The sequence below is a fragment of the Manacus candei genome, unplaced genomic scaffold (assembly GCF_025592945.1).
Source record: "Manacus candei isolate 608988 ecotype Guabito, Panama unplaced genomic scaffold, ASM2559294v1 h1tg000027l, whole genome shotgun sequence".
Lineage (NCBI taxonomy): Eukaryota > Metazoa > Chordata > Aves > Passeriformes > Pipridae > Manacus > Manacus candei.
The window spans coordinates 3272396-3344484 of record NW_026138075.1 but is presented as its reverse complement, the minus strand read 5'-3'; positions in this window follow the sequence as shown (position 1 = coordinate 3344484).

Genomic DNA, 72089 nt, shown 5'->3' with positions numbered 1-72089 from the left:
AAAGATGATTCCCTATTTATTCTCATTTCATGTTGTGTTTTTTTTCACGTTTATTGACCATTCACTTGAACGTTCTTGTTCACAACTCAATTTCAACAGAAATTTTATTCCATTCATAAGGTTGGTGATTTCTTTATATGACATTTTCCTCACTACTCAGAATTTCCCAAGCTCTCCTGAGACTAATTTTAGTTTTAACAGTGATCTTCAGTTCATACAAATATACTACTGTGCCTAAAAGAACTATTCATTTATCCACAAGGTACATCAGTAGAGATGAATCAAAAAAAGGACAGCCTGAAAGTTATCCTGAAACAGCGGCAATCCAAAGCTTTTATTACCTTGAGCCATATATCAAGGGGTATAGAGTTTGAGACAGATCTACTGAGTAATAAACTTAGAATAGTACAAATTAGTCCAAAAAGATGATAGAAAACAGAAAGCAAAACAATCTGTAAATTAGAAAGATTTTATAATTTTGTATGGATTCTGCTAGCCTAGCTACAGTCAAGAGATTTTTAACCTTCTTCCTGAAGGACACTTTGAAAGCTCACCAAATAAGCATTATGCTATGGCAGAAGGGAAAAAAAGTGTTCATATATGGGCATGGGGTGACTAGCGAGCAAGTAGATGGATGAAATTGTAGAATCAAGTAACAATGAACAGTGTTAGCATTAGCTTGACTGCATATTGCAAACAGGTAGGAGATCAGATAGTAATGAACAGTAGTTTTGAAAACTGCAACCTGGAATTCTACTAGCTCTTAGTTGCTTATGAATATAAATGGATCAAGCTGAATTTTCTTTGTGGCCTAGTAAATCTAATATCCCTACCCTTGTTGTATTTTTTTACACCTACACTAAGCCACGTGCATATACACACTCACTACCTCTGTACCCTTTTGTACGTGAAACCTATTCCTTCTAGAACAGCTTCCCTGCTGCATCAACGTTACTAGTACAGTTTCAGCCATTCATACATCTCAGAGTGACTCACAGAGTCTGTTCTTTTGCACAGTAGGAAGTCTGCAGTAGAGGTTCTCAGGTAGGGTTTAACAGCACCTTATGAGTTTATTGGGATTTTTTTTCCTCTTGTCAGGGTAACCATTTTGAGGGAGATACAGCCAAGATTTTGAGACTGCCCGACTGTCTGTCCTAGTACCCAGCACTTTAGGCATCTGTGATCCTCAAAGGACCAGCAGCAGTTCCTGCAGCAGGCTAGCTTGTAAAACAAAAGGAATTTTTCTGAGCAAGCTTATCTGCATTAACAACACTAGATTCCAGATAGTTGCAGTGCATCAACAATTCAAACTAAAAGAATAACAGTAGCTGAGCAGAACAAACTTCCAACTGTGAAGCAATTATAGTGCCGTTGAATGGCTGATTACTTGTGTGTGGTCCCCTTGGTTCCCTGATGTGGTGTGCTTATAGTTTTGCAATTGGATAAAATAGATTGGAATGAGTGCTGTCATACAGAACTGCCAGCTGTTCCGCTGTTAATAAAGACACTATTTAGCTATTAATACATCCCATTCTTCTCTGCTGTGCTTATTTAAACAAAGTAGCTCTGTTTGTAGAGAGGGTGTGACTGCACCTGTTCTGAATTCAGGAATCCATGGCCTATGAGAGACCCCTTGATACTCTTCAGTAACAATGCCAGCTTCCAGCCAGAGCGCTGCACAAAGACCAGATAGACTGGGCTTGCTTTTCCAGCAGATTTGGCAGACAATATTCTGAAAATATACAGCTTCCTATTGCTTGTGTTTATAGTCTGCTTTTAGTAGGGGAATCCTTTATCAAAACTCAACTTTTATTTTTTATTCTTCATGGGGACAAAGAAAAAGTATTAAAATAAGTATAACTTTAGGGTGTTGCTTAAGTCATACTTTGTATTCAATTTTACTGGACAGTTAAGTCTTGATTCCTTGCATTTTATGGGAATGGAAGAAAAGGATCAAATCTTCTCCCGACATAAGCCCATAACTCTCAGCTAACTTTTATTAAAAGAGATTCATTTTCAGAATACATGGAATATTTTCCATTTATATGGACTCCCTAGAAAATGTATTTGGTTGTTTTGGTAAAAGAAAACTGATCTTAAAGCTGGCTTTTAAAAAAAAATCATACAGGAAGGACCCTAAAAATTTAATTTCATTAGTTTGCTAGTGCTCTTTTAATCTACCTAGATGCTAGAGGAAGATGAAGGCTGTAGGTGGCTTGTGAGATCCCAGGCTCTTCATGTGACTCCACTAATGACTTGCAAAATGAACTTGGGAAAGGTTGCTGGTATCATCAAGTTCAACCATGGGAAATGTTCACTGTAGCTGCCAGTGGTGGTTGTCCAGGTTATAGACAGCAAGCACATTTTTCTAGTCTTCTTCAGCATTGATTTAAGGCAATGATAAATACTTTGAAAATCCCTTAACTTCTTCAGACAGTAAGAATAGAGTAAGGAGCTATCTCCTTATAATAATCCCATTTCTAAACCTAATTTGTAGCATATTAAAGCAAATAGCTCTATTAATTTTAATTAATGAGTAATGATGTGTAATGTAATAACTACAGACTAAAATATCAGTCCAAACCTTGGATCTGTGACTGGCTCTATTAAAGGGTGTGAAAGAACTGCTTCTTGGCCTTATGTAATCTAGTCAAACTGGGATGCGTGTGTGGAAGGGAAGTCACTACTAAATCAGTGCTGATTTCTTTAGAGAACACTGATTAAGGGTTTTTTGAAAAATGTGCATTGATTAAATAAAATACCATTAAAAAGAGACACTGTTCATTAACTGTGTGTTTTGTTTAGGTCTGGAACCAAGTTTCAACTACAAACTTGGATACAATAACCCTCTGAGTAACCCAAATATGAATATCTTCCAAGTAAGCAAATAACCATCTTGGGATGACAAGAAAAATAAAATGTTTCAAAATTCACTTTTAACTGAAGTTAAAAATTACTTTTTTTTTTTGAGTTTCAAGTTCAGAGAAATAATAAAAATTACTTGTTCTTGCCTAAAGTAAATTATTTGAACATTTTCACGCTTATGAACCTTAGGTTTCTCACTTAAAACACATATTGTCTCAAGATAGTGTTTAAAAGCTAAGTGAAAAAAAATGTTGTTTATAACTAACAGTAAGACCTTAACTATAGTGTTTACCTGCTACTAAGCCCCAAAGTCATAGTTCTGGTAAGAATTGATGTATTTTTTAGAATTACCTGCTGCCTAACCAGGCAAGATATTAATGTTAATACTATTGAGAATCTGTTTCTTTAACTCATTCCCTGGCCTGGTTTCATTTTCTGCTGCAAATTTTGGTGTTTCCATGTTTGCAAGACAGTTACAAGGGCTTAGGAAGGGCAGGCACAGCACTGACTAGTTCTGTGCTTGGTGCTTATGGAGTGGGCTGCAGCTGCAGCTCCTGTCTGTGCCCCACACTTTCTGAATAAATTTGAGAAAAAACATCTCATCTCTGGAGCACTGCTACTCACATCTATCTTGAAGCGATAAGAAGTTGCGAAGGCAAACTTATTTATTCCTTTCCAGACTTCCCATCCATCTTGTCTGTTTAGGTGGAAAGCTCTTCCTGTCACATGCTGTTCCTTGCTTTGGGCCTATATCACGATAAGTGTAAGGAATAGGTATTTACATTGATGCTCCTTAACTATTAGTACAAATAAACAGATGATAAGATAGATGATGAAATGCCAAACCTTCATGCAAAACCCTGATTAATTTTTTTCCAGAATAAAAATAGTGAAGATCATTCAAAAGTTATCTCCCTGTTTTGTTATTTGGTCCCACTTTTCTTTAAACTCCATGGGAAAATACAAACAGCAAGTGCAGAATTCTGTGGGCTGCACAAAAGAGAAGGAGAAAAGAGAGAGGATGGTAAACTAAAATAGCTAAATATAAATAAAACAAATATATAACATGAGCTCACTTTTCCTGCTAAAGAAAGAAAGCACTTGAATTTGTCATCCAGTTCAACTTGATTAAACATGCCACTATTTACAAAAATAATGTAATAATGTATCAGCTCAGTTGTTGGAGTTTACATTATTGATGTGCTTTTTTGTTAAACTAGGTCAGTGAAATATTTAAACAAAGGTATTTTGTAATATGAATAAATAGACGACAAAATTAAAGAAATCTGTGCTGACGACTTATGAAGGTTACATTAAACACATTTATTCTTAGCTGCAGATTGCACTTATGTGTGAGTCTCACAGTATAACTGTGGGCTCAGTTCTATTCTTGTTGATCAGTTTTACTCTGATGTAAATGCTTTGACTTCCTGGAGTTAGTCCTAATCCATAGCAAAGTAAGAAGGAAGAGTTCATCCCATGAATTTTTTTCCTATATCTATAGCTTGTCAAAAGATAACAGCGGAAGGATATTATCATCTCCAAAGGACTGAAGCAAATATTTGTAAATATTAATATCCTGAGAGAAGATGAGATTTTACTTTTCCTAGAGGCATTTGTTTGTAACACTGACACATAATAATAAACCCCACAGTGAATGATAAAATTACATTTACAAATTCTGACTTTCTGGATGTTTTCTTACAGAATTGGCACTGAGATGATGGATAAACCACATACCATAAAACATCTAGGATTAATCTTTAAAAAGGATCTAAACCTGCTCCAGCTGATGTTACTGCAATCCTTTGATTACCTTGAAAGTGAGCAGGAAGGGGCCACAGCCGAGTGTTTCCCTTTTAATGTTAACCCGACTACAAAATCTTCAGAGGACCCCAGTGGATTTCACTGTATGCACTTAGCTAAATTGCACAGCATCAAGCTTTGCTGTTTGTCTCTTCACACTGTATACTTGGGGCCCCATGCGTGGCTCCAGAATAACAAAACAGGACAAAGCACAATTGAATTCCATCAATAAAACAAATTCTATGATATAGTAGTGGGTAAAGCACGATTTAATTTGTGATTAACTGAACCTTTTCATTCAGTGCAGGATCGTCTTGTGTGGGATGTGAGAAAAGGAGAATACGAAGATGGCCTCTGGATTTTTAGTGATGTGAAATTTAACATTTTAATGGCAGACCCCTCATATTAACAGCAAGAATTTCAAACCACACATAGACATGGGGGGGGGGGTGGTAAGCTAGAGAGAGCATATAAACAGTTGTAATCCCAGTCTGTATTCCTATATAATCATGTACTCTGTGTTTCTCCTGATCTCAATTCAGAAACGCATCCATGCTCTTTAATCTGTCTTGTTGCACTCACTCCTTCAGTCACATTTGAGCATATCACAGGCAATTTGTCAGATCTGCTCTGAGGAATTTTTTTAGAATCCTTCAGCGACTCAAAAGACAGGGACTAATCTCTAAAAGGGACCTAAGCATTTTCAAATCTAATTCAGGACCTCATGATTCTAGTCTCTAAGTGCTTATATTGTATTTTGAAACAGGATCTATGTTGTTACACCATCTTATTTCTCACTTCATAATAACACCTAAGTGCCAAGCTTAGTTTTTATTCATTTGTTCATTTTTCATAGTTTACTGACAATACATGCCTTTAATACCTATAGTATTGGAGAGGGTGTTATGAACTGTTCATATGTGGTATGCCTTGCTACATCTATGTTTAGTCATCTAATTTCTTTGATATAGTTTTTAAAATCCTTAGACATGGGAGCAAGTTGCATCAGAAATCACTTGGGTTTCAATTTCCCAGATAGAGGATTAGGAGGATTTGACAGGGGAGAAACATTAAAAAAATACATGTGAAAAAAAACCATGATAAGAAAATCTCTTCCTGGAACATTTTTTGTTTGTTGTTTGTTTTCCTGGAATCTGGAAATCCTGAAATTTAAAATACCCGAGGTCCTTACAGGCCAAAGGAGAGAAGAAGATATATGATTGATTTATTGTCTATTTAGAACACTTTACTTTCAATTTTCCCTTGTCATATTTCCAATGAGTAATTGGCTACCCTAAATATAGGATGCCCAGGTACGCGCTTTCAGCATCTGTACACTTCCTGTCTTATAAGGATGAAGTTCATGTCTAAATGTTCTTTCTTGAGTGTTTATATCAGATGTACTTAATCAAAAATTTCTACGTAAGTTCTCATGCATGACCATCATCCTCAAGATGTTTTTTTAAGAAACAAATAGTAAAAAAGTGACCGAAAGACATTCCAGATACAAGAGTGATTTTACAGGTTTCTGAGTTGTAGTTTGAGCTTTATCCATTTTTCTCCTTCTATCAATAAGCAAGCACTTTTCTCTGCTTCCTACTATCATCAAAATTCCTGTGGGGACCTATAACCCCTTGGACTTTTGATTCCACATGCACTCCTGCCCCAGATCTTCAACTGATGTATTGAAAAACAAAACAATCAAAAAAACCCAGAAAAAACCCAACCACAAAGAAGGGTAAATAATATAGATATTTATCTTGTGATTTGGACCCTTTCAGCTTTTCCATCCCCTTTATATATTTCTCTTTCTATTCTACATCTCTACTTGCAGCTTCTTCTCCTTTGCTTGCTGATGTTTCCTTTACTTTTTATTATATTTTGCTCACACTACTGTCAGTTCAGTTCTTCACAAGTTCATTAAGCACTCATTTACTGCCATCAGCCTCAGTAAGACAGAATACAGCTGCAAACTCCAGTCGGCTCCTCTTTCCTTCCTTATTCCTTCAGAGGAGTTCCTCACATCCTTACTCCCTCCCTGTCTCACTCCTTCCATATTTCATCACATCTTCCCTCCTACTACTCTACTTGCTCCCATTTCTCTTTCTTTCAATGATTCTTTAATTTTAATCTCTGCTTTGTGTTTCTTGTGACTACCCATCTTCTTGAAATACTCACTTAGAGACACTAAAAGAATGACAAAGCATGCTTGATGCAAGTAGCATGCTAAAGTACACACATATATCAGGTAATGCAAGGATTTTGTCTGTACATATTCTATGCACATCTGTGCAGAATGAAATTGATTTTTTTTTTGACTGCTGTTGTGGTATTGATGTCTTATAGGAATTCAGAAGAGAACACTGCATGCACTCATCAGGCTTTGTTAGTCATATAGTTCTAGAATGGAGTGTGCTCAAGGAAATGTAGTGCTGCAGAATCAAAATTCTTTGACAATCAGTAACTATATTTGTTCAATGTTTGCATGCTTCTGCCAAACAAGGGGTTTCTTTATTTTGTGCTATGCTGTTACCAAATGGCTTCCATTCATATGAGTCAAAAGCTTTCAAAAATATTTGACAAGACAATTTTTAGGAAAGTCATTAAAATAAGAGACCTCTTCAAGGGTAAAAGTGATTCAGATTATACGCAAGATCTCCTGTGTATGTGAACTATGTTTTTTTTTCTTCTCTACTCTCTCTCTTCTTTCCTTTTTTTTCCTCCCCTTTTTTTTCCCAAGGGACTAGGGAGTGGGGGATGAGTGAAGGCATGGAGGGAGACGTTCCTTCAACTCAATGCAAGACAACGCAACAAACCAGCACACTGCCAGAAGTAATGTATGCCTTTGGTAATGTGAAGTGCAATTCCACTCATGAGGTTATAAAATACTGAAAATGGAAATGCAGTCTGAAGAAAAGTTTTGCATTTTGAGCTCAAAACTAATCTCAGAGACAGTGGATATTAAAAAGACAACATACTACTTCTTCCTTTAGAAAAAGACAAGCAAAAATAGAAGGTATGAAGGCACTGGGCAACCTACCTAGCAGAAATAGTTTATAAAGCTGAACACAGTGATTGAATGCAGAAAGAACAATGCTTCTGCCATTATCTTACTGATTTCTTCGTGTTACTATACAGGCTAGCAGCATTTGTAAGAGCAGTGTTTAGAGCTGTTAAAAAAACGAAAAGGAAAACAAATAGAGGAATGGAAAGACCTTTTTTCTTCCTCTTTTCAGTGTACAACAGGTGAAAAAACAGACCACAGCTATGGGGGAGAGTCTGCTTTTCTTTCCCTTGGTCTAGGTCTAGGTATTACACATTTATATAACCTGAACTAACAGCTCTCCAAATCTGCGCTATAGAGAAGGGACCACAGATCCTTGTTAAATTTTCCCACTTAAAAGAAATTATAATTTCCAAGATGAACAGAAAATTGTTGGCTAAATATTACCTTTCTAGATTATGACTTGATGAATGGGACTGTTTTTCTAGATTGTAACTATTTGTACCGCACACCTTTCTTTCACTTATACCATTAAAGAGTTCATAAACAGCCACTGTAAGAATGGTAGGTAACAATAAAAACAATCTTGTCACAGGTTTATTGACAAGGACTATCTATATGGTCTGTCTTATTGGCATAGCAACAACTAATAGTGAAATATTTCTAATGAAAGTAATATAAAAATAAATATACAATATCTGTTTAAGATTTAGCAAAGAAACCAGCATGCACATTCAAGGGTATGTGACAAACAGCTGAACCTGTCTGTACTTGAGACAAGTACTATCTCAGATGTGCAATCATTTTTAGTATGTGTTGCCTTTTCCAGCAGCTACCTCTGCATGTCTGATTTCTCTCATGTCAACACTTCGTACACGCTGAACCCACCATCTGTAACATGGCAATTTGCAAGGCACTTCCTCTAGCTATACTAATGAAAGAGGTGCTACCAAATTCAGTACTGGCATAAATCTGTTGTAGCTAGCAGAAACATGACTGACCTAGCAGCTGAATGTGACTACAAGCATTCAAACAGCAGGAACAAACCAATCTGACAAAATGTGCCATGGCATAGGAGTTCAAGAGTATTTAAGACATCAGTGCCTTTAAAAGTCTGCCAAGAGTCTGGCTACAGAACATAAGTTACAGCTTAGCGTAACCGGTTTCATTTTGCCACACACTCTGAAAGTTTCTAGCTCTCTGTTGATTTTGAATGTCTGAAGGCTTGGACCTATGTGACATTTCCTGTCTTACTGGCTGGCTCACCGTTTGGCAGACTGGGACAGCCTGCTCCTTTCCATTCAAGACTTCCTTCTTGAAGCATGTCCATCCCTCCTGGACCCCTTTTTTTTCAAGGGCTGTTTCCCAAGGTACCCTCTGAATCAGTCTTCTGAGTAGGCCAAAATCTGCCATCCAGAAGTCCAGGGTAGAAGTTTTGTTTTCTCTTTGCACCCTTGAGTATTGAAAACTCTATTATTTCATGGTCACTGTGCCCCATGGCCTCCAACCACCACATCACCCACCAGCCCCTCTCTGTTTGTGAACAGAAGGTCTACTGGGCCCCCATCCCTGGTAGGCTCATTTACCAGCTAGATAAGGAAATTATTCTCTATACACTCTAGGAATCTCCTAGACTGCCTCTTCTCCGCTGTGTTGAGTTCCCAGCAGACATCTGGCAGGTTAAAGTCGCCCACAAGAACAGGGGCTGGCAATTTTGAGACATCTGCTAGATGCTTGTAGAATAAGTCATCACCCTCATCATCCTGGCTGGGTGGTCTGTAACAGACTCCCATGCATGGGAGCCTGTCAGCCTTGTTGGCCTTTCCCTGATTCTGGTCCACATGCACTCAACCTTATTGTTACTGACTTTAAGTTCTACAGATTGAAGAGACTCTCTAACACATAGAGCCACCCTTCCACCTCTCCTACCTTGCCCAACCCTTCTGAAGAGCTTGTAGCAACATTCCAGTCATGCGAGTCATCCCACCACATTTCTGCGATGGCGACTACATCATAGCTTTCCTGCTGCACGATGGCTTCCAGCTCCTCTTGTTTGTTGCCCATGCTGGGTGCACTGATGTACATGCACTTTGGCTGGGCTGTTGATTTCACTTTTAACTCTGGCTTTCTCGTCCTCAGGCTCATCTCTGGAGAGTCTGGTTTCAACTCCTTCCCTTTCTAAAACTAGTTTAAAGCCCTCCTGATCAGCCCTGACAACTTATGGGCTAGAGTCCTTTTGCTCTTGCTAGATAGATGAAGCCCATCTGACTCTAGCAGGCTAGGTACCATAGAATATGCCCCATGGTCAAAAAAACCAAAATTCTGCCAATGGCACCAATCCTTTAGCCACCTATTAATAAGATGGGTTTTCCTAGTCCTCTCCTCATTCATCCCTGCTACTACAGGAACTGAGGTGAACACCATCTGTGCTCCTGTCCCATTAACTAATCAACCCAGCACCTTGAAGTCCTTTTTAATTAGCCTGGTACCTCTTTCATTAATGTCATCACTGCCAGCCTGGACCACCAGCAGTGGATAATCAAAGGGTCCAATTAGCTCAGGGAGTCTCCCACTAATGTCCCCCACCTAGGCTCCAGGAAGGCAGCAGACCTCCCTGTGGGATGGGTCCAGTTAACATATAGGGCCTTCAGTTCCCCTCAGAAGGGAGTCACCGACTACAGCTACCCTTCTTTTTTTCTTTATAGCTGTGGCTGTAATCCATCTGGTAGACAGGGTGCAACCTCCAGGCAGATACTCTTCTTGACTGCCCTCTGACTGACTCTCTGGGTCCAGGGCCTCATACCTGTTCTTTAAGGGCACCCGGGGAGGTGATGGGGGTCAGGAGGGGGTTCTTTTACCTCTCCAGTCACGGACCTGTTTCCATTTCCACCCATCCACTTGGTTTGCTCCATCTGCCTGATGGCAGGAGGGGCAGGGCTTCACCATCTCCTACTGGACTTCTTTTGGGGTCGAAAGACTCCATCAGTCTGTTTCCCTTTCACTCTCCCTAATACTTCTTAGCCTCTCCACTTCTTCCTTGAGCTCTGCCACCAGGCACAGCAAATCATTCACCTGCTCACATTGTACTCGGGTGTCTCTCACACTGTCCTCTGGTACAGGCTCCAGGCTCAGACCCTCTGTGCAGCCAGAGACCTGAACAGCTGCATCCTTCTTGGGGGGTTCTGTCTGGGTTAGCACACTCCTCCTGATAGCAGCAGCAACAGCTTTTACTAGTTTGGAAACCAGTGCAGGGGGTTGAGTTGTAGTGTGGGGGGGAATATATACACCCACCTACATCACAAACCATGAGAGAGCTGGGAGGGTGGCTATGCCCTACCTGTGTGAACTGCCACACCCTCACCACCACACCATGCTTCCTGGAGCAGTTTAAATCTGCTGGCAACCAGCTCGGCTCCATGCCCTGGTCAGCTGATTAGGCCTCGCAGGGCAGCTCGTCTGATCTGGGAGCAGTCCTCCCTGTAGTTTGAATCTCAATCAGTATTCACATTCACCTGTGATAGCTGTGATAACAGGTGACCACAATAACAAGCATAAAAACCTGAAGCAGGCTAAGTAACAACACATGAAAAGGGTTGTGTCCATAATTTCAAACAGTCAAGAACTATGGTGCATGATACTGATACACAATTATAATCAGCTTATTCAGAGATTGGTAGCATTCATCATGTTGTTAGTATTGTAAATTTGTCCTATCGTAGATAGGATTCACACAGCTTGGGGCCTTATACCTTTACCTATTGTTTTCCCTGTGTTATGATAAATTTTCAGCAACATTTGATTAAAACTGCCAATTTGTTGGGTATAAAGAAAATCTCTTGACACTACCAGGACTAATTACGTTGTCCTTGCCAAAGGGGTAGTTGAATAATTGCATGTGATTATTGCACAGCTATGGTGCTTTTCATGTCAGTGGCAATGCAATGAAGATTGATTCCCTTTAATTAATCATTCAAAAATAGCCCTACGTATCATTGCTCAAATAGGAGCAAATATGTTCCTACATCTTTCTTCCAAAAGGCTCCTGGATGCAATTGGTTCCCTGATGAGATAGCATTGCAGTGCATGTGTGTGTGTTCTAGTTAGGAGGGCTTGCTTTGTAAGTATTTGGTGATCCTACTCTCCTCATTTTTCTTCTTGTTCTTGAATATGCTTTATAATTCTAATAGCCACAAGCACAAGAACATAGTAGAAAAACCTACCATTTACTACTTGACCTCCAGGCAATTCATTAGGAAGAGTGTCACCAACTCCAAACTTATTTATATTTTTATATTTATCTCCTGCTACCCTCTCTTTTCAAATCAAATGGTCTACAGGTTCATGCAGTATTGAATGGTAATATTCATCATTGCAAGAATATCTTGCCTTTGTGAAATAGGAGGCAGTGGGTTACATCCTGCTGTTAACTGCTGCTATTTTACGATAACCATAGTAGTTACAGAAGTTAACAAGTTGTATTTTTTTCTTTTAGATACCTCCTTTTATAAAGCTTATAGCATTCATTTATAAGGAAACTGATTCTTTGCCTAATTTTCTTTATACATGGACATTATATATATGGATTTTATATATATAAAATCTCAGAAAATCTAACAGGGTGATATCTTCTAAATGGATGAACCATTTATGATATCTGATACCACAGAATATTTCTTTTCAAAAATAGCTCTGTAGAACTTCCTAATATTGTAAAATTTTTCAGAGAGTGTATCACTTTAAGTAAAATTCTTAAAGTGCAGAGGAAACAAACATGTAGATTTAGGTGTATAATTCATGTGTAATTCTAACTAAGATTTTATATAATCTGAATAAATCTTACTGTCAAATAAACAATGAACATGTTTTTAATTGGATTATAAAACATTTGAATATCTTATGATTAATAAAATGGAAATAAATAGGTCGATAAACAGAACTACATACAATCACACATATACATGAATTGTCATTGTTCTAACACATTTTTTAACTCATGATTTGGAAAAAAGAAGTTTAGCACTTTTACCTCATAATGCTAGATAATTAGATAATATTAGAATTAGATAATATTAGAATGTCTGCATCAAAACCTACACATGGGATGTTCATGTGGTTCTTTTATGATTATGCACAATTAATATAGAATACAATAGCTAGGCTGGTATATAACTACAAGACATGCATAAAAATTGTTATACACCTAAAATAGCAAACGCAAATAATTTTTTTATAATTTTATTTTACTAGCTATGTGTATTGGATACTATTCAGCACTTTACCTGCAGGTATGCTCAGTGAAAATGGCTCCTTCTTGTTGCAGAATATGGGTACAGGAAGGAAAATGGTTATGGATTTGCAAAGTTTCAACCATTTGATTTAGAGGGAACTGCTGGGATAAGGATCTAAGTCCTGGCCAAATAACTTTCAGATTCTAGAAGGTATTGCTTATGGAAGAATAGAGTGAAGTGAGATTTAGAATTGCCCCATTGCCAAATACAATCTATAAACCAATATAGTCATGGACAAGTCTCAAAACTGCAAATGAAAATACAAAATAAAACTTTTTTTCTCTGTCCTGAGAGAGGTCCCTAATGGGCTTGGCAAATTTGGCAGACCAAGAACCAATCTCTGCACTTCTGTGTGCATTCCTCTCTCAATCACTTCCAGGTAGGAGTTTTTTTTGGCCAAGGGAGATTTTCAGGGTAATGAAATGTAGATGCAGAGGAGTTCAGAAACTTGAAAACACCCATTTCTTGACTTTTGCTCAGGATCCCAGAAGTCCACACTTGTGCACAGCACATTATGAAGACACCATTCAGAAGGGATTCTTTTCTAATACCTCCACTCTCTGTAACAGAGGTTAGATGTACCTCCTGCTTTAAGCTGAAAAAGGCAAGAGTTTTTGCCTTTGGGAACAGTAAGGAGAAAAATTAAACCATAACACAAAGTGTTAAATTTTTTATTAGAAGCAAGTACCTAGACATTTTCCATGTCATGCCAGAAAGAAAAATAAAGTTTTATTACTCTATTTCCTAGTTTACCAAACCATCTCTCTAAGGAACCTATTTAGTTGAAGGTGACACAAAAGAGCAGTGACAGTGAATGTAGATGTTATGAATTCCATTGGGGTTTAAGAAGCTGAACCATCTATTTCATTCTTGTAAAAGCTGGATTCTCTATATGCTGATTGCACATTCATTCTTAATCTTTATATGTTTAATGTTTAAAAAACCCCATGACCTGAAACCTCTCCTGTAAATTGTTGAACATTTGCAACAGACAAAGAAATCACAGTTGGAATTCTGCTAACACTCTGAAAAAGTAAATTGAAGCCACGGCAGGAAATAAACATTACATGTAAAGACTCGAGATCTCAGCAGAATGCAAGAGCATATTTTGTACTAAAAGATGTCATACTGCCTGTAAAGTCATCATTTAGAATAGGACTTTGGGTTGACTAAAAAATCTGCAACAATTATTAATATCAAATTCTCTCATTTTATGTGCAAGAACTACATGTTGTCAACTGGATCTCCTGGGGAGTAGTGCTTATAAACACCAGAATTGTTGATTAGGTTGAAATGGAAAGCTTTTTTTTTTTCATCTTGTTGCACAAAGGACTGTCATGGTACAAGATCCCGTTTTTTATTTCTTCCTGCCAAATGGAGGCTTGAGGTAAAATGAAAGCACAAGTGGTTCCATTTAATTAGGTTACATTTTTGATGGAAAAGAATAAACCTCCCTACAGCTGCTGTGTTTCTTTCAGCAGTATGTTGCCAGGACTAACAAGGCAATAGCCTCAATACAGTGATCTCAGATTGTACATATATAAGAACTGATGTGAATCTCTCTGCAAATGTTTATTTGTGTACAAAGCTCCAGACTATATTTTTCTTTTCTCTGATTACCAGGATTGGTAGTTAATTTTTAATACTAAAAGTCCAGGTTTGTTACAAAATATTTGCAGATGGGTAAGTCAAAGCATTGGAGTAAAAATTGCACCTGCTGTAAAATGAAAAGCAGCAGATGAAGCTATGCAAAAGGAGTTATCCCTGCTTTGCACGTTGTTTAGATTGTAAGGATGTCTTCTCATGATATTACTGCACTCTTATTACTACAGACTGTGAGCGTTTCATGGTCACTGTCACAGCTATTTTCATCACCAGCATGAGCAAGAAGGAAGTGCCGTTTTCCATATTGTGCAGCTGGGCACCTGTTGCTCAAAAGGTAACTTGCTTTGGGTCACCCAGTAAAGCTACTGCAGTTCAGGGCTTTGCACTTTTATAACCCTAGTCCTGGAGCAGTGCTCCAACAACTTTTCATCTGAGTAGTTGTGGTGGTTTGACCCTGACTGCACGCCAGGTGCCCACCAAAGCTGCTCTCTCACTCTCCTCCTCAGCTGGACAGAGGAGAGAAAATATAATGAAAGGCTCATGGATCAAGATAAGGGCAGGAAGAGATTATTCACCAGTTACCTCCATGGACAAAACAAACCTGACTCAGGGACATTGACTAAATTTATTACCGATCAATTAAAGTGTAAGATAATGAAAAGTAAAGCCATATCTTAAAAAAAAAAAACTTCCACCCATCCCTCCTTCCTTTACAGGTTTAACTTTATTCCTGATAATCTACCTCTTCTCCCTGAACAGCACAAGGGGACAAGGAATAGAAGGTTATGGTCAGTTCATCCCATGTGGTCTCTGCTGCTCCTTCCTCTGCAGGGGGAAGACTTCTCTCACTCTTCTTATGTTCCAGCACAAGATCCCTCCCATGGGAGACAGTCCTCCATGAGCTCCTCCAGCATGGGTCCTTCCCATCAGCCACATGAACTGTTACAGCTTCAGTGTCTTCCATGAGGTGCTGTCCTTCAGGAACAGGCTGCTACAGTGTGGAACCCCCAGGGGTTCACAAGTCCTGGCAGGAAACCTGCTCCAGTTGGGGCTTCCTACAAGGTTGCAGCCTTCTTAGGACATTAATCAGCTCCAGCATTGGGTTCTCCATGGGCTGCAAGTGGATCTCTGCTCCCCGTGGACCTCCATGGGCTGCAGGAGGACAGTATGCCTCATCATGGTCTTTCTCACAGGCTGCTGCTCTGGCATGTGGAGCACCTCCTACCCTCCTTCACTGATTTTGGTTTTTGTGGAATTGCTTCTCTCACATAATCTCATCACTCTCTTTTCTGGCCACAGTTTGCTTCTGTGCAATAACTTTATTTCATTCTGAAATCTGCTATCCCACAGATGCTGCCACCAACACTACTGGGCTCAGCCCTGGCTGCTTGCATGTCTGTTTTGGAGCTGGCTGGCACTGGCTCCATTAGACATGGGGGAAGTTTCTAGTAGCTTCTGAAAGAAGCCATCCTTGTAACTCACGTGCTGCCAAAACCTTGCCACACAAATCACAGAATCAATTAGGCTGGAAAAGACCTCTGAGATCATAGAGTCCAACCTATGACCGAACACTATGATGTCTACTGGACTGTGGCACTAAGTGCCACATCCAGTCTTAAACACTTCCAGGAACAATGACTCCACCACCTCTCTGGGCAGCCCGTTCCCGTGCTTAGGCACCCTTTCCATGGAGAAATTCCTCCTAATGTCCAAACTAAACCTCCCCTGACACAGCTTGCACCTGTCTTCTCATCCTGTCGCTGGTTGCCTGTGAGAAGAGACCCATCCTCACCTTGCTACAACCTCCTTTCAGGCAGTTGTAGAGAGTGATAAGGTCTGCCCTGAGCCTCCTCTTCTTCAGGCTAGACAACCTCAGCTCCTTCAGTCACTCCTCATAGAACATGCACAACAGACCCTTCACCAGCTTTGTTTCTTTTCTCTGGTTGTGCTCCAGCACACTGATGTCCTTCTTGTAGTGAGAGACCCAGAACTGGACACAGGACTAGAGGTGCAGCCTCACCACTGCCAAGTACAGGGGAATGATCATTTCCCTGGTCATGTTGGCCACACTATTCTTGATGCAGGCCAGGATGCCATTGGGCTATTGGCCTTCTTGTTCACCTGGGCACATTGCTGGCTCATGTTCAGCCAGCTGTGGACCAAGATCCTCCAGGTCCTTTTCCACTGGCCAGCTTTCCAGCCACTGTACCCTGCGTTTATAGTGCTGCATGGGATTGTTGTGCCCAAAGTGTAGAATCCCACATTTGGCCTTGTTGAACCTCATCCCAGTGGTCTTAGCCCATCTATCCAGCCTGTCCAGGTCCCTCTATAGAGAATTCCTACCTTCCAGCGGATCAACACTCTACAACTCAGTATCGTTCATGAATTTGCTAAAGGTAGACTCAATTCCCTCATCCAGATCATCAACAAAGATATTGAACAGGACTGGGTCCAATGCTGATCCCTGGGGGCCATGACTAGTAGCTAGACACCAATTGAATGATCCAATGCAGTGTCAAAGGTAGAATTCCTTTATATAAGAGTCTGTCTTCACCAGTTGACTGGAAAAGGTCCTTTGCTTTGTCCTCCTATTCTTTTCCATGTGGACAGCAAAATCTCCTAGCCAGAGGAAATGACTGAAATAGGAATGGGATGATAGACCCGTGTTTTTCTTTAATGATGCTTTAATGACCTGGGTACCCTTTTACCATGGGGATGTTGTACTACAGTGAGTACCACTGGGACTCTGAGTATGCTGAGCTTTTCCGGCAAAGGTTAGACATTTCTCCATTTTGTCTCCAGATCATGGTACAGATTAACAGAAGCTGAATGTGTACTTTTGCACATCGGGCTGATTTTCTATGTAGTCACTTATTCACGCTAGACATATAAGAAAATTTGGAGGGAAATCAGAAAATGAGTAGTGGATTAACATAAAATATGAATTGTCTTATTCACTTCTTTGTATGAAGATAATTTTTTTGCTAGGATGTGTTGTAGGTATTAAAGAAGGTGCACTAGAAGAAGCTGGAGAAAAGAGGTTTAAAAGGCTGGCTCTGCTTTCTCTGATCAATCTTGTATCTGCTTATATTAAGAGAATGATAGAAAATGAAATTCTTACAAATTCTCCATTAAAGGGATCTTGGAAGCTGTTGCTGAAAGGTATTTTGAAGTCAATTAGATCGACATTTTCTTTTACAAAGAGTAATATATGTATCTGATGAGGACACAACATATCTATCTTTTGACCCGGTATTTACAACTTCGTGCCAAGTTCTGAATATGATACCTAATAGATTTTGGTATTAGACTTGGAATGACTCCCAAGCAAGGTCTGTTTCTGACCTTGCCACAATACTGTGTCTCTGCTGACTTTGGTGAAATTGTTCCTGCTTTACATCAGCAAAAGAGGTCAGAATCAAAACAGCATTTCAAGTGAAAAATGTTCTACAAGAAATACTTCCAAAAAATAGCTGTCTCAGTAATTGGTTTAAAGATAATCCAAGGTATTGCAGGTAGGGTATCTGAAGTCAGTCTCTGTGATTGTTTTGGGAATCATCAAATCAAATGTTCATTATTATACTCCAAATGTGGTGTTTAAGACAACACAGATGTAGAACTGCAAACCTAACTTTGCAAATATAGTTTGTTGCCTTGACTAAGTTAGCTGCATTGAGCTTTGGCTTAGGAGACCTGGACCAGAGGTGCAACACGTGCCACGTTCTTTTAGAATGTGGTTGAAAAATGCTCAAGCTTTCACCAACAAGAACAGACTCACCTATGAGAGGCAAAGCAGAACTATTAAAAAATTTTAGCTCAGACAGGAGTGCAAGAATCCTAAATTACCTCTGTTCCGTATCTGCTTCTAAGTCTCTTGGCATGGGTTTTTAACTTGGGTGTACCACTGTGCTGATGGCACTCTGATACTGCCAATTCATGAGCATCCAGAAAACTAGTGGTGAAGCTAAAACACAGTCATTCTGAGATAAGCATGTATTCCTGTTTTGAAGAAGAGCAAACTAGACCAGAGAAAAAATTAGTAATAGCCTGAGATTTCAGAGTGGCCCAGACCAGAACAGGATGTAGTGTCCCAAAATATTGGCTCTCCATTATTCCCATTAGGTCCTATTAAAATATGTACAATAGGAACTCATGTCATAAAACTGGCATTGTGAAGAAGAACTTAGTCATAACATCAAAAGTCTGCGTGTGACACTGTACCTAGCAAGTGATTTTCACCACATGAATCTTCAATTACTGTGTTGAACAAAAGTGTCATTTACAGATGAGCATTATTTCTTTCTTGAGAAAGAAAAGAATCAGAGGAAAAATGGTAAAATGGAAATACTCTGAGCAGATGAAAAATTTTGTATAAAAAGATGAACGACAAAACTACTGCAGCAGCTGTAGTACTGTTTTGTAAGATGACTACAAAAAGAAAATAAGCTGAACATGGGAAAATCTTATTCAAAAGCAATAAATGCTTGATGTGTATTCAACAGAGCATTGTTTTCCAGAGTTTAAAAGGAAAACATCTGACAGTAATTATTCCATGGATAGTCTGTCATCTAACTATTAAAAACTTAGAATATAATTAAAGATAAAGAACTATTACTTTATGCTGCATGGTTAAAATTACACTATTTCTGGCAAAGGGTATAATCACAAAATTCTCTATTTAATTACCATCCACATTTATACAACAATTTAAAGGTAAGATCCAGCACTACATATTGATCTCCTATTAATAGATATCATCTGTGCTCTAATAAAGTGACAGTCTTTCAAAATCTATCAACAGAGAGCTTTATAATATATGACATGGTTTAAATATATTTTATTTAATACCAGAGAGAATTTGCATTTCATATCTCAGCCTTTTATGAAGTTGCTGTAAATGATTTAGCTTAGCTTTTAGATTTCAGACTAATTTTGTTTCAATTTGAGCTCACTCTTGTATAATTCCTAGGTTTTGTTCAAAAAAAATGACACCATGTGTAATAACATGTCAAAAACACGGAATGTTTAAATTCATGGTTCATGGATTTAGTAAAGATGTGAAATAAAGTATTTGATGCATGATAAAATCACAGAAAAATATAAGTGACACCTAATGGTAAAATGTAAATGAAACTGAATTGTTTATCATGTAGTTGTAATTGATGTCCTGCTGGTTGACGCATAAGAGAACCTTTCCAGGGTATGTCAGAGCTTCAAAACAAAGTTCAGGATACTTTCAAATACCTTGGTTGTGTGTGAACCAAATGTGAGAGAGGTTTTCAGATGGAGAAATGAGTCTTCTCTACTTCAAGTATGAAAAGAATAGTCCTAGAAAACAAAGAAAACATTAGTTAGAAAAAAACCAAACAACTAAGTATTAAAATACCTTTTAATTTGTTGCCCAGAAAAGAATTTAATAGTAAAATTTTGTTGTACAATTGTATTGGCTACAAATTGGTGTTTTATTTTGGTTTTGAGAAGAAAACCAACTTCATGTCAAGGTCATTAGTTGGTTAAGCTTTCATTAAAATACAGTCCACTTCAGTGGAAACTTGCCTCAAATTTTTATCAATGACTTCTGAGCAACTAAAATTTCAAAACAGTAAAACCATCTAAGCCACCAATGGTTTTTGTAGCATAGTGACAAGCTGGCTTCAAAATTGTGTCAACCCATGTTTAAGCTGGGGGTTTTAGGACTACTTTAGGCTAAGTGGTGAGATAAAGAGGAACACAGTTTTTTAATTCTTCAGTCATTAGCATTCAATATATGTTAGGTGTTCTTTTCTGAGCATATTTTTTAATCTAATATGCTCTAACATCTAGCCAGAGATGTTTAATTATCCACTAGCTAAATATTTGCGTATGCTGAACCCCTGATTCTGTTCTTAAATTTGCATAAGCTACATTTAGACAAAACAAATGTTTAAGTAATAAGCAGCACTTCAGCAGTAAATTGACAACTTCAAATTCTGCTCTCACTTACAATCAAAATTAATCTCAATGTCTGTGCATTTGACAGGGAACACAGTCCTGGTTCTGACTGTTACCATGAGTTGTTTTTGCAGTACTGCAACTCACTTCCCAGCACAGCTGCTACTTGCTTTTATCAGTATGAGAAAAATCTTTGTTGAATGTAAAAGGGTTAGTTGGTGCATTTTATTAAACATATATTAATTATAAAAAAGGTCACAGGAGACCTAAGACTGCAAGATTCTACAGTTTTCTTTCCACGAACAAGTATTTCTTGGCATCTTGGCATAATTGTTTAATCAGCCCCAACCTGGGTGTTTCCTGACTCTTTCAGTTCCAGAACAATAAATAAATAATAAAAAAAAAGGATAATATGGTTACCACCGCACTCTGCTCTGCTCTCTTTTTTAATGAAAGATTAACTGTGTGACTGTTAAGACACCAAATACTTCATAACTTCTCATCTCTGTTTTATACAAAGCTTTTCCAAATACCTGAATCTTCAGGGAATAACTGGTACAGCCCGGTACAGGTAGCAGATGTCATAGCAGGACTGGTTCACTGTACCTAAGACAACCTAGTATTAAGAGCCATATAACATTTTGAGATTATACAGAGATAAACATCAATGTATCCATGGAAGTCTGTGAACGAAGGAGAGATGTTATTGAATTTATGTTAGTGAACAGCCTAAACATTTCTTCCTTATACTTGATCACGTTGTGCTTTTGAGTAATTGTATAATGTTTCTCTATGTCCTAGAATTCTGACAGAGGAAGGGTAATATGTCTCTCCTAGAATATTTTCATTAGAAAGGCAGAGGTTTTATTCACTTTTAAATTTCAGCTACAGATCTCACAGAAAGCCCCTCTTATTTCGCATCTGCTTGATTGATTGGCATGCACATTAAGACTGAGTCCTCCCCATTGAGTCAGAAGCTGTACTTCATTATGTATTAAGGCAAAATGGGATTTCACACATGTAAGCTTGAGGGACTCATCATCATAGTACAAAAGAATTACTAGAGTAAACTGGTATTTGTAGAAATAGTGAATGTAATATAAAAATATATATTTCTATTGTCATATTCATTGCTATCTAGCTATGTGTACATTTGAAAAACATAATTGGAAAACTTGGCCAGATTTTTTCTTACAGCCCCCTCCCTTTTTATTAGGAGAACAGTATATCACAACATCCTTAAATGAGTCAGGCCTTCACTCTACACAGCTGAAGGTAGTGCCCTCACTGAAGATCCACCACTCCCCCTTCTCCGCTGTTACTGTTGGGGTGGCCTGTGTGAAGATTTTGTCATTTTATGTTTTCCCCTCCTCTCCTGGGAAAAATATCTTCAGCCTGAAGAATTTTTATTTAATTTAGTTTAATGTCCATTACCCCAAACATCTACTAACTGATTCAAACATTGAGAAAAAGAAAATCTGAACAAATAAATCAATGCTTAACTGGACTGTGGGGAAGGGGGAAGAAAAGTGCTAAGACCCTCTCCACGTCCCCATCCTGGTTCCACTGGGTGAGGGGCAGCCATTCAGGTTGGGGTCCAAGTGCATAACGGTTACTATGTGCACTCTGTACATTCCGGTCTCTTGTGGCTCCACTTTCTGTTTTACTGGTTTTCCCCTGCTCCAGCAAGGGCTACCTGGTGGCTGCAGTCCATTAGGAGTGTCACTGCCTTGGTGTGGGTCCCTTTGATGGCTTCAGTCCTTCACAGGAGACTCCTCCCTTTGACATGGAGGGTCTCTTCCCAAGAGGCCAGCCAACTTTCCAGCAGTCCTCTCTATGACATGCCTCGATGCCTCCAGAGGGCCTCTCTCCCTGTGTGTCCTCCCCTCGCGACTGTGGATCTCCATTAAAGACCCACAAGCCATGAGACAAGAGCTGTGACTTTGAGGGGCAAGGGGGCACTTGTGGTGGTGCCAGAGCCTCCCACAGCCACCCTGCTGTCCCATTAGCCAGACCTGCCAGCACACCTCTCACCTATCACTCTCTCGACCACTAAAAGTCATTCTGAAATTCTGAGAATCTCAGAGGATGGAAGGGAATGAAATCTATTTGACCTTAAAGGTAACTGCAATGGTAAGCTTTCCCTTCTCGTCCTGGAGACAGGTACAAGGTGAATAGATGCTGTGTTAAGACTTGCCTCAGTGACATCCCTTTGAGTCAAAGCCAGACCACAAAAGGTCACTCTTTACAGAGGTGTGTGCAAGTGCTGGTTTGGTCACCGAACCTGCGGCACAGGGTGGGCTGTTTCCCCAGGAACTGGTGAGATACCATCAAACTCCTTCAGATGAGGGTCTATAACAGACTTCCAGTGAAACTGGTCTGGACCTGGGTCCTCTTGGTCACAGGTCTCTCATCTCGGGGCTTTTTTTCTATGTTATTCTTTTCCACCTGAAGGATTTATTTGACCTCCTCAGACTCCTTCTTGTCCTGTAATTATCTGAATAGAACACAGTTCAACTACCCTCATGCACAGAAGTCAGCTGCACTCCTGGTGCTGCTTCTAGCTACCCTCCTCATCCTAGGCATAATTCAAAACCTTTTACAGCTGTATTTTATCTTAAGGACAGTTAATTGTTATTATTTTATAGCTCTTTTTTTACCGTACCTTGCCACCTGGTAATGAAACAAAGTGCTGTGTATCATCTAGACTATTCTCATAACAACTACTTTTTACTAATTACTCATTTAGTTATACCTGTAATAGTACCTTCTGATAGAGATCAGTGAAATCCTCTGTCAATAGCAGTAATAACAGCTTAAGCACCTAAGCTTTTGCTTCCATGTTATACCTGCACCATAAAAGGCTCTACAACCTTTGCCACAGGAAAGATGAGTTTTCTCATTTTATTAGTGTGGTACTTCTACTATTTTGCAGTAATTTGATAATGGATATACAGAACTAAATACAGAGGGTTGAATATAGCAAAAATAGTTTTAAGGATTTTACACAAGCAGTTTTTAAATTGTACTAGTTATCAAGGGATTTTTTTCATATTAACATTTGTTTTCATATCATACTAAGTCATTCATATGTTAACAAGTGTGCTCACTTTGTCACTAATTACTGTTTCTGGCTCATTCTTTTCCTGTTCGCTGAAGTTTCAGGCATCCAATCAGAAGGCAGATGCAATACTTAAATACTCAGGTAATTGATCACAGATCACAAATAAACTAAAGTTGAACAGTGCCTAAATAATCTATTGATTTAAAATAGTCCATCCAGACTATTCATTTGATCATTATAAATAAAGCAAACATAAAAAACCAGGCCTGTGTCACAAAAAATTTGAGTAAGATAAAGGACTACATTTTTCAGATCATTTATTTGTGACAAATGACTATATCAGATATAATGACTCATCAAAAAGGTTTAGTTTCTTCAGTTTTCTGACTTCTGAAAAATACATAAAATAAAGACCATCTGAAGACCAGCCCTGCAGAAAGAGATCAGGGGGTTTGAGTGGATGGCAGTGAACGTGAGTAAGTCAGGAGGACCAACTCTGTCCTGACTTTGCCTGATGGGGGGCATCAGGCAAAGCATCACCAGCCAGTTGAGGGAGGGCATTGTCTCACTCTGCTCTGCACTGGGGTGACCTCACCTTGCTATTGTGTGCAGTTTTGGGCACCACGATATAAAGATATTGAACTATTGGAGTGTATCCAGAGCAGTACAAAAGGCCTCAGGGTCAAGACTTGGGAGGAGCAGCTGAGGCTGGTTGGCTTGTTCAGCTTGGGGAAGAAAAGGCTGAAAGGCCCCATCACCGTCTACAACTTCCTCAAGGGGAGGTAGCAGAGGTGGAGACAATGATCTCCTCTCTCTGCTGACTAGAAATAAGACAGAAGGACGTAGAGTAAAACTGTCAGGGGAAGTTCAGATCGGACATTAGGAAAAGGTTCTTCACTGAGGAGTTGGTCGGCCACTGGAACACGCTCCTATGGAAGTGGTCATGGCCACAAGCCTGTCAAAATTGAAGGAATGACTGGCTGATGTCCTTAATAATTTGATTTACGTTTAGGTAGTCCTGAGAAGATCGGAGAGTTGTACTAGATGATCCTTGTGGGCCCGTTCCAACTTGAGATATTCTATGATTCTATGATTCTGTGATTCTAACACTTAAAGTGATAAGCACTATTCTTCTGTAAGCTGTGTAGCTCTCAATGATTTAACAGCATATTCATATGACCATATACATATATATGTACGTGCTCCCAAACCAGAAAAGCCACTTTTGCTTATGCTTTTGCTCATAAATATGTAAGCGATCCCTTGATTTGAATAGGACTATTCACATACTTAAATTTAAGCATTTATTTAAGTGCTGTACTTGGGACTGAATGCAAAGAAATGAGGATAAAACCCACGGAGTTTCATTTACTCCCTACTGAAGCCTGTAAGATTCTTGCCACTGCCTATGGTGAGAGCTGGATTGGATCCAAACCTGGAGTGCTCAGCATCAGAAAGCTGCTGAAATGTGCAAGGCATTTGTAACTAAAAACATATCTGAAGGAAAGCAATATTTCCTGATATATAAGTATGAGGTTGTGCTGAATCTGTGACACTAGAAGTCTATTATCTATATTCATGTATTATTTAAGGGGAAAAAACTAGCTAGAATTGTTGGAGTGAGGCCTCTGAGGTTATGTGGAAGAGAGAAAAATCTTAAAAAATGAGTCTTTGCGTTGCATTTTTGAGGTGACAGTAACAAAAGAAAGACACTTTTCCTTAAATCACACTGCATAAAACATGTCTGAGGTGTTTTGTTTAGCTTTCTTTTTCTTCCATCTGAGCAATTTTTTGAGCCGTTCCTGAACACTTAACAATATGACATACAAGTACTAAATGTGAAGTCATATTTTTCAAGCATATAACCCTCAGGTAGCTGTTACCAGTCTCTGGAAGACAAAATTATGTTGCAACCTACTCCTCAAGAGCTATCTATGAACAAATGGAATATTTCAGTGGGTTTGTTTGCTGCGTTCTGGCTGCCAGACATGACCATATTCTTAACATTCTTCATACAATGAGTCAATCTTGAAAAGAAGAAAAAACCTCTTTCTATGGAGTACGTAAACAAGGGTCTTCCTTTGTCTTTAAAAGCCATCTTTCCTTACTCTTATCTTCATACTTCATCCTTCCTTCTCTCATCTGATCGGTTTTTTCTCGAAGTCAATTTTATCATCTAGCACTTGAAGTCCTTCAGGGTAAGTGTAATCTGTGAGGTGAGCTATTTTTCTTTAGCTATATTATCAACTAGAAGAACAGATAGAGTAAATCCTGATTCAGGACTAGTTCTAAACAATGACAAATTTGCCTGAAGCAAATGTACATGATTTGAGCTTTGATAGTCCAAACATATTAATGGATATCATACAGCAAATTAGCAGTAAAATATGATCACTAAACATGGTCACTATGTCACTAAACTATGGTCACTAAACATCCTGATTTATCTATGAAGTAGTTATTTTTTAAAATTAGAAATATCTTTTCCCATAAAAAGATGTTCATCTCAATCAAGGCAGTTCCTCTTACTAGTTTTCCATATTAGTTTTGTACCAGTGAGTTAGTTCTAAACTAGGCATAATACACAAATGCTTTAGGCATCAAAATGACCTCAGAAGGAGCCTGTGTGAAAGCAAATTTAGCATGGTAAATTCAAGAAAATTTTACAAAGCCTCCTGTCAGCCAGTGAAGACTGGGGTAAGAGAAAGGAAAATTTTCATATAGTTGTAGAAGGTATAAATGTTACTGTTCCCATTTTCCCTAAATAATAGTATTTTACAGTATCAATAATTTTTACTTCAAATTTCCAGTAAGATTTTATTTTCTCAGATTACTTGGCATGCATAACTATTATTTGAACTGCAGTATCAGCTGTGGACCCAGCCTCGAGCTAGAGATTCATTGTAGAAGGTGCTATCCACAGGTTAAATATCAGGTCTTGAACGGTGAATAACTTGACAGTAAATTCCCTGGTACCTAATTTTTTTTTTACCTGTAGATATGTCTAAATTATTTGTCTTATTTACCAGCTCTCTCACACACACACACACACACACAAAGAAAAAAAAAGAAAAAATTTAAAAAACCAACAAAACCTCAAACCCCTTTCCCCCAACTAGGACCTTTTTTTTTAGTGCTGATCTCTTCTATGGTAGGTCTAGTAACAAGGAAAAAAAGTACTTTAGAACTAGAAATTTTTAAAAAGACAGACTTCTTAATTCTTTTACTGCAGTGCATCTCCTGGGGCAATTTTGCTTAAGCTGATCCATGTAGCATCAAATCAGTGGATTCTAAGCTGGACATGTTTTTGAGAGAAACTACAGTCTGAAGATGTGGGACATATCCCAGGTGGTAAAGCCTAAGTAGGAGCACAGGCTAATGAAAAATCTTAATCTAAGCAATGGAAATGCGTAGACTTCTCTATGATGACTTCTAGTCATTGTCCAGAACTCCACTGACTTTTATAAGTGAAAATGCAATACCACAGAAAACACTTTTCTCTTATTAGGAAATAAAAGTAATTGTATTTTCTACTGACTATATAACAGTAGATATTCCTCAGTGGTTTGTAACTGTGTAACAGTACATGCTGTATGCCTTCTTCAATACGCTGAACTTTCAAATCTGAGTTTACAAAAATATTTGTGTTAGAAAAATCTTCTATTTCTAGCACTGCTTTTCAAACTTTACTAATGCACCGTTCAAGCAATATTTTACATCCCAGACTAGCCCATGCTAATGGTCTGCATTACTGAGTGGTGAAGTTTTCCCTGGTTTCTGAGGAACAGCAGAGTGTTATTTTCTTCCCTATTTCTATCTTTTCTGTCTTCATGAAGAGGTTCCCAAATGGAGGGTATGTGCCAGAGTCCAGCAGAGAGACTTTAACACGAGATGGGCCAGCAGTGATGCCTGGATTTGTGAGATCTACACAGTTTGCCCTCCAGCTATGAAGTTGTGTCCTAAAAGCTATTTTGTGAGGAAGCAAATCCTGCCCCTCACCTTGCAGCTGACATGGAGTGAAACAGGAGAAATTACATGAAAAAAGCCATATGGGAGTTATTCTCCTCTAAAGCTCCCTTGAGATGAGGGGGAGCTTGGTGCTTTGGGGCAATATGATTAAGCAGATGTAATCCATATGAATAAAACGTAAATCTCAGAGGGAGTTTATTCAGGATTGTGGTGCCAGTTTTACAGTGATTTTGTACCAGCTGAGCTTTTTAAGTTTTTCTACAAATACACAAGTTCTAGTGTTAAATCCACACAATGAAATTTAGTGGCTTACAAAGATTTTGGGAGGTTTGCTGAGCAACATCTCTGGGGTTATTCTTAAACTTGTACAGCTCTATGTCCTACAAAAAAAAAAGAGGACATTTAATTCAAAATGCATTTTCCTGATATTAAACAGATTTCAGTATGCTGCAAGCCAGGATCTGTTTAGGGATGCTAACCTATTTTCTGGTGCCAGTATTTTACAACCATTCAGATATTTAGTCAAAGGCAGAAAAAAAAAATTGCAATTCATACAGGTTGAGAGAGCAGAAAAAAGAAATTAGATGTATCATGTGTTCAAACAACATAATCCCAGTCCACTTGGTTTTCAGTTTATGGCTAGTTTTAACCTCTACAGCATTCAAATTGAAAATATACAGGTAATTTTGTCCTACAAAGTCTTCCTGTTCTCAAAAAAGTCTAATTCAGCATTTTGATTTTGAACTGTTATTATCTGCTCCTGTTACTTGGAGTTTTTCAGAGTACTTTAGAGAGTTTTTCTAGCAAAATCATATCTGACAAATAAAACTATTGTTATGTTTTGCATTTAAAAGATTGTAATTACTGTTTCCATTTTGGCCACAGTTTTTTCTCATGAGCTACCTGTGCCTTAGCAAAAAACCTTGTTTATAATTAATAAAAGAATGGATGACTTGTTTTTAAAGACGTCTACCCCTTACTTGTAATTTGGCTTTCATGAACTGCAGCTGCTCCAGCTTTAGAATCATTGATCAATCGTGTGTGTAGAGACACAATTCTTTCCACAAAAAATGCATGAAAACAATCAGATAATTTCCTTCTGGAAACATGATCTGTGCTTCTGGAATTGCTCATGAACATCTCAGGTGGTACTGTAAAAGCAAACTCTCAAATAAATTGGTTTATACTCTGCTTAACATAGGTAATAATTCCTTTTTAAGGTACTTAATTTTCATTTAGTCTCTGGTTCAATTATATGCTGACACTTTGCATTAATGCAGCAATGTGTTAATTGAACATAAACCACAATACAAATGCAACATCTCTGTCCTGAAATTAATAACCATAATTTGTAAACCACATAATGTATTTTATTGTAGGAATAATTTAATGATAGGGCATTTTATGCTTAGTAGTGATTAAGAAACTGTGCAATTTACAACAGAAACAAACAGAGCCATATAAAATGTGTAATAAAATGTGTGTAGATGTATATAAATTTGTTTATATGAAACACAAATTAAAAATTTAAATGCTCTTGTAATATAAGGCAAAGTAGAAGGGGCTTTTTTATATCATTATCCCTCAAATTGATATGCAACCAGCTAAAGGATCCAAATTTACTGGAGGATTTGCTTTATATAAAAACAAACCTAGACGGAAGCATCTGTTTCAGCCATTAATAACATGTGTAATGTATACGGTGCTTTGAACTAAACGTTTCCATTATAGCAGAAAGCCCATTTACAGCGACAGAAGCAGTGCCTGAGTATGATCAGTCATAGTGTCACCCTAGCATACGATAACTGCTGCAGAGCTAGGAACTTGGGCATATGCTTCACCGAAAGCCTCTAATGTCACTCTCAAGCAGCAGGGGGGAAACACTCAGTGCACCTTGACACCATTAGTGTGGAAAGTAGCATAAGTTCCTATGATTTGCTTGGCAAGTCACTTAGTGCTGGTACATGTTTATAAAAGTTAAGTTGCTGCACTGAAATGTATTCTTGGTTTACGGTTTATTACCACCTCTCTCATGTTCACTCCTGATAACAGAAAAATGGTATCCTTTCCTCATTCTTCCACAATTGTTTCTTCTTTTTAAAGGACTGAGCAAAAGCCATTTTTAAGAGGAGTTTTAGGAAGAAGGCTTTAAGTTTTTAAAATGAAACTTGAATGGGAGAAAGCTTGCACCTGCATTATTGACCTTAAATACTGTTAGCTAATGTAGCGCAAAGGCATTCAGCAGATTTTTCACACCAAAGTTTTCTGGGCAGCATTCCAAAACATAGCAGTAGTTTAAAATGACCCCAACTTTGTGAATGTGAAAGGAGCCATTATAGGGTAATCGTCTTTCCCAAGCTTTAAGTTACATTTAGCTGCTTAGACTGAACTAAGGATTTTTCTTCTAAATGACAAGCTTTAACTCCTTATAAAGTTAATTCTTCTGCAGATTCTTTTTCAGCAATGCACAATGAAACCATTCGTAGTTTGTCTATGTAAGAAAAGTCTGCAATGGCTTGACAAATGCAAATATTATAGTGCTCTCTTTGATGACAAGTAAGAGATCATCTTAGTGCTCAAGTTTTCAATATCGCATTTACACTCCTTAAGTATAAATTCTGTGCACAGCTTTGCTTCTACCCTGCAGTACATTATCAAGAAATGTGTTGAGCATAGGAAGTAACATACATAGGGCTGGAGGGATGAAATTTAATTGCAAAGCTCTCTACAAAAAAACTGTTTGAACTATTTTCTGGAACCTGTATAGAATGAAAAACATTCTATAGAGGTTCTAATGGGTTGATACTGTGTGTTCTTTAAATCCCCCAGCTGCATGATAAGGACCCTCTAAATGCAGGGGTTCCCTGTTCAGCATGAATCACATGCCATATATGCCTTCATAATTTTGTATTTTGGAGGAGTGTTTAATTCAAGTTCTGCAGCTGGTAAGCTCCCAGAACTCCACACAATCACACTGAAAGCCTGTCAGCATAATTTCACAGAAATCATTATTTTTCTGTGAAATGTATTAGTATGATCAGGTCAGTAATCATGAGAATGCAGTCCCTCAGAATAGCTGCCCCACAGCCACAGAGTACGTTATATTTTTTAAGCAAAGACTTAAAAACAAAATATTTTCTTAAAGTGAATACAATTTTTTTACAGTATTAGAATTTTTCCTTGTGGAAAAAGAAGGTATCCCATTGTGGGGAGTTGAAAGGACTTTTTTAAATGCCCACGTGGAAAAGTCATGACAAACTTTTAAAAACTGAGGATGTGTAAGCATCTGGGGGCAGTCAGACCATAGGAGATTCTATACTTTATCTAAATCATGTGTAAGTGCAATTAATGTTCTACAGAGTATACTGTGATAAAAATATTCAATTTTACTTTTATTTTTGTTGTTCAGGCTATTCATACCTTATGGAAGAAAATACAATGCCTATAGGAATAAAACAATATCTTATTCTTTACTTATCCTACTTGTAGCTGAAAATCAGAAACTAGTATTAGTTGGATTACTAAAACAACTACATTTGTCCTGAAGCCATGACAGTGTTTGGTAACCCAGTGAGAAGTGTGCTTCTGCCACAAATACATGGGAGGCTCTCAGACTGTCAAGCAATTAAGTGGACCTGAATAATCCTATGTAATTAAGCTTCTTACTGCATAATTATCTTTATTTTAAATGTGTCTTTTGATGAAACATCTGTTCCCTGCTCTAGATTTGAAAAGATATACCCATGCGCATGATGAAAATGGTGCTTGTGAGGCCATCACACATGGTACTGCTGCTCAGTTCCTTGGCGACAAAAGTTGTAATTTGCTCCGTCTTTGCATGCAAAAGGCAGGTGCTGCTGCATCCGTGGCCCGCTTTGCCTGACCTTCACGCTTGCTGCAGCTGCCTTTCACATTGTTACCCAGAGAAATAATTGTGTTTGAAAACCCAGCTGAGGATCATCACGCAGTGAAGTGGGGAAGGGGTTCTCGCAGTGCAAGTGCTGTCAGAGCTCTTGGAGGTTGCTCCGCCAACCCACTAGGCAGTAAGAGGAAAAGAAAAAAGAAAATTGGGCCCTAATAAGAGGATTCTAGGTTTTTTCCCATCTGACATCAAATATTGCTTGACTGCTGCTACAAAGAAGGCTGTTGGATTTCTGTAAAATATATTGTCTTTTTCCAAATATTTTAAATTTGCAGAATGTGTACCTTCATTTACAAACTACAGTCTTTATGAAATAGAATTACCTTCTCTGACTGATTTTTAAAGCAGAGAGAATTTCTACTAAACATAGGAATTATTTTCCACTTGGGCTTAAATAGTACATGTGCTACTAACTGTAGACTTCTACTAAGTTATTTATTTTCAACAAAACCACATGAAGTACTGGTGAACTGTCCTTGGCATCTCTAAAGACCGTGGTGGAAGCTTTCATTTACTCTCTTTGACTCTGGGATACTCAGGAATGCATTCTTAGCCTTCCCAGAAATATACATGGCCTCAGATGAGACTTCTGCTGACCACAAGACACAGAGACATCTGTGTTTCATTCGTTATCCTCTCTTCTTTTTGTGATATTTATGTCTATATCTACAGGAGGAGATCATGTACAAGCACTCCAGAGACCCATGTGGTTCCACATCCAGAAGAGAAAATTACCCACTTTCTGGTTGAACAGACATTATAGATATGCTGCCACAGCATGGTTCACAGTCAGATTCAAGGTCTTTAAATTTGGCCCTCTCTAGTAAAAATGAATGCAGGCACAGTTGTTAATTTCACTAGGAACTGGACAGGATCCTTTTTTTTCAGTACTACTCTGCTGTTTATTGATTTTGAGTGTAGAAACTGGCAGCAAGTAGCTGAACACTGTACTTGCAGTTGTAGAGAAAGGTGATGGCAGAATAATAAATACATACAGTTACTCCTGAACTTTTGCTTACCTGCTCCTCTACCATACAAAGCTTCTTTTCTTTAATAATCCAATTCATTGCAAAATAAACCACCCTGGCTAAATACTAAAATCTCAGCTTTATGATTATTTTTGATAAAACATGAAAACTGTTGAGACTGTTTAAACTTGCATCACTTTTGTTGGTCAGCACATCTGAATGAGTTGTTGAAAATAGCCTGAGGATGTATATAAACAGGCTGACATGCTGCAGTATTTCAGGTTCCAGGCACAGCCTTAACTAAATTTTGAAATGTTTTGGAAGGAAAGAGTTCTAAGCAGCATCCTGTCAGCAGCCCTAATTACTGTCATGCATCTGATTTTCAAAACAAACTGATCCACTCTGCTGTAGGAATCCTGAGGCAAATCATGGTCTGGGTTGTTGTCAAAATTCCTGGACCTTAATTTTTCATGACAGTGCTTACTAATACCACTGGGAACAACTTTATGCCTAGCATTTAAGATAGGGTGTGGGATAGTATAGTGGAATTATCCAAAAGTCTGGAAGCAGTGTTGCAGAAAACAGGCTGGGATGATCAGCTGTACGTAAGAGGAGTGCAGGTCTCAGGTCCCTGCCACAATGAGAAGCTGCCTGGCCCACACAACATCCAATTAGTGCTGATCATATACCTTGGCCCTTTAACCTAAGAACCCGTCATAAACCACTGTGAGAAAGGCATACTGCCTCCTTACTCCCTTACATTTTGGTCTGCCAGGCAAGAAGTCCCATCATATTCAGGCATCCAGACTGCAGTAATTTCCTGAGCACAACATTTTACCTGAAAAGCAATGTACCATGCTGATGGAAACCATAACAATGATAATGGGAACATATCATATTGTCCTCTATTCCCCACTTTCACCATGGCATCCAGTACCACTATAAGCATCCGTACATTGCATATCCCTTTCAAATTGTCTTTCCAATGAGGTTTGCCTCTGATTTTTTTCATGAGATTGTATGAGTACAAGATCCTTTTTGAAACTGGTAATAGTTACAGGGCAAAATGTTCGAGAATGTATCTGAAGAATTTTCGGAGAGATCAAACAAAATGGAGGAGTAGGCCAACAGGAATCTCATGCAGCTGAACAAGAATGGATGGGAACACCTGACATAAGAAGGAATAACCCCTTGCAGTGATACGTGCAGAGACTACCTGTTTGGAGCACAGCTCTGCATTCAGTTTTGGGTCCCCCAGTACCAGAAAGACATCAATAAATCAGATTGAACTTAGAGGGTCACTGAGGTGTTTGGGGGTAGGGTACTTCCCTGTGAGGAGAGACTGCAGGACCAGGACTGGTTCAGCCTGGAGAGGCAGCTCCAGGAGCACCTAAAAGCAGCCCCCAGTGCCTAAGAAGGGTTGTGAGGGACTTGGAGCTGTGCTTTTCTAAGCAGGCCACAGAGGGAGGGTGAGGGTCACAAGAGGCTGGGACTAAGGAAACCTTTCCTCAGAGTCACCAGTCATAAGAAAACCTTTCCTTAGAATCACCAGTGAGCAGTGACAGAGGCTTCTTCTTTCCCTTAAATGCCTTATTTGACTTCATGGCTGATGCTGCTGTGAGCAATATATTAGACCAGACACATCCTGAGCTCCCTCCTGACCAGAGTTTTCCTCTGCTTCTGTTCTCTCGGATGTAAGAAAACTTAATCTGCTGTTGGTTTATGAAAGCACTGAAAACATAAGAACACAGTTAGTGTGGTATTCATTTGGAGGAGGGGATGTTAATAATGAGCTCGTGTAGACATGTACTGTAAGATGCTTCTACTCCACAGATTTCTTGTCATGTTTTTATAACTTTCCAAGCTTTTTTCTGTTCAGACTCAGTTTTCCAACAGTTTGCAGTTACAGGATTCTTTCATTTCTGGTAATGGTATTAGGGAGAAATTAAGCCTGTCTTTACAGCTTTTTCTTTAGAATGGTGTCATTTGGAGCAGTAGATTGTAACTAGGTTCGGGACCAGACCTTGCTTCACAGATGGGAGAGGGAAATAAGAAGTAGGACTTGAGCATGGGTTTCATAGGATAAGAAGTGATAATGTCAGGATCTTTGAAATAGGACCTTGAAGAAATAAAACTAAAGAAATTATCACAAGGGAGAAAGGAGGGAGGAACTGAGAATTAAGGTTTCTACCGAATCCCTATAAATGCAGTTTTCCATTTTTGTGTAGAAATGTTTAACACTAGCCATATTGAGTCATTTTGGGTTTTGCTGGCTTTTAGCTACATATAGAGGTTGATTAGTTAGTCTTTTCTGAGGTGAAGTTCCACTGAGGTCAAAAGGGATACAATAAAAGGTAGGTCTTGCTATGTTAAATTGCAACTGGGAGAAAATACACTTTATATAGGTGGCAAAGGTATAGCAGAATATTGAAATTACAGTAGCACTGCCATGAATATGTTGAATTCTTGCAGACTTTTTAATATAATTTCCACTTGTCAACATCTATTCCAGACAGTTTTATTGCTAAAGACAGTTAGCAATTTTTATAAAATGTATTTTATGAATACTATCTATCCTATAGTCTTCTCTGTGAAATACTCAACTGCATAGAGAACTTTCCTTTTAAAGACTTTGAATGCTGACATGAGAATTGCTTTACTTTACAATAAAATGTGCAAATTGCATGCCCTTTTTGTGTGCACTGTATGTAAATCAGCTTGATTGAACTCAGTTGAATGTCTTATATACTGGATGGGTGTGTAATGGGTAATAAGTTTTTAATGTTCTTTTATGTTGTTTTGGGGTGATTTTTTTCAAAACATGTTCCAATGAAAACTCCTTTTCATATATTTAAAAAGCCCTTCCAGGGCATTTCATTATCAAAGAGCAAAGATGAAATTTTAGAAAGAAAAACACCTGAATAGCAACTGCTCCACTGTTCCTTCTTAGTTCTGTTCCTGAATCCCCTACAGATCAGTTTTAATTCTGTTTCTCTTTTGCAGATTCCTGTACTTGCAGACTGATGTCAACCAATGTATGGATGACATCTTCTTCTGCAGAAAGTCCAGCGTGAGGGAAGAGTGCTATCACTGAACTGATAAAGCAAAAAGAGCTCTCCTTCACACTGGTAAGGATCTGAAGTTTCACCACCATGAAACCAGTTTATGTGAGAAAGGGATTTGGCCTCTGGGATTAAAAAGGAACTATTTTAAACAATTTTTTTTAAAGCAATATAAAAAAGGAGAAGAGGAGGAAAAGCTGTTTTGAATCTAGTTCTGATTGCTTTTGTTGAGAATTTTTCAGTTCACACAGGCACTGCAGGATCTGATTTCTGATTATACAAAGTGACACTCCACACTTTATTTAGTAACTTTCTGAGCAAATATTTCTTTGGAGCTAAAGGAAAAGACTGTTTTCCATGTGATAGCCTGGGTGGAGAGAATATGTGTAGTGACTGATTATACTTCACAGAAGTTTCAGGTCAGAATGCAGGTCACAGCTGGAATGGCCGACTAAGATCTTGCATCTCTTTGGGGAATTTCTCTAGCACTGTAAGCTTGACAGTCAGTAACTTTACTGTGGATGCATTTGCTAAGCATGATGTTCTCCACAGACAGCTGGAATCGACACAGTGATGGAGCTGCACCAGTGTTCTGCCTCTGCCTTTTGGTGAGCCCTCAGCCAGGAGCAGAATTTACTATTTCTGAAGTTCCAGGGGAAAAATATCCAAAGACACTTACGTTTTTATGAAAAAGAAGTAAAAAAACTGAAAATAGTCGCTGTATTCTTCTCTCCTCAGGTTTTTCAATAGTTTTTCAATTCAGTACAATGTCTCCACTAATTAACCCAAATCTTGGAAAAATCTCTTTGTGTATATCCACCACTCATTTTTTTATACTGATTGCAAGGTTTCTGGCACTGGACTCTCAGGTGCAGTGGCTACCCAGAGACTGGAAAGGTAAGAGGGATTTGTAGCAAACAGATAATACACAAAGGAGGAAGGAGAACTGCAGAGGAACTGATGATGTGCCATGGATGAGGGGCCATTTGAACAGACCATGTTGAAGTGGGAAATAGAGAAATAGCAGGAAAATGTGCTATTACAAATGTAAGAGAATGGGAAATCATTCTTGTTTCCCATAATGCTTTTACTCCATGCCAGCACTATCAAAAAGTTCTTAATTTGTGTAATGAAATTCAAGTTTAATTACCAACCACTAAACATTACATTTTATGAAAAATGGATATTTTGTAAATACAAATTAGACTTTGAGATTTTTATACTGAAATAGGACCTTAAAGCCACTTGTGCCCACACTGCTACATAAAAGCTTCTGAAAGGGAGTGTACAGAAAGGCAGCTTTTCAGTAATTTTTTAATTACTGAAGGGGGAAGGGGGATGAGAGAGTAAACAAGAGAAAAGGGAGAAAGTTTCTATAACACATTAGGATACTGGTATTTTAGACTTTGCCATGCAAAACAAGAGGTTTTGTGTGAAAAAATATGCGTATGAGACCTCAAGTTAGAAGAGAATTAAGTGAGAAACCCTTTCTTGGATGATAATGGGTGCTTCAGACTGTAACTGCTTTGTTACTTAGTGTGAACCTTAAATTTCTTTGTAGTTGGAAATCATTCCCTACTTGCATATGTTACTTATCTCCTGTTGCTTAATACACTCCTTTGAATATTCTCTGAATTCTGAATAGAAATAAACTTTTCTCCCCTAAAAATCATAATATTTCAGTTTCTGTGAACATCTTAATTTTCTTCTTCTTTCTGTATGTTAATGTAAAGCCCCATAATTATATTGTAAGTTATAAAAAAATTCTCTGTGACATGTATTTAACAATCTATGTGCTTGTTTGATATATTATCTTAAAGAGTGCAAGTTCAGGCCCATAACATATAGGGACAAGAAGAAAAAGAACAAGGAAGCATGAAAAATCTTGATCTTGTTACAGACTGTTGTTCTTTGGAAAAAAAAAATCACATAATAGAATTTGTCGCAAACTGAACTTTTTCTTAATCATGATCTCTGGCTTTCCAATAGAGTGATGATAGCTTTGTTGGTTTTGATTTTTTTTTTCTTTGAATTTCAGAATCCTTCTGTGTACCACAGAATGTGTTGGGTCATATTGTTAGTTTCAGGGTTTTTTTGGTGTGGTTTTTTTTTTTATTCCACTTATAAAAAAAAGATTGAGTTATAGGAATAAACAAGAAAGTTGACAGAATCTTTTGGTATTTGGATCACTTGTAATCTAGGAAATGGACATTGAATTACAGATGGCTTAGCATAATTTAGTGGTAAAAGCATGTGAAACCATTTATATACTTCAAGGTTCCTGTTCTTACCTTCCTTAGTTGAGTAAAGAGAAAAAATGAAAGATGATGGTACCACCTTTTAAAGCATAACTAAAACCATGATCTTATTTACACAGCACATTGCATTAAAAAGAGTGTATCGCTGTCAGATGTTATTGCAATGCCATAAGTAGATATGTAAACAAAACAGAGATTTAAAAATTAAAAGGTTTTTCTTATGGGCAATATCAGTTACTGTTCTGCTCTGTGATAAATATTATAGATATTAAAACAATCTGAAATATACATCTGTTCACTAGAGTGCAGACAATTATTGTAATGATTTCTGCACTAGCAGTGTTATCCTAGTTTGTATTGCTCTTGAGTTTTCTCCATTTCTAGTTAGACAATCATATCTAACATGCCATTAATAACTGAATTATTAATTGTGATCCTCAAGCTCTGGATAATATTTCTGTCCACTGTTCTGCTGATGATTCCCAAATTAGAATCATCATTCTCCAAGATCCATGTTACATAGCAGTTTACTAAAACTAACCCATGGCCTTTTAATAAATTATTTCTCTGCTATCTTCTATCCTTTGATAACTCAGGGTTGCTTTTGTCTTTTAGGCAGAGATACCAAGAGACAAATGTAAACCCTTTTTCTAAAAGGTCTTTAGGGATTTCCTTTGATTCAATTTCCTTTAACAACATGTAAGGGAATTGCCTGCAAGCACCATCCTTCACTAATACCTCTTAGGATTAGTTTAGTCACCTCTTCTGTCAGAGTTACATCGACTAGTGATATAAACAGTATCACAAATATTGGGGAGTAGTAACTGATGGAAAAAGATGTAACCTACTTATTTTGAGGATTTCTTCAAGGAATGAAATACAGATAATACTTGCATTTTTCAAGCAATCAATTTTATCTCTCCCACCACTCTTAAGGGAAATGTGCTTATTTCAAGGCACAAACAAGAATTAATTTTTCCTCAAATCAGTTAAAATTTTTTTTCAGCACTTGGGGAAAAATATATCTCTTTTTAACATATTACTTGAAGGTATTGAAAACATATCTTTGTGAAATCCTTTAAGGGAGGTAGTAGAGGTTGAGGAAAGGATTCTAAATTGAGCAGTAACAAGGATAAAATAGGCAAATCCCAAATTTAAAGTATTATTAGTCATATTTCTAATTTCCAGACTGCTGTGGAAGAGTTAGTAAGCACCCTTTCTCTCTCTAGGCAGTACTGCAGCACTGGTACACCCAGGAGCAGAACCAAACTTTCTTGAAGCCAAGTATTAATTCACACTGACTCTCCTTTTTCAATTCTGTGTGCACTCATCCTCTAACAGTTGCACTCAACGAAGACAGACAAACATCAAGTAGGCACTTCCAGAAAAATTCTGAATTCTCCTGAGTATTTTCCTCACCATACCTATCTTTACATAACTACTTTAAAAGCTGTTTCCAGAAATAAGATTGGGTCATATTGTTTCTTTACCAAGGGAAAAAATTCCCCTACCTATAAGAAACACTCTAAATGCTGTTCTCACCAATCTATATGCTCCATGTACTACACTGCTAAAGAGATATGTCTGGTTAGAGGTGTCCTGCAGTCCCCTCAGTCTTCACACTGGATTGTAACACAAATCTCTTAAGGGTCCCCTTTTCATATAGTGCCTTGCCTTGCCTTTGCCTTACCTTGCCTTTGCCTTGCCTTGCCTTGCCTTGCCTTGCCTTGCCCTGCCCTGCCCTGCCCTCCCCTCCCCTCCCCCCCCCCCTTTTTCCTTTTTTCCTTTCCTTTTTTTCCGTCCCCGCCCCCCCTTTTTTTTCTTTCTTTCTCTAGCATGTTAATCTGCCTCTTTTTCTAGCCATATGTTCTGGGAGCTGGGCTAGGGGAAATCATTGAGAACTGGCTGATGAGAGCAGATGGGAGGACAAGCTTTTTGCATGGGAGGACAGGCCTTTTGCTTTTGGCTGCATTTCTGTCTTAGACCAGCTCAAGCTACCTGTGAACCAGCAAACTTAAAACAATCATGTTACCTTGTTACTTTAAACATATTACCACTCCTTGCTTGAAAGACCTTCTTTTCTATTCTTCAATGTTTCCCAAAGCTGCTAGGAGCAAGAAGTGAGAAGAGGTGAGGAGGAAGAGGAAGTCAGTGCTGGGATTTGAACTATTAACCCTTTTCTTTATGAAAGTGAAAATTTATTTCAGTGTCAGCTTCCTTTGGTTGTGTGGAAGGAAGGGTTCTGTTTGCTTTCTCTGCCTCCTTCCCAAAATCCAGATGTCTTTGTTTGTTTCTCACAGGGAAAAATATTTGGGTTTTAGGGCATCTTTTTCACTGAGGAAAATACACATTCATTATATGCTAATGGTTTGAAACAAGTGACTACGAGTTCCAGTATTTAGATTTTCTGTCATTGTCAATCTCACCTAAGTGGTTGGTCTGGTTTGTTCTTCACTTTTATTATTTTTTTGACTTTATGCCACTCTTCCATTATATTAATTATGTTTCCCTTCTTTCTGACTTTTATTGCTTTGTGTAATTTTACCCAAATTTTGAAACTTGTAAAGCATCATTTAGATATTAAACATTAAATAGTAATTATGAGCTTTTAGACTTAGTTTCTGTTGATAGAATCATACTGATATGAGACTGTCAAACCAGTGCTTGAAAGCAGAATGTTTAAACAAAATAGGACTAGACTTTGGTACAGAAAACAGTTCCTAGCAACCCAGTTTATAATGAACAGTAGACCAGGCAACAAGTACTTGATTAAGTACTTGATCCCTTTGATGTGGCTGCCACTCATGCAGATTAGTGAAGTGATTTTTATGGCATTTCTTTAAAGCACATAGTACATAGAACTTTGTCAACTGAAAAGTTGTCCTCCAGCATATTTGGTTTCAGAGTTTGATTTGGCATATGTTAACAAGAAATGGTCTTTTTGATTACTGTAGGCATAAACATAGAATAAACCTTGTGGTCTTGGGTAGAATAGCCTTCGTGCCATCCTTGTACCCTGCCAATTCATCGTATAGCACTGACTGCAGGATTCGTGGAAAACAGATTACAGAGATAGGTTATTCACCTACTGTATTTTGCCCAAGTATTTTCTCAAACTAAAGCAGTCATTGCAGCAGGGTGAACTAATTGCTCATTTGCTGCAGTAGCCTTTTCAACTGGACAGCATCTCATGTCTGATTTCAAGTTGATGTCTTTTTCCTTTAATTACAGTGTGATGACAGGGAGGTAAAGCTGGTGATGTGAAGTGCCATATAGTACCCGCAATGTGCTTCCTATACTTTTCAGAGTTTTACTCTAAAAACAGCTCAGTAGGACTGTGTCTTCTGAGCACTTTATTTGTATGCTTCACATTCTGTCTAAGCTTTAAGCCAGTAGCATGAATACATTACTATAGTATGTATGTTGAAATGCATTTAAAAACCACTTGTGAAAGACAATGAAGTCTTTTTTTTTTTTTAATAAGCCCTAAAATAACATTAAGCAATGCATCAGAGCAACTTTTTCTTTTATATTTATATTCAAACCTTTAAATAGCTGCATCAGGATATATATTAGTTTCTCTTGGTGTGCCAGAGAAGAATTGGCTTCCGAGATCTTGCTAGCCAAAAAGGAGAACTACCAGTCAACAAAGTTTTTTGTAATGGTAATGATTTCTTCTGGTTTAATTATTTCTCCATCTCAATTTCTCCGATGCAATTTAGAATGTAAATGTGGTATTTGTCAACAGGATATAGTACTATCACAGATGAATTAGTATGAGGGTTCTTCACATCAGCAATCTGATTCCCTGATTCAATGGGAATTCCAAAAAATATGTGTTAATTCTCAAAATTGAAAATTAAGGGAATATTCAGTATTCAAGGAGGTAAGTAGGTTTTGTTTGTTTTTTCCTCTTCTTTGTATTGCAATTGCTGTAGAAACAAATGCTGTCCTTCCATTTGCTGGTGGTGCATCCAAAGACAGCTTACAGTCTCTCTTGTGTAATTTCAGAGGTCTTTGGCCAGATCGTTAAGGGCCCCTTGCATCTCTCAGTCTTGTCTATTACAACTCATGATTTTCCTACATAGGTGAAACTAGGCAAAAACTTTCAGCTTTGAAGCATAATTTAGCCAGGTAAAATCTGAGTACATCGTACATGATTCAACATAAATCATTTTTTTGCCTATCCTCAGCCCATGCTCCAATTTTCCTACTGCTATGGTGTGCCTGCATTTCAGTCTGAGCATGATGACTTTCAGACACACTCCAGTAATTGAGCACCACTGCAGTAGAGGGTGTTTTGTTAAATGTGAGGTCTTAACAGTGACTGGCTATGGGACCTGCATCATTCTGCACTATTATCTTAATCATATTGGAATACTTTTTAAACAACTTAAAATCTGTAAGTTAGTAATGAAAGCTATAAAAAGTGTTTCTATTACAGTGAAAGAGCTTTGGTATTAGATTAGTTGGTTTTACTGGCTTAGCAGACTGAAGGCTACAAATGGACTAAGGGAAGAAAACAGCAAATATCCATATTTTGAAACTTTAGAAATTGATGATGGATGTGGAGTCGTTTTTGCTTTCCTGAGATTTATGGTCAGTATCCTTCTGCACGATCTTAACATTCTGTAGATTTTTTTTATTGCTAAACTTTACCTAGATGGAAGAAGTTTAGATGACTTCAGTGAAATGTGCAGAAAGTGTCCTAACTTGTGATTTGTGGTTTGGCCAGCTTGAGGTATATTATGTTCTCTATGTTGAACATTTTCATATATCTTTAGCCAAATGCTAAAGGTAGTACAGTATTTGTGTTTCAGAAAATAAAATACAGACTGAGTAAAATCAAACATCAAGGAAAAGTTATTTTAAGCCTACCATAACATTTATAATTTGCGCTTATTCCACTTTTCATCTTAATTTACTGAGAGGTAACATGACAGAGAAAAGGTTTTCTATTGTTTACTTTTGACGCGTACAGCAAGAACAAAGAGAGCAATCAAGGATTATTTCATTAAATCCATTTATCTGTCACAATATTTCGCAGCATACCACTGTGGCTGCAAAATTGAGCATGAAAATTTAAAATAAAATAAATGTAAAATGGTTTTGTTTTGTTTTGTTTTTCCTGTTTGGGTGAATAAAGCCAGTACTGAAACACATGACCTATAACCAAGCTGCACATAACGCAACTCTAAAGACTGTTATCTGTACTTACACTGAGATTCAAACTAAAAGCCCAAAAGTGTCTGTATTAAGAGATTTTGACAAAGCCTCTGACAAAGTTACAATGATGACATAAAAAGTTATGTTCAGTTTGTTTGCACTTGAAACAGTTGCAACAGGCTGGTCCAGCAGACATGAGTACTCACTAGTAGTCTAGAAAAGATGTAGCTCTTTTTACCAGAAAATGCCTTGAAAGGCATGAAGGAAAGGGAAAAACAAGACAGCAGTCCAAAAAACATCCATTTAAAACATTCATTGTTGCATTCCTGTATGATAAGATGCAATATTTCTAAATAAACCAATATTAACAAAATGCTATCAGTGAACTGCTAAAGAAGGGAAAGGAACTCAGAAGTTCTGACTTAAAAATAATTAGACTAAAAATATTCCCAAAGGATGAGGTAGCTTATTATTTCAAATTACATTTGACAGATGTCAGTTTGTCAGCAAAAGTTTCTTCTCTTTGATTTTTTTTTTTCCCATCTCCATTTGTAGAGATGTATTAGCTGCTTTGGTAAGACAAATTGGCATAATGAAGACAGGAATATTAACTGCTTGAGTTTGAAAACCAGCCTCAATTTTACTCCCACAATTAATTATAGCCATACATGACAGCAGATATATGGCTGAGAGCTAGGCAGGTGGGCTAGCCACCGAACACAGTCTTTTGCAGCATGACAGTAAAGTAACTCACTTCCATTTACCACTACCATTGAAAACAGCGTTTGTAAAACTTCATCTTAATAAAATAGCTTCTATGTGTTAAGCAATTAATCCAATAGAAATGAAATTATTTTGTTCTTATCTCCGGTTTTTGTACCATATCATATTTTTGTACCACATAAGATCTGAGTAGATTTGGCAGAGACCTGTGGAAGAAACAAGTGGAGCAGCTTAAGAAACTACTGGCATTACCTATAAGGGTATATTATAACTCCTGCTTCACACCACTGCTCCTTTAGCAGACCTAGATGTCCAGAAAACATGGTGACACCATGCACATTCTGCACTACAACTTTTAAGTTCATAGTCACTGGACCTTTGCAGTTTGCCTCTTGTTTTTTCATTGAAGATGTGAGGGCTACACATGTAGTGGCTGTGACGGTAACACCTCTGGCACAAGTAGCACTGGGCTGTTTTAACCAGGTCCTATAATCTACAGCTGGTGTCTCAGCCATATTCCAAACTATTTTGGAACCTTCTAAATTTGTCTTCTTCCAAATTAGGCTGTTACTTACTAGGTCACTGGCATATAGTTAACTTGTGGACAAGAACAGCTGGACTTGGCATGAAGGATGAATTGCTGCAATGTGGTGCTTATTGTTTTTCTTTTGCCTCTTCTTAGCATGTTCCAAATTCCAAAATAAGTCATATGTCCAGTTTTAACTCCTTGAAGAAGACGTTTGCAAATGATTTCCATGACATATATGTTATCTTACGTTTTACCATTTCCGATAATTGTGTCCGCTATGACATAAGCCATGAACTATGTCCATCTAGTATGTAACTCTCCTTTCTGTCCACATTATAAATTTCAGTTAAATTTATACCATACAGAAATAGTTTAAGCCGAAGCAATAATCCCTTCAGACAACTTATGAGTATGTAAACCTGCAGGCAGAGGTTTATGCTGTCAAAACTCTATTAATTATTCTTAATCACATTATAAAGGAGAAGATAGTACAATATTTCTGTGCAGTTAAACCATTAGAGATTAATTCTGCAGGAAAATTCACCATATCTGAAGGAGAAAGTAACCTGTTTCAAATGTACCATTTCACTTTCAAACTTCAAGAATTTCCAAACTAGATCACAGAAATGTTGACTGGGAAAGTAAGAGGGAAAGCAAGGATGTCTATAGAGCTTACATGTGAAGAACAGCAAAGAGCAGAGCTGAAACTTTCCCTCTAAGTAATGCCTTAACCTATGCAAGAGGAAGGAAAAGTGCGAGAGGTAGAAATTAACAGATTTATGTCTCTGAAGTAACAAGGGTAACTGGCCTCACACAGAGTGATGAGAGAACTCCAGCAAGCTGAGGAAACATTACATCTGTGGATCCCTTTGTAGGTGAGCCCTGGTTCCAAGAATTTTCAGGCTACCTGTAATATACTGTGAACACTGTGTTGTTGCCAACCTGAACTTTCACAGACTGCGACTCATCCTCAAAACACTCACAAGAGTGACAGATTAATGTGAGCACAATAACCAATGCTGCATAATTTTTATTTGACTTATGGATTTTAATCCTCCAGGGTACAGTGGGCTTTGCATGTACTCTCATTTGGCTGAAGCTATAAAAACATTCAAAACACCACCCCAAACAAACAAACAAAAAACAAGCAAACAAAAAATAAAAAAAAAAGAGAAATAAAAAAAGTCGACAGGGTTTTGTCACATAGTCAGTGATTTTCTGGAACCACAGTGCATCAGCTATCATTACATTCTCAGTGCTAGCTCTGCCAATATGTCATCTTAGAACTCTGCCCATTGCTTCCCAAGAAGCTGGTCATTTGAATAATGAACACCCAAGAGGAGAAAAGCAGTGTGAAGCAGAGAGGAGAGGCCTATAACATTCAGGAGGAAGTGTGCGAAAGAACAAATAGGGAGGCCAAATAGCAGTAAAAGAGAGCAAAGTAAAAGGCAGGGAAGGTAAACAAGGAAGCAAAGTGTTATTAGGAAACAGAAAAAGCATCTCAGTGTGGGAGGTATGAAAACCCATCAGCATCTCAAAAGAAAGTGATAGTGAAGTGGTCCTGTGAATGTCAGAGTTCAGGACCTGAAGGAAGGCAGTGTGATAAAGGGATAAGCAAGACATGGGGAACTGCCACTGATGGAGCACAGACTATACAAGGAGTGTCTGGGATGTGGACTGTGCAGACCAAAAGAAATGTAACTTCATGAACAAAACTTGGGCTTGGGAACATGTGGGCTGTGAAATTCTAAGAAGAGAGCTGAGACAGTGTGAAGGAGCGTAAAGTGGGAAAAAGAAGAATATAGCAGTTTGAAAAAGGTAGGAGAAAGGAGATTAAAGGTAGTAGGAGAAGTAGGATTTTATATCCTTGCAGAGAGATATCCTTGCAGTAGACCTGATAAAGAACCTATTCTGATGGACAGGACAGGCAGAAGTCCCATAGTTTTTCACCAGTGGTTGGTGTAATGTGCAATCAAATACCCAAATCATACTTTGGCTTGTGTGATTAGTATTGCAACAGAAATCAGAATACTTAGTCATACAGCATTTACATTAAAAGGTATGGCAATACTCAAGAGTTTCAAAAATTGGAAGACAGAAAGAATAAAAATAAATATATTTTTAAAATTTCTTGTGATTGTTTTAGAGTCAATCCTGTTATTTTTATGGTATCTTCATTTGTGACTTTTGAACATAGGAATTTGCAGTGAGTTGTATTTTTGAAATTATTTCACTACAGTTTGGGGCGGAGAAGGGTTAAAAACACCAGTTAAAAACAGACTTCAATTTTCATACTTTTCATTGCCTTTTAAGGTTGACACAATTCTTCTAATAGCAAAGTTTAATGAAGAGGTTTTGCAAAGCATGAAGTGGAGACTGTTTTCTTAAAAAATAGAGCAGACGGTGATGGATTCTGTTTTTCAGAAAGCCATCTTCATTTCCATTACCATACAACATATTCTGCACTATTTGGCTTTCATAATAAGAAGCAATGCCAAGTTATGTCCCATCATATGAATTCAGGAATCTTGATTAATCTGGCATATCATCTCTCACCGATTGTGTTGCCTGAGTAAATCAGTGTTTTGCAAAGTCATTAAAAAAAGAAAAAGAAACAAAACAACAAAAAAACCCAAACATACACACAAAAAAATTCCACCCAAACTGAAAAGGAATAGCAAGTAATTCATTATCATCACAAAGGGGCTTTAGAAATCAGTCTGTGCTGCAACTGTGTGACACTGGCCTGAGGCAGTCAACAAGTCCAGATGGCAACAAGAGTGTCAGTGTCCATTCCATTTTATCTTTGTGTGTCTCACATTTAAAGTTAACCTTGTTGATAATGCTTGCTAGTTAACATATTTCTGGCAAGAAAGGAACCTGTAACTTGATGAGAGTGGAAACAAACTTTTCCGTATTTTAGTGTGTTAAGAGCTGCTTTAACATAACTGATTGCAACAATTAGGGAAATATTATTGCAATAGAGCTACATTTTGATTAGATGACATGTGGCCTAGAGCAGACAATAAACTCCCTACTCCAGCATAAAAACATTAATCATTCTCTAATAAAACCATGAAATGTCGACATGTAGAACTCTAATTGCAATAATGACCTCAAATTTGGGCATTTCTTTTGTATTAATCCCACTAGCTTTGGTAAAACTATCTAATGGAACCATAGAACTCTGACATGAATGGGTTTAATTGTAATAATCACTCCAATCATGGGTATTTTCTTAAGTTAATCCTACTAGCCTTCATTAAACCTTCTTCCAGGAGTTAAATATTTACTTAGAAAGATGGTGCTGTTTAACTAACTTTCAATAAAATCTTGATTCTGTAACAGCTTAGGTTTTGAAAGTGAGAACAAAAGCTAAGAACAAGCTAAAATACTTCTTATTTCAATTAATTTTTTTTCTTTCATTCAAGTCAAACTCATCTTCCTAGAATGGAAGTTCCAGTCTTTATTGTAAGTAGTGTTTTTTTCAGCGTTTGTATTGATTTTTATTTTTTTTTACCATCCCACTCTGATGTTTAGTCTGAATTTTAACTGCAGTGTTTATTTTGGGCCTGAGGCAAATTACAAATCATTTCAGTGATACTCAGTGAAATCTCAGGCTTTTTTATTTTTGTGGCAAGGGAAGATAACTTCTGATTATCCATGTAAGCGTGTTTTGTTTTCTAAAATAACAATTGCTTTCCAGAAACAATGACAATTATTGCTGTGCCTCTATGACAGAAGATAAATGTCAGCGTCAAAATATTTCAGTTGTCATTGTTACACTAATCCTGGTAGTAATATGAACTACATTACAGCTGTAACAAATGTGGCTTATTGATGTTAAACCTTTTTTGTCAAATCTGTTGTGGAAATATGCGAAAGGGAAATACTCTTTTTCTTGTGACAAAAAACAAAGGACTCTTTAATAAATGTGAAAGGACTATTACCACTGTTCCATGGGAAGAATAGTGCACTTATTCCTAAACAAAATCCATAATAGGAATGAGTACTATACATAATTCTCCAAAAATTTATTAGAACTTTAGTTAATGAGGTCTTGCTCCTCATAGTCTTGATAAGCCTTGATAGTCATAGTACAAAAACAATAAGTAAGTTTTGTAGTGATGAAAAACAGTATGTGAAGAAGGTTTATCAAGTATGGATCACCCCTCATGACACTTAGTGCCTAACCTGGGTTGCCTCCCATCTTCCATGTCAATAGAATAAATTTCCCATTGACACACTGGTGATGTCCATGTGACACCTCAACTGCTCTGAAACCTGATTTCTCATTACTGGTGCCTTTTAGTAACTGTATCTGCAAGTAACATTCAGCTACTTTCAACTTCTATAGCGCAAACATGTCCGAATTTGTCCCCTAGACATGTCTTATAAGCACTGCAGAGAAACAAGTCGTTGTGCTTACTCATTTCAGGAATTTTAATCTCCACTAGGGTTAGATTTAGGAAGCCTTGGAAATTACTCTCTCCCTTAACTGATTACATAGAGTGTATGGATAACTACTTCAGCTGTAGATGCCTACTAAGTGTTAAATGAGATGTCTCCCCCCACACCTCACTTAAAACTTCTATTCAGATCTCAAGCTTGGCTTTTCTAAGATAATTGGGCCAGTTCAGCCACACAAGCCTTCTACAATGTCCTATGAGGATGTGAAAGGTAGCAAGGCCATGCAATGTCAAAATCAAAGTCCGTCATAAGAAACAAAATTATGTAAACAAACTTTTCTACCAATCAAACCATTTTATGTTGCCCAAACACAGAACGTATTCATGGTCCCTACATTTGCAGAATGCCGTTGGAATTGAGACTGCCTATTTCTTTCTTTATGTCTAAACAGCTGTATTCTTCTTCTTGTCAAAATGAGGAGTATAGAAGGTTATCTGCTTCCAAAAGCATTGTGTTACAGCTAGACCTATATGATCTTTGACAGTAAATCATAATTTATTTTTCACCCTAGTAAACTTGCAAGAGCAAGCAGAGAAACACGGGCTTTACCTGTGCACCAAATTCCTGCCTTGTCTGCTGGAAGATAATGAACTGTACAGGAGAGCACACTGGCATCTCTTACAGTATGAGAGAAGAAATAATGTGGTCTGTGATGGGAAATTCATCTAATGTAAACAGAGTCAAGAAGCCTTCAGGATTAGTTGTTTGAGGGAGATGGGAGAATTAATGGAATATAATTGACCATTTTCTCACTCTTGGCAAAAGTACCATTTATTGTGAATCTCAATAAAGCATTACACTCTCCACCTAGATATAAAGTTATTGCTAACATTAGCTATATGGATAAGGTTAATGAAAGTGATACTCTCCAGTGTGCTTGAGAATTTAAAACAAGTCTGAGCTGAGGTCTGTGTGGGGTAGCTACAGATATTGTCACTGAAAGATGTCAGGTTCTGAAAAAGAATCGTTATTAATGTCATTCTTATCTGTTCAAAATCTGTTGGTTTTGGAGAATGAGCTGTGCAATAGCAGCATACATATTTTAAAGCTTTTGCACTCACTAAGTGAAATATGTAAGCAATTCAATGTCTGTGCCATAGGCAGCTTGGACTCCATCTTTATATTCTTGGTACATTTTTTGTAGACATGAAGTATAAAATCATAATTTTTAAGTTATAAAAGCCAGTATTCTGGTTTCACTTCACCACTCTGAGACCAGGAACATTAAAGAACAACTATAATGCTCTAGTTCAGCCCTTCACTACAGGTTATGGTTTAGTTTCAGAAAAAAAACCTTTATATTTAATACTGGCATGAGGTAAAAGGGGGGATATAGAATTTAATCCCTATGAGTCACCAATTTTCATTTCATTTGAAGGCAAAGGCCCTTTCATCACTGTTGTTAACTGATGTGCCAATCAGTCTTACAAATCTAATTGCAGTAATGATTAAACGATTAGTTGGGAGCCTTCTTAAACTTCACCAGTAGGGTTAACAGGGCCATGAGTTTGTTGACTAGAAGTGACACTTAAATATGCATGCAAAAATCCCTTTAATATCAATAGGAGTTCTTTTTCAGTAATTTTTCCTTTTCGTTTGAGTATTACCTCATGATTGTATTAATTAAAGATCTTGGTTTCCAACAAGCTATATCCTTGTGGAATTTTGCTACAGTGATAGACATTCCATGGCACAGTGTTGAGCAAAAAACTTGTTGTTTATGGGGGAAGTTCGTGTTTAGAGTCTAAAGCAGGACAGTGTCTTTGCAATCAAAATCCATTTTCCAAAAGGCCCCTCTCATTATAGGTTTTGAAGCTTTTTTTAAAGGGGAAATGAGTATTACAAGAGGAAATGTCTATAAACTTATTTGAATATATAACATACAGTGAATAGTTTTGGCCTAACTGCAAGATTATAGTTCATGATATAAGGAATACAGCTCAGCAGAAGATAGAAACATATTTCCTAAAGCTGGACTTCTTCAGGAAGGAGGAGTCATATCATCTCTACCATGTCTTCATGTACTGCCACATTTCAGCACAGTATATTAAATTAACTCACGCAAAATGATACTGTAATCCAGGAAATGGGAATGGTTCCAAGAAGATTTAGATTACCTTCCGTAAAGCAAAATAACAGGGTGGAAAACACAGTGATAAAATCGTGAAGTTATTAGAAGCTGCGATGTGATCAAACATATAAAAAGCACATCTTTATTCTGTCTTTGTGTTCAGTCTTTAATCTCTTCTAATGAACTCAGTGGTTATAACAATTCAGCTTGCTGAAATACTGAACTGGATCAAGCTGTGTCCTTTTCCAATTTTTTTTCCGTATTAGTAGTTTTAATACTTTTCATTAATTATCCGTAAAATGGCAACAAATAGGAAAGATACACCGCATAAAAATTAATATTAACTACTTCTAGAAGTGTAGTTCTCCACCTAGGCTGCTGTTTTTTTCTTAGGACTCACAAATATTAAATATGTTAAAAAGGTAATTTATTTTGGTTCAAAACAGAGTATTGGTTTTACTATGGAAAGATTAAATCCCTAATGATTTTCTGGTACTTTATTGAAGAAGAAGTCTGTGAAATAAATAATGTGGAAGAAGTGCACAAGACGAGGATCACACTGTAACTGTAATTTCCATTTAACAGACGATGTGTACAGCAAGGGGGGGAGGGAGGGGAAAGATACAAAATTCCACATATACTGCCAAAGTAAGCATCAGCTGTTCATAAATAGAAGCAGTCGCAGTTACACTGAGCACTCCTTTCCACTGTGAATTCGGATTATTATTTGACTTGACCATAGAATCCTAGAATCCTATAATGATTTAAGTTGGAAGGGACCATAAGGATCATCTAGTTCTAATCTCTCCGCTACAGGCAGTGACACCTTGTGCTAGACCAGGTTGCTCAGAACCCCATCCATCTGAAGCTGGGGCATCCACAGCTACTCTAACCACTCTGTTCCAGTGCTTCTCCATGCTCACAGCAAAGCATTTCTTCCTGATATATAGTCTAAATTTACCTTCCTTCAGCTTACAGACATTGCCTTTTGTTCTATCATTATACGTAATTGTAAAAAGACCTCTCCAGCTTCCCTGTAGGCTCCCTCTAGGCACTGGAAGGTGCTATAAGATCTCTCTAGAGTCCTTTCGTCTCCAGGTTGAACAACTCCAACTCTCAGCCTATCTTCATAGGGGAGGTGTTCCAGACCTGTGATCATCTTCAAGGTCCCCCTTCTGGACTCACTCCAGCAGGTCCACATCCTTCTTGCTTGGGGAACCCAGAGCTGGACACAGTAGTTCAAGTGGGGTCTCAAAAGAGCAGAGTAAGGGGACAGAATCACTTCCGTCTCCCTGCTGCCCACACTCCTTTTGATACAGCCCAGGATAGGGTTGGCTTTCTGGGCTGCAAGAACACATTGCCAAGACATCTCATCCTCCAACACCTTCAAGTCCTTCTCCCCGAAAAAATGCTGCCCTTGAATGCTGATTGCGATGTGGTGTGTGTAATGCTGACCAGTCATTTGTAGTTAAAACTATACTAGTTAACTACTTACAATCACATTAATGTTTTGTACTGAGCATATGCGCTTTGTGTTTGGTAAAAATTAGTCCAAAATAGAGAGTGCCTCTTGAGTCTCCCTTTTTTATCCCTTTTATAAGGTGATAAATGCCCCTTATGGAGGATAGAAATGTCTATGAGGGCTGTGAAAAGGTCTACATCCAATGAACAATCTACTCATTCTGGATCTGCAGAAAATAGCCTTTGAAGGCTTCCTTCATAATCCTACTGAGACTGGGACACAGAGCAACTCAGAAGCTTCCTTGAGTGAAACAGGCAGAAGCCTGCTCTGGTATAGTCTCCACACAGAACTTTCCAGGAAGTACAAAAAGAACAAGTCAAAATGAAAAAAACGAAGTGATTGGGATGGCTATCACTACTGCAAGAAGTCTAATAATTATGCATAAGAAAACATGCAGCAAAACCACTACATAAAACTGTTCCAAAAGCTTTTCATTTAATAAGTGCACCTGGGTGATCATGAACAGCATTGCTTATTTTAAGCCCCAAAACATTCATATTTGTTGATTCTAAACAAATTTCATCTAAGGAAAAAAGAAAGGAACCAAAGTTATGTCTTCGCATGGGAGCAGGCATACCACAGAATGCGTGTGCATTGCCTTTATGTAGCTGTCTCTAGCAGTAAACTGCCTTCAATAGGTGATGTGTGAAGAGTAAAAGAAGAGCATTTTATATGTTCCTAGATGACTTTCCCATCCTCCAGTATTTTGCAGCCTAGGGACCTCCTGAATAATAGGAACAGAAATAATAGTAAATAATTATATCAAGTAACACTTATGAATTATTCACCACATAATATGTATAAACATTCTTTTTCTCATGCATACACAGACCCATAAAATTTGATCTATGTTGCAATGTTTAAAAGTGTTCATTGCCAAAAAAAGAAGGCTCTATTTTCCTTTATGAGTGAAAGAGAACAGCAGAAGAGTCACAGGAGGGTTTTTTTTCTATACTATTTTTGTAGTACTTTGCAAAGTCTGAACTTGGTAGATTGTTTCTATAAAAGAGGAAAACTTAACCAGGGAGGTACATATCTCTTTGTAATCTATTCTATTTACAGACAATATCTAGTCATGCTTTCTTTAATAAATGAGGAATCCAATACCAGGATGTGGCTGACATCCTGTCCAAAAGGTATCTCCTTCTGAACTTTTGCTTTCATGGATATGTCTCACTGTTGAAGATTTTTTTCATCTTTCTTCTTGTCTCAAAGACCAGCAGGCAAATGGAGCTCCACCACATGGGACTGTCTTCAGTTATTTGCTTTAACAATACCTCTTTGGACTGTGCGGTTCTGGTTTTGTTCAAAATACAATTGTATTTCTGCTACCTGACTACAGAAAATGAATTTTATATAGCTATCTTAAGTAAGAGATTGTTTTCTGTCCATCATCTTCAAATATGTCACTTAACACCTAACAGTACCAATTCTTGATCACACGGTGTGACTGAAACTGCCTTATTTAATGGAGAAAAAGAAAGGTCTGCCATGTTCAGAATGAGAAATCTCTTTATTTTAAGTGTTTGTGAGCAAATAAAAAAAAAAAAGAAATAAATGTAGAGGCAAAGGAGTTTTTTATCGGGTTTTTTTATTGTTGTTTCACAATAAGATAAGTGTTGCATGAAAATATGGAGGCAGCAATGAGAAGAGACTCTCAGTAGAAGTACAGGAATTACTATTTCATTAATTTATTCTCTAGGGGATTTAATCATGACTTGAGGTAAATAGTTCTTGACTGAACTGTGCATCTGGAGGTAATCTTGTTAAGGGTCTAGTTTCCTGTAGATCTAACATGGTAAAATGAACAAGACTATTGAGATCCCTTCTGTGCAGCAGTCAGCACTGGTTCAGTAAGTTTCTCAGGCATAGCATTTGGTAAGCTCTGTCCAATGGAAAAAGAGACAAGAAATGCCTAGGAGAAATACAGTGGTGTGTTGAAACTGTTCATGTGTAGTGTCTTGCATGTTTGTTCTTTGCTGTGTGTGAAGGCAGCGAAATAAATAATGATCTAATGAATAGCATGCCTGCAGTTTAGATGAAAACTATTGATCTGTGTAATTTATCTTCTTGTTAATTACCTTGTATTTGAAATAAATTCATCTGTGTGGGTCTACTCAGCTCAGCCACACATATGTATTTTAACACATGAATAGAGCTAAAACATGAGTAATCATATAAATTTATGCCTTTTCCTTAAGTATCTTGCAAAGAAGAATTCAATTGCCACAGAAAGTATGAGATCAAAAGTTGTCCCGACCCGCTGGGGTAAGGGAATAGGATCGGGCACTGAACAAAGAGGCTCTCACACGGTAGAAGGTCGGTGAAGCAGTGTCCGTTTATTCAGAGAACTCCAGGACTTAAATAGGGTAGGCTGAAGGGGAGGAACTTGGGCTAGGGAGGAGCATGGGACTGACAACTGGGGAAACATGGTAATTGGACAACTAGGTAAGGAGGGGAGGAGTTTGGATATCTCCGGGGGAAAGGGCCAATGAGAGCTACCTCTGCACTGCACCAAACTCCAACCAATGGCAGGCAGAGGAGCGGGAAAACAGGGAAAAGGCGGGAAAACTGAGGGAAGAAGAAGGGGACAACATGGTGGACAATTTTTAAAAACAACAACAGGGGGTACATAAAACAGCATAACATTACAACTATAAACTGGGGAATAACTGGGGTACAACTGTCATGTCCAGTAAGTGTCATAATCAGTATTAAGAGTCAAATCCGGTATATTAAAAGTCCATTCAGGGATTATAAATTCGTCTCCAGGCTTCGTATCGCTCCCATTGATCTTTATCTCCTCCAACAAAAAGTGAATATTACTTCCCTCATGGTGGAAAGTAATATGATTGATTATTCCATTTTAAGTTTCCTTCTACATACCTTGTAATAGCTTTGTCAGTTCTCACCTAAACTCTCTCACACAGAGAAACCACAGTGAATATAGTTTTAACATCCAAGAAGTTAATCCAAGTCTTCAAAGAGTAGTCAAGCTATATTAAACCTCCTAATGCATAAAACATTCTGATTCCACAACTCGGCAGAAGGTTATTTGGAAATTGTTGTGTTTGCTTCACAAACCAGGACCCAACATTCTCAAAACTCAAGACCCTAAAAATGCATAATATTCTCAAGAACTCTGTTTCAGTTACTCTTGGAAAGTGAGTACTTAGAAAATCATGCACTAAAAGGACAAAGATGAAACGAAGAGGAATTATGGCTGACCAGAATAAGCAGATCTGATAAAATAATTATCAAAGGTACAAATGAGATTAACCTTAACTTCACCCTGTGCTGCTCTTTTTGTCTTGGCTGTTCTAGACCAGCATCTGTGAGGATAAGGAAAAAAAGAAGACTGAGTAGGAAAACAAAGAACACATCTTTATAATAGTTTGCTATAAATATGCAATTATTTGGGCATCAGGGGAAAGGAAGTAAAGTCACATCTTCATGGCTCTGATAAACTTACACTGTAAAAAAAAAAAGAAACATATCTCAGACACAGAGATTTTTTTTTTTAGTTTTCTGTTACTGAGGTTAAGAAAAAGCATTCAAACTTACTGTCATTGACAGTGACCCAGATCTTGCTAGGTATCAAATTCAGCCCTAGTCATTTGGCATCTTATAGTTAAGGACTATGTAGTTCTTACAGCCTCTCATGTTCAGTTCTGCTTTGTTTTCATTAAGTAGTCGAATCTTTATTTAGGATTCCTTGAAAAGCTACCAAAACTGTTTATGTTGCCTTCTATAGAAGTGCAGATCTTTACATCTTTATTTTGCATTTATGTGGTTTCATTCAGAAGGGTGAACTGAGTACAAACTGAGTTGTACTTGTCCTGTCCCCAGGCTATTATGACTTTACATTTCCCATCCATGTGTGATTAATCACATTAAAATTTGCCAAGAAGCAACTTTGATCCCATGTCAAATAGACAAATGGTATCTTTACAAAAATACTGAGCCTGTAAAATGGAATATATTTCCTTTTTTTGGTATGCAACCTATTCTCTATCCCTTCTCTCTATCCCTTTATAACCAAGATTTATACTCAGCTTAGAAAGCAGAATTTTTTTCAGAGGTTTAATACAATTAGCAGGACACAAAATTACAGTTTTTTTCTGAACTGAAGTAGTCTCAAAGAAAGACAAGTAAAAAGGTAGCCAAATTCTCTATAGTTGACAATATTTTCTGAGATCATCACAGAGATCATCACAGCTGGGGCAACTATTAACAGAGGTCTGTCTGTCAGTGACTGGCATCACAGTACATCGCCTTCTCAGCCTTTATGTCAACTGTGATTTGTAATAGAGAAAGGAACCAGCTCCTATAAGCAAGACAATGTTCGGTAAAAAATCCCACTGAGAGAATTTATCTTTCTTGCATATTTAATCTCCTTGGAAGCTACCATCTGTGTGTCACAATATATTAAAATATAGGTGTGGATTTTTAAAATATCACTTTAATTGCAAAAACTGTGTGTTAAAACTTGTTTAATGTTCTTGCTTGTTTTGATGTAATACACTGTGGAAATATATACCCAACACAGTGAGGGCAGGAGGGGAATTCTGTTAATCTCATTTTACCAACATCTTCCATGGTGTTTTTCTTTTGCTGTTCTTATTTGTTTGGTTTTTTCATTTGTTTGTTTATTTGTTTTTGTGCTGTATCTGAATATAAACCCATCTCTTTTAGGCACTAATATGTATCTTACTTTGTATTGTGATATCCTGTGCCCTGTCACACAGGAGAAGACTGCAGCTGTCTAAAGCTTAATTATGCATGAATGCAAAACCAAGATGCTTGGCCAATAGTGCCTCAGCAGAGTATGGTTTCTACTTGTTTTTGTTTGAATTATAATTGGGTAGATTTATATTTCCCAAACCATTTTGCCCCTTGTGCATGTTCCTTCTCTCTTCTGTTGCCTTTGTTTGAACCAGCTTTTGAACAAGCCTTTTTCAATGTGAACTGTCTATTAGATCTAAGGTAGGTCTTTAATGGATTTGACAAATCTTTTCACCTTTAAGACAGTTAAAAAAGGTACAGAAATGAGTACCCTCCCCTACCAGTTCTACTCCAGATGGTTGGAGGTGGGGTGTTCTTTATTTTTTTAATGAATAGTTAAATAGAGGCTGGCATCTGGGTTGAAACAAAGGAGGCTTGGAGCCAGACTTCAGAAAGGGAGGGAGGTATCAAGCAGTAAAGTGCTACACCTGCTAAGGGGAAGGTAATAGAGGCACTGAAAGCACATTTGTAGTCACAATTATCCTGTATAGAAAGGCTTTAGACAATTGTTGTCAAGAAGAGGTAGGTGGTCAATCTACAAAGTCAACAAATAACATTGTCAAGGGTAGTAAAATATATGGCCCTATCATTTTATATGAATAGCACAAATTGGCAGCAGCAATAGCACCTATTTTCTGAGAGCCCTACATATTTATTCAGACTTGTTCCCAGCAGATAAGTGTCTCTGTTTCTGCTCTGCCTTTTGTTAGATTTATGGTGTCAGCTCCTGCACACTGTAAAACACACTTTAAGTCAACATCTGCATGCACATCCTTTAGAAATGCATAACCATAACCATAAACATGGAGACATTCAAAGGAAAACTAGAGACAGATGGCTATGTCTTTGTGCTGACTGTCCTAATTCCTGGAAAATTAATCCCTTTTGGAATTGCTGTTATGAGCTGTGAAAAGCTAGAAGAAGGTGCTGCAGCCATGAAATAGCACTAGCAGTATTACCTGAAGGGTAGCTGACAAATGTATTTATTTTCCCACCGTTATCTTCAGATTTAAACGCTGATGGATAGAGGATTATTGCTCTTTAACTTTCTCAAAGGCACAGGCTCTTGCTAGCTTCTCTCTACCATGATCCCAGTACAGTCATCAAAACTTTACTAGTTAGCAGAGATATTTTATACCTCATTTCATTTTGTGATGCAATTTTGAAGATAGGGGAGGATGTTAAAAAAAATTGAAGCAATGCTTATCTCTGTCTTCCTCTTTCACCCCTTCTCTGGGAGAGTTTTGCTTGGCAGAGAGCTGTCACAGTGCTCAGTGAGCTGCTGCCTGCATCCCTTCTCCCTTCCCTGCATCCACCTCAGACACAAGCTGTGCCCAAGAGAAGGGCAAGGCCTGTGGCATCTCCCAGCTGCTCTCCCTGTCTTGCGCAACTGCTCCCCTCTGGTCTTGGTGAGCTTGAGTCCAGGTATTGCTTAAGAGAACTAGCCCTCATTAAAGATTTAGCACACAGGAAATTTGAATTGGCACTAAACAAATGACCAATGTGTCAAATGGTTCTGCATTTTGACACGTGATTCTCTGTGGATTTAGCTCTTTTTTAACATTGGTTCAATGTGATTTTAACAGTGACCTGAATGTGAACAGGATGAGGTTTTTCTCTTCTGCTTCTTTCCTAGATTGTAGCACGTCATGTCAAACAGATTTCTGGTAAGGTTTTCTTATACATGCAGGTGCTTTTAAATATGTATTTTTATGGAGTATAAGGGAATCAATTTTTTTCATACGTAATGTATTATTTCCTGCTGATCCTGACACATACTATTCAACATATGTCTTACAAGGGACGGCAGGGTAAAAAAAATAATATCCACAATAGATAAAGGCTGTTTTCCCCAGTGGATGATGGGAAAATGATTGGGTGTGCAGAGGGCAATTCCTTGCCCTCTTGAAATCTGAGGCCAGAAAGATGGAGCTTTTGTGTGTCTTTTTTAAAAGGAGTGAAATCCATTTACACATCAATGTCAGCTCCTGCTAAAGAAAGCCAACATTGTTGATGTTATGCTTGTCAAATACAAACAATTTGTTTTCAAGGGGAGACAAGTACAAAGCTTCTTGTCCACTAAACAGAGCACATTAAATATGACCCTTTCACTGGGCACATGTACACTAGAAGAAAGCACAGGAGATATATAATTAATATTAGCTAACATACAGTAAGGTTAATTGTTACTTCTCTGAACACTTGATCTGCAAGCAGTTCATAAATCCCACAATGAATAAAAGCAGCTCGTATTTAGGTCACACAAAGTCATTGCTGTTTTTTAATTTAAACTGTGCACTAGATTAAAACACAAGAGTATTGCAGGACAATTCAGAAGCAGTAGCAATAGGCTGTCATTTGGCGTAAAAAGTTTCCCCAGCACACCCTAGGGACATGTTAATCAAAGCTTTTTTAATGGATTCAGTCTGATCTGTGACAGGCTTTGTTCCAGAGATGGCATTTGCAGGATAGAGCTGCAAGTTATCAATAAGACACAGTAATTGCTGGGAATGATTGAGCCTTGTTCCGTAGGCTTCATACCATTCACTCCTTTTTATTATCAGTCAAGGCCAGGGATGTCTTGCAATAAGCAGTCAAGTGATGGCTTGTTTCTTTCTTTAATCCTAAGCCATATAATGAGAGAAAATGAAGCAACATGAAAATCTGCATTAATTAAAAAACGTATAAAACTCATTCCTGTTTTTCCCCTGCTATGTTTTATATTATTTTTTGCCAGGATTTACTGGTAATTCTTCAGCCTCTATCATGTACAGATAAATCCTTTTTAAGCAGTCAAAGCCTTTCACTGCTCGGTTAAAGGCTTCAGTTCATCCATTGACAGTTTTTTATTAAGTTATTCATTATCTTTTGAAAATCAAAGCATTGGCACAATCAGTAATAACTAGGGATAACGCTTATCACCTACATGGATAGTTAGCCCTACATCCATTTAGAAAAGATAACTCCCAACACTGAAATGAAAATTCTTCAGTGCTATTCAAGAAGGTAATAGAAACCTAACATTTTTATATAGTGAAAGGTCATAATCCTCCTTTTATAACACCACGGTCATTCCCATAGCAACACATTATACCTAAAACCACTAGGGATTATGACCTCTCAGTATGAACAAACAGAAGGAAAAGTTGTTTAGAAGAGAAGGAATCTCTTTGATTAGCAAAAGCCAACCTCCTGTGTGTGCACACATAAGACAGACATATACACAGCAGCTAAATTGATTTTGGTTTAAAGTATGAACAGATAATGAAATGATTGTTAAATTTGTTGGTTTCAATGAGGTTTTGTTTTATGTGGTAGCCAAACAAAGTATAATAGATTCTGCCCACTATACTTTTTTTTTTTGATTTATGTTTGTTGGAAATCAAGCTGAGATTTAATTGTTCTGATAACACTATTCTTGACAAAGCTTGGTGACATTAACAGGTGAAAGCTACCAACTGAAGAATAACAAAGCTGGGGAGTAAGAATTAGTCCTGTCTTGTTGTTTTTACTACCCAGTAAATAATCAGTCATTGTATAATTACAGATTATCAGAATGATATAGATTTGAGGTTGTGTGGTGAAAGTAATTCTTTTGTTAAAACTTTATTTTATTTCGCACCTAACTAGAAAAACAAAAAAAGAGATTAAGTATCACACTACTTTGATTTCTATGTGCTTGATTAAATCTTGTTTTACTTCTAGTGTTTGAAATTAATAGATTTTTTGCATATCTCCTTTTTATTTTAAATAGTTAAACTCTGAATACATGATTTCATTTTTATTGAAAAAACTTCTGAAATTTTGAATTGGGATTTTTTTATCTATTCTAGTTTTGATGTGGGGGAGTGTCCTATGAAGCAGGAAATGTAGTACGCACCTTGCCCATTAATTGTACTTTTGCCTCACAAGGGAATTATTTGCTCTATGTTTGTGAAATATTCTGAAGTTTTCAGCCTGAAAACATTGGAAATACAAATATTATATTTTTCTCCATATTAGTTATGTCTGTGCTGAAATTTAAAAAAAAAATTTGAAATATTTAGAGACTGAAAAAAATCATAGATTTTAATTATAAAAAATTTACAAAATTTTAATTTTCCATCATCATTAAAAGCTGCTCAGTTTTCTTATAGTATTGTTAATGATATTGCCAATGATTTCAGAAGAAAAGTAAGACTATTCTGCATTCAACATATGAAAACTGAAGCACTTCCACTGAGGAACAACATTCTCCTAATGATATATATTGTGTTACCATTTTCTGCTTTTGCTTTAAACTGTAGTTCTTATAGTAGGCATCTGAACAAGAGAGGTCATGGTGCATGAGCTATACAGTAGTAGGACACTGGGAATATAACATGACCAGCCCATGTGCCTTCTTCTTTGCTTGTATGAGGTAACAACATAAGGCAAATAGTGATACCTTATTTTAATCTTTACTCTTAAAAGAAGAATTTACTCCTTAAAGTTTTTGGAGGGCTTTGTGTTGTTTGTTTTAATCTTCCCCTCCCCCCCCCCCATAAGTATCTAAAATACTCAGATATTTATTTTTCATAAAAATGTTGAGTTTTCAATAACGTGCATCTAAACTTGATAGAAAAAGGTAATGTGACATTTGACTGTATTAAAAAAAGCTAGATAATTAAATGTAAGCATGTATTTTCTAGACTCTACAATGTGTTTATACAGGAGAATAAGAATTTAGCTGCAGTTTCTTAAAAGCCTGTAGCCAATATCAAATAAGTTGGTTCTTTTTGTAATCTACTACAAAGCACATTCATTGTTAATTTACTTTTGACAATGTTCAGTTGACAAGAGGAAGACTTTGTCCTAAGCATAACAACATAGATGGGTCACATTCATTGCAGCAAAGATCAAAAAGCCATTCTTGTCTGATTTATTGTCTTAAATTCTGTTTTATGTAATCTCATACCACTGCTTCAAATTTGGATTATTAGTGGGAAATAGTTATTGGAATGACCACTGAATTCAATACAATACACAAATGGACCCCTTTCGCTTGCCTTGAGAAGGAAGAAGTTGTGCAAAAAGGATTTATTATTGACATTATTATTACTAGTAGTAGTAGTAGTAGTTGCAGTATTTCATTTATATCAATGTTGAAATGTCTCACATAGAAAGCCTTTCATGAAGTGTAACTTGCTAGTGTTTCTGAAACAAGTTGTTAGATCCTGCATCCTAGAATAAAACCAGACAATTATTTAATTTCTTAGATTTTTGGACAGGAAAAACATCATAATGACCTGGACTTTACTTGATCAGGAGTGTAAAGCTCTTCCTCTCAGAACACAGTTCCTAAGGATGGTTGGAAACTTTTTGAACTTTTGAAAACCGCTTACAAATTTCACATTTCTAATAACCATATTCAGGCATAAAGTGATGATAACACTTCCTTTACCATAGGAAGTCTAAGATGACTCATTTCCTGTCAAATAGTCAGTCACAGAAGAAAACACTTTCACAAGGTGAGGGTCGGGGGGCAGTTTCTGATCTAATATGTTGTGGTGTAATTCCAGAATAACCCTGATCATTTCAGTGGTGTTCACTTTGGATTTGTACTAATGTATCAAAGTCAAACTTAGCCCTGGACATAAAATAGAAATAGAAATTAAATAAAATACGTACACAGCACAAGTAGACATTCAAGGGGAGCTAACATGAGTCTGGGAGGAAGAAGTTAATATGAGATGCCAAACCACAGTGACACAATACACATTTAGCTCTCCCTCCTATCTCCCAATCTCCTTGCCACCCCACCTCCCCAGTGCATTTACATCTACCATTACATTCTTGCTCTACCTTCAAACCCTTTGGTACCAAAGTATGTACCTCTGTAAAAAGCCATTTATTTCTGTGAAATACCATGAAGGTGCAGGCAGACATGCCTGTGAATTGTGCTGTAGGACAGAGCATTATAGCTTTAATATCATCTACCAAAACCTTCCTAACTCTACTGCCAGTCACAAAATAAAACTTTAAAATTTAATTTTAACTATTTAGGGCAAAGGTAAATAATTTTTGTAGTCTCTTTGTTTTCCCTAGCATGTCACCCACGGAGATGACCACCAGAGCTTTTTTGAAAGGTCTATGAGTCACTCAGTTTTCTGTAGAATTGAACTTTTAAAGCAAATAAAGGTATCTGGAAAAGAATAGGGAGATGTAAAACAAGAAAATGGGACTAATGGGACTAAAAGATAACGTTATAACAGATATGCTAGCAAAAGTACATTATAAGTCCAGTCCTTCCTGGGGATTGAACCTTTCATATGCCAACAACTTCAGAGAGAGCTGCTGCAAAATAAGAATTCAACACCTTTTTATGCATGGTGAAATGTTTATGCTGGCTGTCACAAGAACTACAGAGGGAAAGCACTCTACGTGCTTTAGGAATGCAATTCCATAAAAGAGGTACGAAGCGTGATGCCTCAGGAATTCAGGAGAAACCATAGGAGAGAGGCAGTGTGACATGATGTTAATGTAAAATTTTGACTCAAAGAGAACTGTGGAGTCTGCCAAAAATAGAGTGGTTTATTGCCCTCTTAGTGCTATAAAAACTTGCCTTTCTGTTGGTTATACCACATAACATTTTAACACTTTATATATTTACAAATGTATTGTGAATACTCCTGGTTCTCATGAGAAGACAGAAAAGCTTGTACTTAACCTGTTTTTGCTGTTAAGTAGCTGAAGAGTGGAGAGCCCACTACTGTCAGCTTTCAAGATATTTCAGTATCTATTTAGACAACAAATTACAGTATAAAGAACATAGTACACAATTTTGCTACTCCCAAAAATGTGACACTAAATCCCTAATGATCAGTGTAGAGCCTTAAAAAAGAGAGATTTTTGTGATATTTTAAATAACTACAATTGGCTTGCCTTGTGTCAGACAAGGTAACTGTGTTAGAGCCAGGATATTAGGGCATCCCTCTCTGACTGCAAGAACTCATGAGGAACAGAAATTTATTGCAAGCACACACAGATTTACCAAGGAAATTTTATCCTCTACCATTTTCTCCGTGTGATGCTGTGAGTTAATTCTATGGGTAACTAGCATTAACCTGAGTTACCAGCAGGTCCTGTCCTACAACTGAGTATAGGTGAACCATTGGTGTCCACAGGCATGCAGTCTAATGCTATACAGAAAACAAATGCTGAAATAAAGCAGGGATGGAACTGAAAAATAAAAGTGATTTAGTTCAAGAATAGTACACAGTATCAAAAGCAAACATTAGTCAACTTGAAAGTTTGACTACATACATATATATATTTGTAATGGATATTCTAATAAAACTGTGATTGATCCAAATTTCCTTTCTAATTTTTCATCTGAGTAAACACATTATGGCTATTTAGGGAAGGCAGTGCTATCACTGCCATGCTACAAAAATAACAGCTCACAGTACATATTTTTAGCTTTACAAATGTGCCAAATTCTGCCAGTATTTTAGGCCAAAGGAAATAATTATTTTATGTCAAAAAGTGATTTTATTACATCTAAAAGTGTAATATGGATACCTGTCTTTTAGAAAGCATCCAATTACAAACATTGAAAGATATTAAGTTGCTGAGACATCCTATCCTAAAGTCTAATTTGATGTGGTCTTGGATTTAAAAATTTAATGATTCAAGGAGAAGAAAGTTTAACTTCAATAAAACTTGAAATAAGATCCCTTTAGTTTTGGAATATTGTTCAAAAGGCCAAATGCAGAAGAGAAAGGAGAGAAAGTCTAACAAAAAGGTGTGAGATGGGCTAAAAACTTAAAATAATTATAACATTATAAAATGCTATTATTCTAATTTTGTACATACACAAATTTTAACAGGATGTTTGCTATCCCAAGATCCATCTTTTCTATCATCTTAAAGGAAGAATCATCAAAGAATCATTAAGGTTGGAAAAGACCTCTAAGATGACCAAGTCTGACCACTGACAGCACCACCATGTTCATAACTAAATCATGACCTTAGTGTCACATTCCTGTGTTTTTTAACACTTCCCTCGATGGTGATTCCCTTCTTCCCCAGTCAGACTGTTCCGATGCCTGATCAGCCTTTCAGTGAAGAATTTTTTCCTAATATCCAATCTAAACCTCCCTTGGCACAACTTGAGGACATTTCCTTCTGTCACTTTTTATGTGGCAGAAGATGCTGACCCCTACCTGGCTACAACTTCCTTTCAGGTAGTTGTAGAGGGTGACGAGGTCTCCTTTTCTCCAGGCTAAACACCCTCAGCACCATCAGTCACTCCTCATACGATTTGTGCTCCAGATCCCTCATCAGCTCTGTTGCTCTTCTCTGGACATGCTCCAGCACCTCAATGTCTTCCTTGCATTGAGGGACCCAGAACTGGACATGGGATTGCAGGTGTGGCCTCACCAGTGCTGAATGCAGGAGGACTGTCATTGCTCTGTTCCTGCTGGCCACCCTATTGTTGATAAAACCTAGAAGTCTTTGGCCTTTTTGGCCACCTGGGCACACTGCTTGCTCATGTTCAGGTGGTCATCAACCAGCACTCCCTCATCCTTTCCTTCTGGGTAGCTTTCTAGTTACTTTTCCCCAGGCCTAGGTCCCTGCATAGGGTGGTTGTGACCAAAAGGAAGGACCTGGAAATTTGCCTTATTGAACCTCATCCAATCAACCTCAGCCCATGAATTCAGCCTGTCCAGATCCCTCTGCAGAACCTTCCCTCCAGCAGATCCTGCCCAGTCTGGTGGTGTCATCTGCAAACTGTCAGGGGAGACTCAATCCCCTTGTCCAGATCATCAATAAAGGTATTTAACAGGGCTGTCCCCAGTACTGAGCCCAGGGGAATACCAGTTGTGACCGGTCACCAACTGGATGTAATTCCATTCATCATCACTCTCTGGGTCCTGCTATTCAGCCAGTTTTTCACCTAGCAAAATGTTCACCAGTCTAAGCCATGAGTAGCCAGTTTTTCCAGGAGAATGTTGTTTGAAAACACAGTCAAAGGCTTCAATAAAGCCCAGATAGACACATTCACAGCCTTTCCCTCACTCACTGAGCATGTCATAAAAGGAGATCAGATTAGTCAAGCAGGACCTGCCTCTCCTAAACCTGTGCTGGTTGAGCCTGATCCCCTGGTTGTTTTGCACATGCTTTGTAGGGGCACTCAAAATTATCTGCTTCAAAGTGATCTTCCTCAACAGGAATCAGGATCAGGCTGACAAGCCTGTAGTTCCCCAGATTCTCCTTCCAAATTTTCTTGTAGATAGGCATCACACCAGATGACCTTCAGGTGACCAACATTCCCAGTTGTCCAGAACTGCTGTGGCTCAGTGCGCACTTCTGCCAGCTCCTTCAGTACCTCAGTACACTTGGGTAGACCTCTGCCAACTCCATATACTTTTATGTTTGTCATTTCCTCCTGGATTATAGGGGCTTCATTCTGTATCCTGTAACTGGCTCAGGAGCCTTGATACCCAGAGAACAACTGGTGTTACTGTTAAAGACTGAGGGAAAGAAAGCACTAAGTACCTCAGACACAGCGATGCTTCCCTTGCATCCAATAAAGGATGGAGATTCTTCTCAGTCCTTGTTTTGTTGCTGACATATTTATAAAAACATTTTTTGTAAGCTTTTACAGCAGTAGCCTGCAGAAATGTAACAGTAAGGCTGATCACTGCTGAGATTTTTGTCGTGTGCTGTAGTAGGGTACATGTTGCCTTATTTCTCTTACTGGAATATCATGAAACAAAGTGAGTTATATGTCTGCTATCATGTTTATTAAAAATGTAAATGATGCTCAGAAGTATGCTTTTAAATTAATTTGGGAGAAAAAAACCCAGTAAGTATTAAGAAATGCAGCCAGCATATTGTTTCCTTCAACAACTACTGTGCTTCACTAGCTGATTCAGAAAATAAAAAAGAAGACCCTACAAGGAAAGTATTACATTCTTGGTTCAAAGGAAAAATGTGTGTGCTAAAAGATGTGAAATTATTCCTACTTATTTCAAGTGTTAACATATATTTTAATAGTTAATACTGCACTACAATGAGTTTTTTAAAGTCAAAGGACATTCATATCAATGACATGGAAATCTTAAAATTCAGATTTTTACTACGGTGAAAGTTCTTTGGTCCAAATAAACATGGTTTTTTATTATTCCACAAAACAATTGTTACCTGAGAAGAGACTCATTACTATCAGTGATTTCTGTCTCCTTGAATTCAGTTCAAATTCTTAGGGAGAACAATTTGAACTAGTGAGAACAATTTTCAAATGCTACAGTCCAATTTTGTTTCTTCTTTCAATTTGTCATTTACCTTATTTCCCCCTTATATTTAATTATAAATATTTAAATTATTTTCCCCTATTATTATTAGACAGTATTCCATTAAAATTTCTGATTGTACTTCTTCTGCTCAGGCACTGGGTGTAGCAATAGTGGGTCAAGATTTTTTTATCTTTATATTTTATAAATGTAAAGAAAGGCCATTTTGGAGGACCTAGAGACTGAATTCTGTGCCTTTGCACAGGAAGACATTAGTCATATGATGTTTTCACACTGACTTCAGATGTTTCTTAGATCATGGTTCTAGCGCTGTTCCTTAAATTGCAGAGCATGAGTTGGTTCCACCTTTAGAGAAGAACGTTGTTCCATGTCACTTCATCCTGCCCCGTTGCTGACACCTTCAAACAGCAGTTCTTCAGGGGAAACTCTGGTGCCTTGGATCACTTAAGACTGTCTAGCAGTTCCTAGAAGCTAACAGAGGAGACTCTGTGCCTCCCTGGTTCCTCTCCCAGCCACGAATTTAACCTCTCACCACCACCACCTCCAGCGTTCACACCCTATCCTGAGATGATTAGGCAGAAAATTAACCAAACAAAAAAGTGAATAATTTCTGTAGTTTGTATTGCATTGATTCTAAAATATCTGTCTACTTCATACTGAAATTTCATAAATGAGAACCTGTATGAAGACAGAAATTAAAAAACAACTTGAAAAAATGTCAAAAATATTTTTGCTTTCCATAACTAAGGTACTGCTAAGTTTCTGTCTCCTAACTTTTCCCATCACTGCATATGAGATTTTAAAATACAAAAACTATCTTACAAATGCCTAGATGTAAGTTTAAACACAGCTCCAAACAGAACAGTATTTCTCTATCCCATTGATGTTTATCTCCTTATCACCCCTTCATCTAGCAGCATCTTGTTAATGGTAAAACAGAAACAAAATTAGAAATGGATTTTGAAATTATTTTTAAATCATTAATTTAAATGCTAACATCCTAAGATCAAAAATACAAAACATACTGATTTCCTGCAGGCAAGATGAGCACTAAATATGGTGGGTTTTTTAGCTAGAGCCTTCCAAGCTAATGACAGAAGACCCTCTTTCATGTATAAAAATATAATACAATCTATGGAGTTGGTGGAAGACTTGGAAGGGCACTCACAGAACTTCCTCCAGTTCTGGGAAAACAAATATTAAAACAAATATGTAGCTACTTCAAAACTAAGTGAAGGTTGTACTAATTGTTCATCCTGTTAGTCCTCAGGTCTCCTTACTGTGATGATTCTGTGTTCAAAACGGTGGTTCTGAATTACCAGGGCAGTCATTGTGATGGTTAATATCCAAATGAGCATAACTACATGATGTGAACTATATCACATATTTTCCTCCAAGGCATACATGTAAGAGTGCCAAGTTTTTACATGAGGTTTTTAAAAATCAATACATGATTTTCAATCTCTATCAAGTAACAAGAAATCTGATGACAATAAACTTACCATATAGTACACACATGCACACACACCACATAAGTCTAGCTTGACTTATGCACACCCTTATAATAAAAATAAATTTAGCTGTGCTTTTGCTTGAAGAAAACAGGAATTTCTCAAAGATGGTGTGCATTATTTTCCAGGCTACACCATGTCTCTACCCAACAGCTCTAACCAAAGAGAATAAAAAATGAGAGACATCCTTTTTATCTGATAATAACTCACAATTGTCATGTCATGTTCTGTAAATAAGGGCATAAATTCGAATAAATTTAAAAACTTTTAACAATATATCTCATATAACATAACATCATATATAAAGACAAAATCTCAAAAGATTTTTTTACTTCATGGAAATATGACTTTTAAAGGAAACTTTTATTCTCTTGACAGGTATACAAACAGATGTCATAGCACTTAGAATGTAGTAAAGATTTGAGGTGTTCTCAGTGTGTTCTTTGCAGCTCAAGAACAAACATTTACATATAGGTGAGCAGAATTAAAATTTTGTGTAAGACAAATGCAATTTCTCTCAGTGTCCAGAGAGTGGACTAAAATTGAACAGAAGGTATATTGCATTCACATAAGTATTTAAGAGAAAATATCGTGTATTTTTTTTTCCCAAAGATGCTTGTAATTTTGTAGCTGGGCAGAAATTTCTTACTACTGCCCTACATGCACAAAACCCCAGTGAACAGGGTAAGATGTCTGAATTCAATATACTGTAAGTGCTTTAAATAAACATCAATAACTGTATCATAGATAATCAGAAATGACAGTGTTGTAACTGTGCTGAGGCTTTAGTCTCAGGCTGAATTAATTCCATGGTTGTTTATTACACAGACTTGCCTACAACCTTATTGAAGAAGGATTGGAAAGATATTCACCCGCTTTCCCAAACATCTCATTTTAGTATTAACCTCCTTAGGCTCTCTCTATGACTGGCTGAGAGTCAGGATCCATGTCAGAACAATATGGAACAAGAACTAATTATTCTCAGCTGTGCTAAGGAGGAGCTCATCTCCTTGCTTTGAAGACAGCCAACCAGATTCAACTACATCAAAAAAAGATTGGGAGAACCTCTGTGACATCCTTTGTTTCTCATTAGCAAAAATCACATGATCACCATGATCACTTACTTTATTGTTGTTCTAAAGCACTCAAGGCATACTGGGAGGAAAAAGGTATGGAAATGTGTATTACTACCATCCATCATGATCTGAAGCTTAAATTAGTACTATAACTTGTAGCAGAAATATAATTGCTAGACATCTAATAATTCATTTCATATAATACTTTTCTACTTTCCTCTAATCTGTTATCTTCTCTCAATTGTCTGTTTTACTTCTGGGTTGAAGTGAAAATGGCTGGTACACCTGGCTTAGAAGTACTCATCCTTTTTTTTCCTCCCTGAATATTTGTCTAAAATCTCATCTTGTCCTTGCAGATACTCATTGTCAAAGCACAAGAAGAATGGCTGACTATGGCAAAGAAGGGCACCTGTTTGCTATGACTAGATTGAGCAAAGAATGAGCAATGCCATGAAAATTTTCCTACATAAGAAATAGATTACATGGGTCTCCACCTCAAAAAAAAGTGACAAATAGGGTCATGAGGCTGAAAAGTTTTAGAGGTTCATTAAATTTTTGTGGCATAAAGAAACTGAATAGGAAATTAGTAGTTTCTGTTTCTTGTGATTAAGAATTCGATTTTATAATACAATGTGAATTAAAGGAAAATACCAGATTCAAAACAAACTCCAAGCAGTGTTTTTCACATGATATATAATTTTTCTCTAGAACTGCTCTCCTCAGATGACAGTCTGCTGTGTTTCAGAAAGCAGTTGATTAAATTGATATCCTAAAAAAAAGTATTCCTAAATCATCACATGGATTAATTGGGTTTTTTGAAGGCTGTTATCATCTCTGGGCAGAAAGTAAATCTCAAATGTTTTTGTAAAGTAGAGGCTGGACAAAAAAAACACCAAAGTTGAAATTAACTCTTCCTTTTTTTCATCACAGTTTTGTATGGTAAGAGAGTTATAGAGAAACTACATTGAGTTCATTTGATTGTTCAATATTTTGGTATCCACTAAAGTGGTAGGGAAAGAAATTCAGAAGTACTGGCCTCCTCCTTTGACCAGATTTACCCTAAGTAAACATTAAAGGTTTATCATCCTGAGCCCAACTCCTGTGACTTTCTGACCAACAGACAAACTCACAGGCAGAAAAAAACTTAATGAGACAAAATTTATATTTGTGAAGTCAATTGATAACTAACTGAAAATCAGTGTAGACTATAAAGATCAAGCCTACACAATGGCACGTGCCTTGTCAGACATGGGTACACTTTGCATAGACTAGTGGGACAGTTCCTAAACAAGTCTTACCATTCACTGGGAGATAAGAAAGTGTCCTAGTTAGGACAGCTGAGATCAGTTCATCATGGTGGGTGTAACCCAAAACTGTGTATTCTATAGCCTTCCATGTCATTTCCCAGAAACTAGACTATTGTTGTCAATAGACTATTCGCACCCTCTGCCCATAGAGCCTGACTCCTCAGGCTATAAACTAGGTGTTAAGAGGCCTGTGAGATAGGAGGATGTTTCTGTCCTCACACCCTTTGTGAAACTCCCCGCCCTGAGGGGAGTACCAAGCATTCCTGCCTGAACTGGAGGATATATAATCTTGGAGTCTTGGAACACTTTTTTAACCCACTCGTGGGATCCAGACGACGGCTGCATCTCATCGCTCTCAGCCAGACTTAGACCACCACTGGACTGCAATCACCACTTTTGACCAGACTGCAGCAGCTCTCCCACCAGCAGGTTCTTCCCCTCTCCCTTTATTTTGGACTCAAGCGGGGCCCAAGGAACACCACTTTGTTCATGCCCCAGGGTACTGGGTTATACATTTGGGTTTTTGTGGGTTGAGACCAATTGTTTTTTTTGTATTATTGTACTTACTGTATTATTTTAATAAATTGTTATTCTGACTTATAATCTCTCCTTTGAGTTGAGTTCATTCCCCCTGCTGGTTAACTCTTAAACCAGCACAGAAAGGAATTAGCCTCTCTCTCCAACAGATCTCTCAGTATTTGACAGTTTTAGGGGCAATAATTTCTGAGTTTTGTCTGTTTACATCTTTTTGATCAAAAGTGATGGCAGTGATTTTTGGATTTATGGATGAGTGGGATAGGAAGCATCCTGAGACTTAACTCACAATGTACCTGCTGGAGCCTCTCTAATATCTTTCTCTTTCTTCCTCATTCATCCTCTGTTTTGAGGTAATTTGTTTTTTAGGTAA